This window comes from Zingiber officinale, chromosome 8B (assembly GCF_018446385.1).
Source record: "Zingiber officinale cultivar Zhangliang chromosome 8B, Zo_v1.1, whole genome shotgun sequence".
NCBI lineage: Eukaryota > Viridiplantae > Streptophyta > Magnoliopsida > Zingiberales > Zingiberaceae > Zingiber > Zingiber officinale.
The window spans coordinates 108,665,968-108,738,056 of NC_056001.1; the positions used below are offsets into that span (position 1 = coordinate 108,665,968).

The following is a 72,089-nucleotide window of genomic DNA, read 5'->3' on the forward strand; positions in this document are numbered from 1 at the left end:
CGACACCAAAAAACTTTTTGTCGATGGGGAACAAGAAATTAAGTCAAGATTATCGTAAACCCTTGGGGACATCCCTTTTATATAGGAATACAATCTATTATCGATCCATAGATGATAATGGATTAGGTAAAGCATTCTACACATTGAACCTGTATTCAATAACCTAAAACCCAATAAACATAAGTTAGATTACTTTAAAGGATTCAAATTGTATTCATATGTTCAACTTACAAATAAGCCCACCTAATAGGGATAATAAAGTCTTAACAATCTCTCACTTCGGCTACATGCAAGTTTACGTGAAATACAAGTAAAATTTTAGTTGATATCAAACTTTATGGGTACAAGATACCTCTGTAATTAATTTAGTTCATTAACTTCATTGGTATAGGACATACTAAATGGTAAACATCAGTAGTAAATTATGATATTGTAATTCATAATGTCCAACAAACAAATAAAATCCCATGAATATTTTGAATTTTAAGTATGTACAATAATTAAAACAAAAATAGTTGCCTTTATTATCAAATATAGAGCAATAAAATAAATACAGACTCCCACTAGATGTATTCTTCTTCCATAAGAAGGACTCTTATATCCACAACATGTGCATGAAATACCTTAAGCACCAAGCCTTTGGTGACTGGGTTGACCAACATGTAATCTATGCTGATGTGCTCTACTATGACCCGATGACTCTAAAGTCTTTCTTTAACTGCTAGAAACTTAATGTTGATATGCTTAGACTTCGACGAACTGTGATTGTTCTTGGCATACAGTTCTGCAATTTTATTATCACAGTAGATCCTTAGTGACTTACCAATACCATCAACGATCTGTAATGCTGTGATGAAGTTCCACAGCTAAATCCCGTGATTGGATGCTTCATAGCATGCTATCAAATCTGATTCCATAGTAGAAGTGGCCACTAGCGTTTGATTGATACTCTTTTAGATATAACCCCTCCATAAAGCATGAAAATATAGTTTAAAGTGGACCTCCTGCTATCTAAGCATCCAGTAAAAACAAAGTCTAAATATCCAATAATGTCCAGGTGATCTGATCTCCAATATGTGAGCATGTGTCCTTTATTATTATTATTTTTTACAAATACCGCACCACTCTATTAATCGCTTTTCAGTGTGACGATATTGAGTTACTAACATATCTGCCTAACATCCCCACTATAAACGCTATATTTAGTTGAGTACAAACTTGTGCATACATGAGACTTTCCACTGCTGATGCATATGAGAATTGTTTCATCTCCTTTATTTCAAGTTCAAGCCGTGGTCACTGCTGTAAACTGAACTTGTCACCTTTTGACATAGATGTATCACCAAGTGTGCAATTCTGTATACCATAGCTTATAAACACTTTTTCAATATAGGTGTGCCACTTGAATGATCATGACAGGTCTATATGCCCAAACACAAAATGCTTCATCAAGATCTTTCATTTCAAAATTACTAGATAGAAATGACTTATTTTCATGCAGCAAACCCTTATTATGGCTCACAAGTAATATATCATCCATGTACAGAACAAGTATAACAAAATTGTACTTACTAAACTTAACATAAATGCACTAATTAACGGGGTTCTCTTTAAATCCAAATGAGGTAACTACTTGATCAAATTTTTGGTACCATTGTCGGGACACCTGTTTTAAATCATCAATGAACTTTTTAAATTTACATACTAGGCGTTTTGAGTCCTTAGACTCAGAGTTCTCTAGTTGTTCTATATGTTGGTGCAGTAAGCACTAATGATCATCTTGGTTCGTGTCAAGCAGGCTAGAGGGGGTGAATAGCCCTGAAATCAAAGTTAGAATTTTCTCTTGCTTGAACTCATCAAGGATGCAAGTTAGTTAAGAATAAATAATTAGCATTAAAAAGAAATAACAACTTAAGGAAATGAGTAAGAGACACCAGAGATGACTTAGTTACAATCGGAGAGGTTATTAATCCAGGGCAGTTGAAAGCGCACTAAAATTCATTTTCGTTGAAGGTAGAGAGCCTCTTACACTCTTTCATAGCTTAGAAAGTAACTAGAAAGTTAATACAAAAGTTGTTATCAAATTCCTAGCTCCAAGAGTCCTGATCCGGCGGTAAGAATGGGGGACCCACAGATGGGGTCCCGTCCGAGCGGAACCAGAGATTACCCAGCCAAAGGTTTGGGTTTCCGACGCCAAAGCAGGAGAACCGGAGCCGAGTGGCCGAGCGGAGGTGTCCGCTCGGCCGAGGACAGAATGGGCGAGCGGAGGTGTCCGCTCGGCCGGAATCGTGGCGAGGGAACAGTGGTTAGCCGAGCGGCCTATTCGCTCGGCTCGGGATATGGTATGTCAGCAAAGGCATGATGATTAGACTGTACGCAAGATGACACTATTAAAGGCCCCACCATCACGTCACGGAAAGGTTGATACAGTAGCAGTATGGTCTTATGGATGCCCTTCTGACATGCTCACACCTAGGCATGGTCGAAAGCAGGTGATTGCTTCGATTGGTGTGCCCAGGCTCCTTCGAGAGGTCTATATAAGGCCTCCACTTCTTCAACCGGGGATACGCAAGTCTACATTTTCTAAGCCACTTTCTTATTCCTTCGCCTAACTTAAGCGTCGGAGGGCCGTCGCCGGGACACCCCCCCCCCCCCCCCGGCTCAATTTTGTTGCAGGTTCGCCGGAGCACTCGAGGATCCAACAGGGAGCGCCACATCCCCAGCGTCCGTTGACTCCTGGTTCGGACAGGATCAATTTGGCGCCGTCTGTGGGAACGCACCTGCATCCGAGCAGAGGCAATGGACGAGGCTGGAAGACTACATACCGTGGCACTCTCACAAGAAGAGTTTGACGCTATAGTCGAGGCGAGGGCAGCCAAGATAGTGGAGCAGCAAAAGGAGAAAGCACAGGCTGAGCGAGCGCAACAGCAAACAACCTCGGCTTCAGCAGGCCGGGCGGCGCAAGCAGACCGCCCGGAATATGTTTCAACAGGAGGGTTCCCTCAGGCACTCTTCTGTACTCCCCCAGAAATCGCGCCCGCTCACGTGGAGCAAGGATCTTCATCCGATGAGCCTCCCGTTTGGGATCATAGGAAGGGCAAAGCTCCCCGAGCGAACGCACCACCCGAGCAGGTTCACCGACAGTTCTCTGAAGCCATACATCGGGATCCGTTACCAAAATACTATACACCACCGCCGATCGGAGCTTACAATGGGACGACCGACCCCAACGATCATTTGGGGAAGTTCGACAGCATCGCCACCTTGCATCAGTACTCCGATGGCGTAAAGTGCCGGGTATTTCTCACCACTCTATCGGAATCTGCACATAGATGGTTCCAGAAGCTTCCGGACGGCTCATCAAATGGACAACCGAGCTAAGCGAATTTGATATCCAATATCAACCCCGCTCGGCTATCAAGGCACAAGCCTTAGCCGATTTTGTGACGGAGGTGCAGGACCCGGAACCCGAAGCTGTGTGGAAAGTGTTCGTGGATGGATCGTCCACTAGACACGGGAGCGGAATTGGCATAGTTCGCGGAATTGACATAGTTTTGCTGTCCCCACAAGGAGAGCGGATGCAGCTCTCCGTACGGCTAGATTACCGAGCGACCAACAACGAAGCAGAATATGAAGCCCTTATTGCTGGATTGCAGGCCGCTCGGCACGTTGGAGCCGTCCGAGTCATCCTCTATTCAGATTCCTAGTTGGCTGCTCAGCAAATCTCGGGAATTTTTGAGATAAATAGTACAAGGCTCAAGCTCTACGTGGAGGCTATTGAAAAACTTAAGCTCAACTTTAGGGAGGTGATTATTCAGAAGATCCCCCGGGCGGAGAATCAAGTGGCGGATGAATTGGCCAAGCTGGCAAGCGCGTTATCCCCGGTCGGCTCTCAGAAGCCGATCGAGCAAGTATCTTTAGTAGCACATGTCGATCGGATGGAGGGCATCACATACCCGAGCGACTGGAGGACAACTATTGTGGAGTTTTTGCGCTTGGGAGCTACCCCATCCGACCGGGAAGGAGCTCATTTACTGAAGAGAAGGGCTAGTCGGTTCACCCTCGTAGGAGATCAACTCTACAAGAAGGCCTTCTCCCGTCCGCTCCTAAAATGCGTCAGCTGGGAAGATGCCGAGTACATCCTTCGAGAAGTGCACCAAGGTTCGTGCGGTGGACATCCAGGCGGACGGTCGTTAACCAGGAAGATTTTGCTAGCCGGGTATTTTTGGCCAACACTTCAAAAGGATGCTGCCCGGACCGTTGCAAATTGTCTATCCTGTCAGAAGTATCACAGCATGTCCCACCGACCGGCAGATGAGATGAAAGCATCAACTGTGGCCTGCCTGTTCAACCAATGGGGGATGGACATCGTGGGACCCTTCCCCATGGCTACCGGGCAGCGGAAGTTCTTATTGGTGGCGGTCGACTACTTCTCAAAATGGGTAGAAGCTGAGCCACTTGCAAAAATATCCGAGCAGATGGTTAAAAAGTTCATATGGCAAAATATCATCTGCCGCTTTGGCATCCCAAGACGACTCGTCTCCGACAACGGACGCTAATTCATGGGGAAGCTGCTCGGGAAGTGGTGCGAAAGTTATGGCATCGAGCAGCACTTCACATCGGTGGCATACCCCCAGAGTAACGGTCAAGCCGAGGTAACCAACCGAGAGATTCTCAGAATTTTACGGGCTCGGCTCGACCATGAAGGAGGCAGCTGGGTAGACGAGCTGCCGAGCGTCCTATGGGCTCTCCGCACGAAACCAAAGGAGGGAACGGGCGTCACTCCATTTCACTTGGTATATGGAGGCGAAGCAGTCATCCCGATTGAAGTTGGGGTGGAGTCCGTTCGGGTACAAAATTATGATGAAGATAACGCCGAACGGAGGAGCATGGAGCTAGACTTGGTCGAAGAGGAAAGAGCTAAAGCGCCCGTCCGGCTGATGGCGTACCGGCAACGTATGAAACAGAACTACAACCGGCGCGTGATCCCCAGAGCCTTTCAAGTAGGCGACCTAGTTTGGAAGAAAGTCAAGCCGGTCGGAGATGTCGGCAAGTTGGAAGCTCCCTGGGCAGGACCCTTTGAAGTGGTCGAGAAGCTCCGTTCAGGCGCTTATTACCTCAAGGATGCGGAAGGTCGGATGCTGGATCGGCCATGGAGTGCAAATCACCTTCAGCCATATAGAGCTGGGTGAGAGGTGCACTTTTGCTCTATTTTGTGTAAATTTAAAATAGCTGTACTCCTTTTATCGCAGGAAACAAATTATTCCCAAGGCATTCTGTGTTCATAGCCGAACGGTTGGTTATCCGAAGGCCCCTGAGCCGCTCGGCCGGGAGGTTTATATATACGAGCTCCGTCGTTAAAGATCGAGAGCCGCGCCGACCGGCTATAAATATCCGCGCCGACGAGCCCCGTCGTTAAAAATCAAGAGACGGTCCGGCGTCTATAAACCCTCCGGTCGGGAAACCGGGAGACGAGCCGGCGTCTATAAATCCCCGAGCAGAAGACCGACGAGCTCCGTCGTTAAAGATCGAGAGCCGCGCCGACCGGCTATAAATATCCGCGCCGACGAGCTCCGTCGTTAAAGATCGAGAGCCGCGCCGACCGGCTATAAATATCCGCGCCGACGAGCCCCGTCGTTAAAAATCGAGAGACGGTCCGGCGTCTATAAACCCTCCGGCCGGGAAACCGGGAGACGAGCCGGCGTCTATAAATCCCCGAGCAGAAGACCGACGAGCTCCGTCGTTAAAGATCGAGAGCCGCGCCGACCGGCTATAAATATCCGCGCCGACGAGCTCCGTCGTTAAAGATCGAGAGCCGTGCCGACGAGCCCCGTCGTTAAAAATCGAGAGACGGTCCGGCGTCTATAAACCCTCCGGCCGGGAAACCGGGAGACGAGCCGGCGTCTATAAATCCCCGAGCAGAAGACCGACGAGCTCCGTCGTTAAAGATCGAGAGCCGCGCCGACCGGCTATAAATATCCGCGCCGACGAGCTCCGTCGTTAAAGATCGAGAGCCGCGCCGACTTGCTATAAATATCCGTGCTGACGAGCCCCGTCGTTAAAAATCGAGAGACGGTCCGGCGTCTATAAACCCTCCGGCCGGGAAACCGGGAGACGAGCCGGCGTCTATAAATCCCCGAGCAGAAGACCGACGAGCTCCGTCATTAAAGATCGAGAGCCGCGCCGACCGGCTATAAATATTCGCGCCGACAAGCTCCGTCGTTAAAGATCGAGAGCCGCGCCGACCGACTATAAATATCCGCGCCGACGAGCCCCGTCGTTAAAAATCGAGAGACGGTCCGGCGTCTATAAACCCTCCGGCCGGGAAACCGGGAGACGAGCCGGCGTCTATAAATCCCCGAGCAGAAGACCGACGAGCTCCGTCGTTAAAGATCGAGAGCCGCGCCGACCGGCTATAAATATCCACGCCGACGAGCTCCGTCGTTAAAGATCGAGAGCCGCACCGACCAGCTATAAATATCCGCGCTGACGAGCCCCGTTGTTAAAAATCGAGAGACGGTCCGGCATCTATAAACCCTCCGGCCGGGAAACCGGGAGACGAACCGACGTCTATAAATCCCCGAGCAGAAGATCGACGAGTTTCGTCGTTAAAGATCGAGAGCCGCGCCGACCGGCTATAAATATCCGCGCCGACGAGCTCCGTCGTTAAAGATCGAGAGCCGCGCCGACAAGCTATAAATATCCGCGCCGACGAGCCCCGTCGTTAAAAATCGAGAGACGATCCGGCGTCTATAAACCCTCCGGCCGGGAAACCGGGAGACGAGCCGGCGTCTATAAAAACCGAGCGGAAAACCGACGAGCCTCGTCGTTAAAGATCGAGAGTCGCGCCGACCGGCTATAAATATCCGCGCCGTCGAGCTCCGACGTTAAAAATCGAGAGATGAGCCGGCGTCTATAAACCCTCCGAGCGGAAGACCGTCTAGCCCAGACGTTAAACCGTAGAGACGAGCCGGCGTCTATAAATCCCCGAGTAGAAGACCGACGAGCTCCGTCGTTAAAAATCGAGAGACGATCCGGCGTCTATAAACCCTTCGGCCGGGAAAACGGGAGACGAGTCGGCGTCTATAAAAACCGAGCGGAAAACTGACGAGCACCATCGTTAAAAATCGAGAGTCAGTCCGGCGACTATAAATACCCCGGGCGGACGAACGAATATCAGAGAATAAGAAACCGCGGAAACCACAAGTATTAAAACATTTAGGCCCGCTCGGGCGTTGGTCCTTCGATACTTGGCGTTTGTTGACTTCACACAGGCTAGATACGTGCAGAGCGAGTGGGCCCTCCCGCTCGGACTTTGTTTAGTGGGTTAAGCTGATCGGCCGCGTGACGGAGAACACTTAGAGCATGACTGACTCTAAGCATAAACGTTAAGCAAACAGAAGAATATTATGGATAATGATCAGGAAGACGCAAGCAAAGACATAATTGCATTAAAGGGAAAGCATGCCGGACAGCAAGTACAAAAAGTTGCGCTGGGCGTAAGAAACGCAAAAACAAGATAGAGACGAGCCACGTGGCACTCTGTCACCGAGCGCAATAAATGCGCCCATACCGCGCATGCTTCGGCTTAATGAAAAAGACTTGCACGATTTTCAAGAGGATTTAGACAAGCAAACATCCACGTTGGGCGCCAAGGCATACAAAGCGAAGAGCCGAGCGGCTAAATTTGGCATGAGGGCCGAACGACTCAAGGGATATCAGCAGCAGCGATAAGGCGACGACCGCCCGCTCGGACACACAGTCCAGTCAGTCGGACTCACTGCCTCCTTCGACTAGACTTGAAGGGGAGACAAGTGATCCGGCGGTAAGAATGGGGGACCCACAGATGGGGTCCCGTCTGAGCGGAACCAGAGATTACCCAGCCAAAGGTTTGGGTTTCCGACGCCAAAGCAGGAGAACCGGAGCTGAGTGGCCGAGCGGAGGTGTCCGCTCGGCCGAGGACAGAATGGCCGAGCGGAGGTGTCCGCTCGGCCGGAATCGTGGCGAGGGAACAGTGGTTAGCCGAGCGGCCTATTCGCTCGGCTCGGGATATGGTATGTCAGCAAATGCATGATGATTAGACTGTACGCAAGATGACACTATTAAAGGCCTCACCATCACGTCACGGAAAGGTTGATACAGTAGCAGTATGGTCTTATGGATGCCCTTCTGACAGGCCCATACCTAGGCATGGTCGAAAGCAGGTGATTGCTTCGATTGGTGTGCCCAGGCTCCTTCGAGAGGTCTATATAAGGCCTCAACTTCTTCAACCGGGGGTACGCAAGTCTACATTTTCTAAGCCACTTTCTTATTCCTTCGCCTAACTTAAGCGTCGGAGGGCCGTCGCCGGGACCCCCCCCCCCCCCCCCGGCTCGGTTTTGTTGCAGGTTCGCCGGAGCACTCGAGGATCCAGCAGGGAGCGCCACATCCCCAGCGTCCGTTGACTCCTGGTTCGGACAGGATCAAGTCCTTTTATAGCCCCTGGAGAAATTTATCCGTTGCTCGGAGGTGCGTTCAAGATGGTCCAAGGCCCTTCAATAAGATAAGTTTTATCCGTCGAAGATAAAACATTATCTTCGGTTAACGGCTATTGAAGGCGCCTTTAACAGGCTTGAGGGTGCCTTCCATGAGGGCTCGAAGGTGCCTTCAACAAGCTCGAAGATGCCTTCCATGAGTTGGAGTTGAAGGCGCTGCAGACTCAAAAGTCAACTTCAGAGTTGACTTTTCTTCACGCTTACTTGGGTGATGCTCTGACTATCTGAAATTGAGCTCATCCGAACCTAACTTCAACCTTCTCCTTGAGTAGGCTTTCTCCCTAGTTTCTCGTCCCTCGAACGTCGCACATGTACTTCTCATCCACCAGTGTACTTTTACGCAGCTTCTCATCCCTCGGATGCACCGAGCCTGTCGGCTCCCTTCCCGTGCCATCCTTTTCATCAATTGCATCTTCTACTCGATTTCTTGTGCTCATAAGTTTCTGCACACTTAGACACAAGACATCAAATACAAACATGACCTAACTTAACTCGGTTGATCACATCAAAACTACTATAGGATACTTACAATCTCTCATTTTTTGATGTACATCAATCCGAGTTAAAGTTAAGGTAACACAAAATAAAGTAATTGGTACTAAGTAACTAAATTTGCAATTATACCAAGAATTTGCAATTAAATAAAAAAAACTTTCTCTTAACTTACTCCCTATTTCTCTCCCTTTGATCATATAAAAAAATAGGGGAAAATTAAAAAAAAATTCCCTGTTTCTCAATTTTACTAATTAATTCTTTATTTTGATAAAAATAATTTAAAAATAATTTATGATTTCTAAAAAATCTTGAAAAAAATTTTCAAGGTAAAAAAAAGTAGTTAGATCAGTGAAAAAAATTAACGATAAAAAATATTAATTTTGACCCGAATAATATTTTTGAGCATAAATATTCATTGTAACAATTAAATGCTTAAAAATATAATATAATTTCAAAAAATCTTGATAATTTTTTTTGAACATGTAAAATTAAATGTTTATCCACAAAAAAAATAAAAGTTTTCAAAAATAATGTTCTATAATTTTTAATAATAAAAAAATTTATTTTCAGAAAATAATTTGTAATAATTCAAATAATATTAAAAAAATATCAAAAAAATTTATTATGATAGAGAACATCATATTTATCGTAGAAAAATAAAAGTATTCAAAAATAAGTTTGATTTTTTTTTTAAATTTTAAAAATACCATTTTCATTAATAAATTCATAGAAAATAACTTAACAATAAAAAATTTTTGAAAAATTTTTGTTTGCAGATAATATTTTCATTTTATACAGATAAAATTTTGAGTAGAAAATATAACCAAAAGTTGACAAAATAATTGAATTTGCCAAAAAGAATAAATTAAGTAAATTAATTTTCTAACATGCATAAAAATTAATTTATTGTGTTTAGTATGATTTTGGTATCTAAAATAAATTATTTTTTACTAGATTAATTAAAAAAATTTGTGGTATATAATTTCTTAGGATTTTTATAATTTGACCCTTATGAAATCGTAAATATCAATTTAGTTCTACAGAGAATCTAAAATTATTTTGTGGAGCCTATGAATTTGAACATATAAGATTTCTTTTTTATTTTAATTTTTCTATCTCTTCTTTTAATTCTCATTTTCAATTTTATTTTATCAAAATCCTCTAATAAGGATAATTTTGCTAAGGTGATTCTTAATTCTAAATTCTCCCTTTTTAATTTGATATTCATAGTTTTAAGTTTACACAAGGATTTATACATTAACTTAATACCTTCGTATAATTGGTGAGGTGATAGAAGGCATACCTCACTTATCGTGTTGGATTCGAAATTGGATCACTACAAAAAATCCTACAAATAACGACGGGATCCCCAATTAAATATTATTCAGTCGATAATATTCAGTCGATAAATACTGAGGGATATTTAATTCAGTCGGTAATCACCGACTGAAATAACATCAGTCGTTGTTTACCGATGGAATAACTATTTCCATCGGTAAACACTGACGGATTTAAAATATCAGTCGGAAAGTACCGACTGAATTTGTTTCAGTCGGAAAATCGGCCTTGGGTCAACAGATTTAGAAGTTTTCGGGTTTATGGGTTTAGCGCATTACCAATGGAATCAGTTTTCCGTCGGTGTTTACCGACGGAATTATTATTTCGTCGGTCGTTCTCGACGGAATATTCATTCCGTCGGTAGTTCCCAACGAAATATTCATTCCGTCGGTAGTTCCCAACGGAATATTCATTCTGTCGGTAGTTCCCGACGGACTATTAATTTCGTCAGTACACGGCAATGAAAAACTGATTCCGTCGGTAATTTCCTTAAGTTAACATTTTTTTTTGAGTTAACGGGTTTGGGTCGATAGGTTTCTGACTGAATTTCCGTCAGTATACCCCGACGGAATCAATATTCCGTTGGTAGATCCCGACGGAATATTGATTCCGTCGGTAATTAACTTTGGTTAACGAGTTTTAGAGTTATCGGGGTTGGGGTGAATAGATTACTGACAGAATTTCGTCCACAATCCCGATTAGAATAAGGGCACGCGACCTCCCTTTCCTCTCCGCGAGAATTTGCTCTCTCAGCGCTCAGCTTTCTCTCTCCCGACAATCTCCTCTCCGCATCCAGCCTTGTGTCCTCTCCTGTTCTTCGTGATCGGCAACTGGCGACAAGTATGCTCCTCCCTCATCTCTTACGTTTCACGCGCACGGCGACCGCCGCGGGCGGCGACCCGCCCTAAGCGGCCTCTCGCGGTAGGTCGGCTGCTGCAAGCGCTTGCTCGCGGTAGGTCGGCTGTCGCAGGCGTCTGCTCACGACAGGCCGGCCTTCGCAGGTACCTGCTCACGGCAGGGCGGCTGCCGCAGGTGCCTGCTCACGACAGGTCGGCCGCCGCAGGCGCCTGCTCGCTGTAGGCCGGCCGTCACAGGCGCCTGCTCGCGGCAGGCCGTCCGCTGCAGGTGCCTGCTCGCGGCAGCATTTGTGGAACAAGCAAGAGCAGAATGGCATCGTGGCAAATGGGAAAGCTAAATTCCACTTGCAGAGCATGCTTTCATCCCAAGAAGTCAATCAGATCGACTCCTACGACTCCGCTAAAGAGCTTTGGGAGAAGCTCCTAGAACTACACGAAGGAACTTCGGAGGCTAAACTTCTAAGATGAGGCTTGTTCCAGAACTAACTCAGCAACCTTCGAATGGAAAAGGAAGAATCAGTAGCTCATCTACACGCAAGAATTAAGGAGCTAATTACCAGACTCACAAAGCTGGAGAAATAGTAATGAATCAGGATTCTTTAAGGTATGCATTAAATACTTTTCCGAGAACTCTCGAATGAATATCTATAGTAGACTCATTCTACATATCCATGGACCTTGAGGAAAGTATGTTAGAGAATGTATTTTCAACTTTTGAACTTCATGAGTCTCGATGTGCAAGTCTTAAAAACATAGTGTAGGTCTCTTTGGCGGTCGACTAGAGGGGGGTGAATATCCCTGTAAAGAGAAACGAACCTTCCTTGAATTTTATAGTTTGATTAAACTAATACTTGCATAAAATAAGTTTAAGAAGTAAACTAAGAGTAGAGGCACGAAGGGTTTACTTGGTTACAACCGGGGAGGTTGTTAATCCAAGAAAGTTGAAAGCTTAGTAAACAATCTCCTTCAGGCAGAGAAGCCTTTTACAACGTTGATGACTCACAAACAAGTAATAGAACAAACTAGAAGCGTTTACAAGTGTTGTTTTGAACCATTGGGACTATGATTATATTTATAGCCTTGGTCGGGGCGCCTGGAAGGATTCCAAGCACCTCTAGGGGGATAAAACTTTATCTCCATCGCAATGGATCGCATCAAATGCGATTCGGATAAAATTCATGGTCTGAGCACCTAGGCCTAAGTTAACTTCATGTTAACTGTTTGGTCTGAGTTCTTGCTTCGGCTCCGCTCGCTTGGGTCTAGGTCTTCCACTCCGGCTCCTTTCGCTTGGGTAATATCGGCCATTAGAAATATGGCTCACCCAAACCCAACTTCTAGTCTTCTAGCAATCTTCCGCTCTAGCTTCTCCTCCCTCGGAAACGCCGCGCGCCTCCTTTTCATCCGCACGCGTATTCTTCCGTAGCACCTCATCCCTTGGACGCACCGAACCCGTCAGATCTCTCCTATGTCGTCCTTCTCACTAACTACGTCTTTCGCTCGACTTCCTATCCTCCTAAGTTCTTGCACACTTAGACATAGGAGTTAAAAACTAATAGGACCTAACCTGACTTGATTGATCACATCAAAATTATCTTGGGGTACTTATAATCTCTCCCTTAAGTTAGGATAAACCACAAAAATAACAGTTATAAAATAATAGTTATAAAATTTGCAAGTACAAAAAATATAAATTGTACTACCCTCCCCCTAGACTTAATCTTTACAACTCCCCCTTTTGATCACATTAAAAATGAGGTACATTAAAAAATTCTACTTAACAACAATACAAAATCTAAGGGACAATTAAAAAAAAATTAAGCTTTAAAAAAAAATTTAACATATTTAATGCAAAAAGATTTTCCTAAAAAGTAACATTCAGAAAATTTTAATATTTGAAAATTTTCTTATAGTTAAGTGATAAAGTTCTCAGAAAAATTAGAGAATCCTGTCCGCCAATCCCATATCACATCGAGTGACTTCTTCCGCTATGGTTTTCACTCTTTTATTGGTTTTGTACTTGTACGTGTCATATGTATCTTTTGTATGGAGTTTAACGTTGTAACTTTCTATATTTGTTTTGATGTTGTTGTGTCAAACCGGGTCGGCTCGTAGTTGGTTGTTTTATGATTTTGTGATTGTTATTTTGTGATTTCACTGTCTTTTTGTTCCAGCCATGTGTGCTGTATATATAACTGCGTGGTTGTGCCATGTGGGCTGTTGATAACTTATGATTAAACTTGTGGCATTTGTATAGTTGATTCATTTCTTATTACTACAGAGGAGGTCAGGGGCGTAGCTACATTACAAGGAGGGGGTGCGACCGCCCCTTCTGGAATTTTCAAAAAAAAAAATATATTAATAGTATAAATTTGAAAAGCCCTCGCCGCTATTTTGACCAATCGATTCATCATCGTTTGTCACCGGAAGATTGAAATTGGTCACATATTTAGAAAACTCTTGTCCTAAGCTATCCATTGGTACCATTTTTACAAGAAAATATCGTGACTTGGAATGTTAAATATTAAATTTTAAAAATAAAATATATAATAATAAATGGATAAATTAAATGTAGAGCATAAGTGAGAGCACTAAATTAAAATTGGATCGGATTTGAACTAAATCCAGCATATAGGCACACATATAATGATTATGTTGGTTTAAATTGGGATTGATTTGGTTGAGTTATGACCGAAGTAAATTTAAAGTTTAAGCGAGTTCGATTGATTTAAAATGAATTATGGTAATTTTGAGAAAATTTTATCTTATATATTTTTTTTCTCTCTACGCACACTGCAGCCTCCGTCGTGTCATATGCCATCACCGCTATAGGACTGCTAAATATTATGAGAAAGTGATATCATAAATGATTTTTCAACTTTAAGATATAGATAAGTTTTAGAGATTGACGGATCGTTGTTTCAATTAGACCTTAGAGCTAAGGTCGAAAATTTTAAGTTTAAGATCATTTTTGACTCCTTAAATTCAAAATTAGATTTTAGATTATGAAAATCAACTAGTACTAATGTTTGAAAATTTTAAAAATAGCCCCTCCTAGTTTAAAATCCTGACTACGCCACTGGAGAAGGTACTATCCGATTTTCGTCAAACAACCTACTCTCAGGGCGCAATAATTTTCCCATAGCAAGAGCAACATACTCCTCTTCAATTTAAAGGACAACAAACTTTTTCCCTCTTTTTATCTTCCTCTTCTTTTTTTCTTATTATCCCTCTTCTTATTCTTCCAGCAATGACAGCGCTGGCAAACCTTCCAATTTTTCTTTTCCAGCCAACAATAGCAACAATCCTCTCTTTGTTTGTCTTCCTCCTCTCTAATAGCAACCGTTTTACCGTAGTCGTTCCTCCATCGAGTGCTGCCCTTTTTAGCTATCTTTTAACCGGCCAAATTGTAGATTTTTTTCTAAGTTTTGCTCAAACACACAGTAGCATATCAGAAATTCAGTAGCAACAAAACTATAATCTTCTGCTGCTATTTCTCTATTGGTGGTCATTATTTTAAAGATTTGATTGGTTATATAATTAAGGATGTTTCCATAAATGAACAATCAAACTCAACATTCGTTGCAGGGCATGATGGTAAAGATAGTTATTTATCTACTGATATCAGTTATGTTGTAAGGCAATTTTCTACTGATGATTTACCATATTTAGATTATAATCATAATCATATTTATTATTATTTTTAAATTTATTATAATATATTACATTCTTGTGTTATGTATTTCAACATGATTTTCTTCTTTCATGCATGCCGAGTCAATTCTCTTCGTCTTCGTCACACACGAGATCCTCATTTCAATCTACTACCACTGACTTAACCGTTGGAAAGATGACTTCGCAAGATGCTGGCAATGAACACACCGCAGAGTCTACACCTTGTCACACCGGAGGAAGAGGGAGTGGAGCCCTGGACGTTAGAGTACTGAGTACGTGCTTTTGGTCATATTAAAAAGTATATTGGGCGATATTAAAATAATTATTTACATTTTTGTATTTTTATTTCCTGATTTATAGGCATTGTTGATGTCCGGTAAAATTGTTAAAATTGTGAGGTCCATCTTGCCAATTCGGATGGGCCGTTTCTGATTCGCATCCTGCCCTCTCTCTCTCTCTCTCTCTCTCTCTCTCTCTGCTTCACCAGTGGATCGCCGACCACCTCCGGATCGCCATCCGGCCGCGTGTCGCCGGAATTTTAGGGCAACTGATTTAGTCTGGGCGCCTTTCGCAGGTTCGTATTCCTCTCCCTTTCACTAATCCTATCTCGGACTATCGGTTGAGCAATCGATCATCCGATCTATCTAGTAATGAGGGATTCCTTTTTTTTTTTCGCGATCGCTCACTCTAAATGATATTTCCTTGAATTCATTGTGCAAATATTGTTTCCTCATCTGCTTTTTTGGCAGTAGATTCAGAAAAGTTCTCTGTCTGTTTGTTTTTTTGAAGTACTTGTTTGGTTGGAATACATGCCGCTTGATGCGGATCTTCTCTTTATATGTCTAAAAATTGACAGGATTTGACTGGGGAATTGTGTTAAGGGGAGCAGCATCGTCTGCTCATCAGGGTTCGTTTATCGAGATGGCGGAGAGGGCCTGCGTCAAGCGCCTTCTGAAAGAATATCGTGCAATTTGTAAGGTGCGTAGTAATTGTTTCCAACATGTGAGGGGCCAGATTCCATAAAATTACTGGAGAAAGTTTCCTTCGTTACATTGAAAATCAAGGATGGCCAATACTTTTGAACTGTGTTTTATTTTTTTAATGAGATATCGGCAGGAGTTTGTTCCTTGAAGTTTTCTTGTCTATGAATAGTCACGTTTGTTGCTTTCTAGTAATCTAAATAGGATCTATGCGTTTCTGCATATGCACACTGTGATCGCACTAACTTCTTGTTTCTCTTGACTACTCGCCAACATGGCTGTATCATGGCATTTCAAGTTATCATTATTCTTTTAAGCTTCCAATCCGAAATAGATAGCTTGATGGCGACGATGATTGTACTTATAAGATGTGTTAATATTCCTGCTACATAAACTTCTTTTTCATTTCTTCATCTTGTACATGCTTTGATAAAAGGGTTTTGAACTAATTTTATTCTTAGCGTTTCAATTGGGAATGTTTTCTTCTGATCACTCCTGTCAAATGCTATCATTTTGGAAAAATCACTTGTTTTTTATCCTTTTCAAAGATCCATTGTGCAGTATCTTACAATATGCATGTAGTTTCATTATCATGAGGTTAAGCATTGTCTAGTATGTTCAAACTTGTCAAACATTTTACAATTAAATTGCAGGAACCTCCGCCGCAGATTGCAGCTCGTCCTTCTCCTTCTGATATGCTGGATTGGTGTAAGTCAACCATGTCTTTTGTTCTTCCTTTCATTCAAACTCATTCTGTTCACTATCATATTTGTATCTCAATTTAAGTGAATGGCATTTCTTGCAAGGGTTCTCAATAACCTATCTTAGAACTGATCCCTGCTACAGTTTCATATGTTGTAGTAAGCAGCACCCATCTCGTGGTGTGGAGTTGTAGTGTGGTTTATATTTTACTATGTTCCCCACGGAGTTTTCAATTCATGTAATTTTAGAGTGTGGAACCCTCAACTGGGTTTGAATTTAAAAAAATTGTGCCCATATATACTAAGAATACATATGTTTCCAATTCATAAGTTTCTATTATTGTACTGGCACTGTTTCTCTGATAATATTTCTATAAGATACTGGTAATAAATTGTTAGTCATTATTTGTAGAATGGTCCATGAGCTCCTAAATTCTACCTATCCAGGTATATATTTTAAAACCATGCAGTGATAAATAACTTAATATTCTCTTGTTACTTGATTGGCTGACCCAGTTATAACCAGCACCTTGTTGATATTAGAATCATCTTCATTTATCCATCTCTAGTTATCTGGTATTTATATTGGAATTGATTATGTTTTTGGCATCTTTTTTCAGATTTTGTCATTGAAGGAAGTGATGGTACACCATATGCAGGTAATGATTTTAAATTCATTATTTATCCATTGTTAGAGTTTCACGAGTTGTTGGAATTCTTAGTTATATATATTAATGGTTAGTCCATATTAGCTATACGTTAGAGTAGTCTCCCTCTCTTTGAAAGGTTAGGTTTCCATCTGCAATCACTCTAGGGGAAGGTCCCAAATTGACATAACTGATCTACCTCCTAGAAGGTCCCAAGTTGACATAACTGATCTACCTTCCCTCATCTCTATCCATCTACATAAATTCATAATATTCTTCCTCCTTTTCTCCTCTTCTCTACATCTTACCACAAAGCTCTAACTTTCTCCATCCTTACCCTATCCTTTCTTTTCCACTTTGTCTCCATCATCTCAATTCTTGATGAGCTTCCTCTCTTAAAGAAACCTTTTCCTCTATCATCGCCATTGTCATCCTCCTATGTGTTGTGCAGATCTCTTGTGCCCTGTTTACTCTCCTCTCTCTGTGGATGTTGGCCAAGCGAAGCACCCCCTTTCCCTTCTCTTGTAGTATTCCCTTCCTTTACCACTGGTCAACTATCTTCCTCCTCTTATCCCCTATTTCACTCCTTTATCATTGTGACCCCTATTTTATAGCCTCTTAAAACATCATTGGCAAGGGTGGCAACTTGTGTTGTGGCAATCAGGTCATAAATAGGGTGTCTCACTCTGCTCAATACAAAATTGTATGAGATAGCATAAGAATGATTATATATTTTTTTTGAAAAAAATAATTTTATAAGGTATAGAATTGTCAATGCTCTAACTAATTAAGTTCTAAAGATTATTATGTTTTTTGAATGAATTTTCATGTATCGATTCATGTCAACCCATTTGTATGTTTGAATTGTATCGTGTTGGTCGTGTTTGGTTGAGCTATCAAGTCATGTCTAATACTGTAAGCTCCTAATTTGTTGATGGTATTGTGAATCTCTTCAATGTTGCTCCCTGCTTGAGCAAGCGTGAAGTTGTCTATCTGTATGTGTGGATCCCACATATGTTGATCGATGGCAATTTTATCAATTTCACATTCATTGTCTTGAGGAGCTTCAATGCCTACTCCGTTGTGTGCATCTTGCACATAGTTTAGGAATGTCTCAATAACCTCTAGCCTCCATGCCCATTGATGCCCTGCAGGATGACCTTATCTAAAGGTTTTTTTGCTGACCTTCTCGTCCTCTTCTCCAAGTTCAGGGTCTCTGAGGATCTCCTCTCTCTTGTTCTTTGTGCTCATGCAATAGGTTGTCTCTTTCACTTACAGGTTGTTCAGGAGGAGCAACCCCTGGACTGTCCAACAAGGTCTTAGCAAGTTCTAATTCAAGGAAAATGGAAAAAATAAAATAAAATGCTTTATTAAAAAAGAGATATAAGGGCATATTTTAAATAAAAAGGGTCTAGGTTAAAGAGAGCGAGGACAAATATAACAACAATAATAGCCAACAACCAAAGCTTTAAAGAATGTGGTTGAGGACAAGTATTGTAATTTTTTTCTTGTAAAATTGTAGGCAGCTAGAAAAAGTAAATTACCGAAAAGGTGTATTGCATACTTTGAAGTAACCAGTGTTTGAAATGCCGAGCCGTGCAGCCTAAAACTGAAATTTACTATTCTGGTGCGGAGGTGAAACTGGCACCGCACGCGAATAAATTTTGCGTGTATCATCCTTGCGTCAACATCACCGCGATTTTGCATGCGATTGACGTTCGCAGGATGCCTTTGCGCCACCGGGAGCGTCGTCGGACTCCTCCGCCAGTGCCGAAAGCGTTGCGGGGCGCTTTCGGTGACGCCTCAGAGGACCGGCGCAACATCGCAATGTTGGGTACGGTTACTAAAAGAAAAAAAATTAATTAATTTAAACAATTCCTAAATGAGGTGTGATATTTCAAATAGGTTTTCATAAACCCTAATTAAATTATCCCTATAAAATATATAAAAAATATATTTAAAATAAAAATAAAAATTTTATTAATTGATATTATGATTTTTTTTACTGTTTAAATTTTATTTAAAAATTCTAAAAAAATCTTTAAAAAATCATATTTATATTCTGATAATTTTTTTTATTATTTTATATTTTTTTACTGTTTAATTGATATTTTGATATATTTTTTACTATTTTAAATATATATTATTTAAACTAATAATTAATTAAATGAATAAACAATTAATTTATATACATGTATCAATTATAACTTGAGTTATTAATACATCAATTTTATGTAAAGAAAATTATATTTAATTATTTTTTTAACAATATTAAGTTCTTCAATAATCGAGAATTTATATAAAATCAATATACAACTTATTTTTAAATTATACACAATAAACATATTTATCTAATAATTATTATATATAGATAAAAAATACCGAAACCGTATCATTCCGGTCTGGGATCGAAATTTCAGCACGGGTCGAGATTTTAAACCTTGGAAGTAACTTCATCTTCCTTTCTACTGATTGTTCCCTGTATCTTCAGAATTCAAATTTCACTATCATTATTTCATTTCTCATTTTTCTTATGTGGATGATTTAAGATGAGTCTATATTGTTTGTTTCTTCCAACATCTCATTAGTTGTAAATACGAAAAGTGGATTACTCTCTTTCTCTCTAATTGATATTAGAACTTAGTATGCTTTCTTACATCCTTGTCTCTTGGAGCGTCATCAAACTTTGTCCTGATGTCCTAAGAGTAGCACTAGAATCCTAATCTGTTTTTTTTTCTCTGTCTCCACTCTGCAATTTTTCACAAGTTAATCCCATGGTATCTTTAATTCAAGGGAAAGTTAAGGAAGAAAATGTAATGAAGTTTCTCTGGGCTTTTAGAACTATTATCTTTGTCCCATAGGGTATTTAGTTACCAGGATTATGCTATATTTATATTCATGTTTTCTTGATATTTCCTTCTCATTTGCCTTTATATGGTTGGTGATGTTTAGTGTCTGCAATTGGAATGTGCTTTGTCGATTCATTCTTTTCACATTGGTCACCTTATCCTTAAAATTGACTATTACACAATTCATGATCTCATTTGGTTCTTGCAATAATTTAATATGTAGGTGGATATTATTATGGAAAGCTTAAATTCCCACCTGATTACCCATTCAAGCCTCCCAGTATCCGGTATCTAAGTTCTTTAGATGATTTTTCAATTTCATAGCTGCAGGTATACTCTAGATTATTTGCTAGGATGCAATTAACTGAGTATTTCTTTTTTGTCCAGCATGATAACTCCTAATGGTCGATTTAGCCCCAATGTTAGAATCTGCTTATCCATGAGTGATTGTAAGTTTCTAGCACAGTCCTATAATAAATTAGCTTTCTATTCTATTGCTGCTGAATTTCAAAAGAAATTTATCTATTTTGAGTTAAGAGTTGTGATTATTATGTTCCTTTCAGTTCATCCAGAGTCTTGGAATCCAATGTGGTCTGTATCGAGGTAAGATATGAAGCGCAATGGAAATGACAATTTATAGACCTTATGTTTTTCCATTTCTTGACTTTTATCCTGTATTGTTTGAGCCTTCACTTGCATACCAGGAAATAGGTATGATCAATACATGACTAACTTCGTTATTGTTATTCTATTTTAGTTATGCCCTCTTCATGTTGATGATTATAATTGCTTAGGGTAATTTATTGTTTCTCTAATAATAGATTTCTGATGTTTATTATTCCTGGTGCAGTATCTTAACAGGACTTCTATCCTTCATGGTAAGTTGAAATTATATTAATATTCTTTCAATGCTTCTAATATGGACATTTTAGTTACATTTAGATTTCTTATACATGCCAATTTTGTTTCTGTACATCTAGCAACATAATATGAAATTCAGTTCACAATCTAAAGATTTTAAGTGAGTTAAATTGAATACACCATATGCAGTTTCAGTAATAAAATAAGAATTTGGGGAATAATCAAGATGGATGGACATGAAATTCTTGTAACTATTGGATATATTTGATCTATTATTCAACACCAAGAAAATATTAATAAAGATATAATTATTAGGATGAAGAGTGAGTAATTGATATAAGAACTTCTATAGTCTTGTTCAATCATATATTCCGAGTCAGTAATTGATATAAGAGCTTGTATAATCTTGTTCAATCATATATCCCTTAGCTTAAAACTAAAAATTTATGAACTATTGTTGTACACTCAAAACAATTGACTTATCTTAGATGATAATCCTAAGATGAATGTGTGAACTTTTTAAGGAAAATTAAAAAAATACTAAGTCAGTAGATGGTAAAATGAGACAAAATAGGCTTAAGATGATATTGACATGTTGAAAGAAAATCCATATATTTGAACATAAATACTTGGGACTTGCATGACTAAATGATGTTGACAAAAACTTCTAGCATCATAATGCAGTAATTGACTGATTTCTTCAGTATTGTTTAGAGATATCTAAAGAACCATAACATAAGTGATTTAAAAGAATCTTTGACTGAACATTCATTTCCCTTCATCCTTAACGTGTACTTTTGATTATTTTGAATTAGATATTGTCTACAATAAACTTTTTTGAAACATGGCTTTGAACTATCTAGATGTGAAAATTGACTCGTTAATTTTTAAGATTTATCCATAAGTTAAAATGCTCAAATTCAAGCTAACAATAGTTCATTCATCTAAACTCTCTGTCAGACCACAACTTTAACGTGGGACTCAATTTATGTCTCATTGAAGTTGTCTGATTCATTTATAATAGTCAAAAGCTCATAGTACCACATTTTTACCAGAAAAACCAATAGCATGACATCTTTGGTGAGCATTCTGAAAATAACTAGTGATTAGTTAGTGTACCATTAAGTTGAAGTGATTAGCTATTTAAAGGATGCGGCCTGAGTCTTCAATCACAATATACACCACAAGGCCTTTGCAAAAAATATGAGATGCTCATTTATCTTAGAAAAGCATTTTAGACGAAACAATAATTAAGTTATGGGCATAATTTAAGCATTTTTTGCCTTTAGTATTTTCAATCAGTTCATAGGTTTTTGGTGCCATGGTTCACATTAGTCTTGAGAGGTCATCGAGGCAGAAAATAATTACTATAAATATGAAAGAAATCTTAAGCTACATATTCTTTCTTGCAATAAAGAGCTTAGATGGAAGATATTCAGACTGGTAGAGTTTCTTGCAATGATCTAAATAGAAAGACAATACTGGTGAATTATAATTATTATATGATAGTCAGATATAGATATGGAAATCCATGTGATGCACCTGATGTTTCCATGCCAAATATCTCATCTTAATTCATCTAACTTGATGTACATGCAGTTGGACAATCACCAGACTGCTGGAAGCGTTAGATCCTCTGATGATGAAAAACGGAAATTAGCCAAAGCTTCTCTATCATACAATTGTGAAAAGTAATTTTCTTTTTTAGTGTGTTACAAAGCATTTTTTTTATTGCTCCTTTAATCAGTCATCAAATACTATCTGTCTGAAACTTTTCGAGGTTTGGGCTCTAGAACTTAGGTCTTTCGACAATCCATCAGTGCTATGCCCCCATCACCACCACATCAGTCCATACTGCCAATCACAATCAGAAGCTAAGATATCCCAACTATTTATGGACGCCCATCTGTGTGGGTCTTTTAGCAATACTTGGTTTATGACCTTTTAATTGAATGAAGAACACAGTATTATTGCAATTTCTTTGAATAAATCTCTCAGAACCTTCCTCTTGCTCTTCTTTTATCTCTGTCAAATCATCTCACTCGATAAGGTTGTCATGTTCCAATTTGCCACTGCACGCCACTCCTAACACTACAATTGTAGGTAAACAGTGAAACTATACACATTTATGGCTCGAGTTTGATTAAGAGGCCTGATTACTGAAATCAGTTCAGGCTGCTGTTTGTTATTGCTAATTGCAGACAGTGTAGTCAAATCCATACTAAAATGTAGATCCGCTACATTAACGCCTCCTAGTGCCGGCCCAAGAAGCTCTTCCCAGAATACGTAGAGAAGTACTACCAGCAACAGAACCACAAACAATTGGTCGTCCAACAGCCAGAGAATAATTTGCATCCTCGTTCCGCCTCAGTTGAACAGACTTTACTGCAGGATGATTCGAGAGACAAGCTCATCTTGAACAATGACGCAGCCAGGGGGAGGCAGAGTAAGCCAGTGCCATTTTGGTTAGTGCTACTGTTATTATCTGTGTTTGGCATTATGATAGCTTTACCACTCCTTCAAATTTGAAGTTGTAAGGGAAATATGCCTTTCACTTTGGTATAGATTGGACAACCAAAGACACTAATTGCTAGATTGTGCATTATAGAATTTTCTGTATAATTCTAGTTGTTTGGCATTCTGGTACCACTATCAAGCTTGCAGCAATTGCTCAAGATGATGAAATGAATTCCTTCATTTAAGTAATTGTCAAATTAATTTTGTTATCGTATCGTGTAGGTAATTAAATGTAACCTTTGATTTTAAAAAATAATAATGTAAAGTGTAAGCGAGTTCATAATTTATTTGGTTAATCTTGTACTCAAGGTAATCACTCTAATACAAACAACAAATCTTGCATTAATCTGACAGGTTCCAATATCGATAGATGTAGAGTGTCAACAAAGCCCGTGCCCAAGATAGAATTAGGCATTGACACAAACACACAGTGATACAGAAATCTAAAACACTAGACAGTCCCAGAGAGACAGCAAGTTCAATCCACACAATACATTAAGCAATGGCAGACACCAAGTAAAGGTCACTTAGCACACAGTTCATATCTTAATTTTAAGGATCAGATTTCTAATTACTTAGATAATAATGACTTTATCATTGCTGACAGCAGCCATTAAGTGAGTTTAGGACTGCCCTCCGACTTCCATGTCCGACGACCTTGCCGAAGCATACGGGGTTTTCCTCGCCAACCTGTCGAGAAGTAGCAGCCAATAATCAGCCATTAGCAAGGCTACTCGTCAATTCTAACAACGACGGTATGTAGTTAAACAAGTAAAAAATAAAAATAAAACAAGTGTGAATGTTGATAGCTGTTACTTGATAGTGACTTTCCAAATGGAACTACTTTATTGCGTAAAAGTTGCATGTCTTGTGAATGCTTTATTCTACTTTGAAACTGCTAGCAGTGACAGCCATAAAATTAAAGAAAAGGTCACTGACTCATGGCATTACCTAGCCAGTGCATTTTGATTTTGTTGTTCTTCAATCAACCAAATGACAGCGTTAGTGCTGCAGTGTTATGTATGTTATCCTTACGTGCTTAAAACAGCTTGCCACCTTATTTTAGCTAAATAATTCTGCAAGCACCCTAGTTCACACTGTTTGATTTCCATTTTTTTTTTTTTTGATTTGCTCACGTAATTAAATCTTAAATCAACAAAATAAATCAGAGATTTACTTTGACGGTATGCAATAAAAGAAACTCTAACCTGTCCCGGCGCTTCTCCAGGAAACGCTGAAGTGACTGCCTCCTTGCAATGGGCAGTTCTGCAATCAAGCAAATATTGTAGAAATCATAAATAAATACTGATACGTGTTTTGTTTAATCCTATTTCAAAGAAATTAATTATTTTTTTCATTTAGTTATGTTAAAAAGAATTGTTCTAAAACAACAAAAATTGATTAAATTTTTTTTCCTGAAAATATTGATAAAAAATCGAAAAAAGATACCTGCTTGGAGCATGAAGAGAGAGGCCGGAGTAGCAGACTGTCCTACCGTCGCCGTCGAGCTTTGAAGTGACAGAGATCTGGCGAGCATCGGCCCGAGCGACTCAGTTGCGTTGTGCCCTACCATGGTCATCACCTTGCCGGCCTCAGCCGCAGCGGCCGCGATGAGCATTAGCATCTGCGCCTGCTTCAGTATTCACCCAAACAAATTGCAACTCCGATTCATCAATCCACAAAAGAAGATCTAAAGCGGGTAACACCAAGATCATCCCCCAAAAACAATCAACAAAAAATATCAGATATTCAGCAAGAAGGGGCAAATTTTAACCTTTTCCGGGGGGATCGCGTTGTAAACCCTAGTCTCGCCACCGTATAAAATGGTGAGCGCCGAATCCGACGCGCCGCACGCTCGATTCGTCATTGGCATCGAGAAACACCTAAAAAATCGTTCGATATCTTCGGATCGCAGGAAAGAAAAAAGAAGAAACAAAAGGGGGGAAATTTGCAAAGTAAAACAGAGAGGCGGAATCATCCGTAAACAGAGGAATTAGTGTACCTGCTGAGAGAGTTCAACCTCGATTCCTTCTTCTTCACGCCCTCAGATTTCTCCATTTCAGCTCGCTCTTCGCGGAGAAGCAGGTGGGAAGCGAACCCTAGCGGAGCTCTGCGGAGCAACAGGTGATTCCTAAATCGAAACGAGTACCTTTTCCCGCGGATTTATGGTTTTCTTCCTCGCTTTGCAGGTCAAGGAGGCGAAACGGAAGCATTTCAATAGAAAAAAGAACGAAGAAACTTTCTTTTTTAATACAAATAAAATTAAGAATTCCAAGTATTTTTCACGTGCTCTATTTTTTGTTTTTTTTTAAATTCAGATATCCCGTGATCTAGATGCGACTGATCCGACTAATGTAAAAATGAATCAACCGGATGATCCAATTTAAATTGATCCGAAAAAAATTAAGTTTAGATTTGATATTTGTTGATTCAGATCAGATTTAGGTCGGAGAATTTTTGTGTTAAAAATTTTCAGTCGGATTGATCGGATTTAGTGAATTTTTTCATGATTAAGTTAAATTTTATTTTATAAATTAAGATATTTTTTTATATATTAATATGGTATGATAATAATAAAGTATTAAGATAAAAGTAAAATATTTAAGAAAAATAGTTTAAAAAAATCATTTTGGGTAAGAATTTTGAATTACTTGGGTTGGGTTCATGTTAGTCGGATTTGGATTTAGAAGTTTTAGGTTGAATTCAAATTCTGATCGATTTCCAATTGATTTTTTTTAAAAAAAAAAATTAATCTTACCTAATCTATCCGAATTGACATTCTTATCTAACCCTATAAAAACTCTCTATTGATTATAAGATAAATTATCAAAGCGCTATAGTAAATCATCAACTGCAGATTCAACGGCCTTCTTGCGAAGATAAACTAGGGAACTTCTTCTATCGAGAGATATTTCAGCCCACGACTGTCCAACACTAGTATATTTCCTAACATGAGATTGAACCATGGTACATCATAAATTTCTCCTACGCTCAATCTTAACCGCTTTATCATACATGTGAGAACAATGATAAGTCATAACTTTCTACTCGGCTACGTCTTAATCACTTTATCTTACGTGTGAGAGTATTTTATTGACTTTTTTTTATTTTTTATCTGCTGATTTTTTTTATTAGTATAGTGATCGAACACTAAAATAAATTGAAAAATATTTACAATAAACCATAGATCCAATATTTTCAGATAAAAATGTCCATTATCCTTAAATAGCTATCAAAATAACGGTAAGTAGAGAAAAATTCTCAATCATAACTTGAATTTTACATATAATCTCCATTCCTAAAAAACTTTATTTCTATTCCCTGCATACAAAATTTTGTTTGCTTCAACTCCCTCACGCAAATATTGTGACCTAATTGCCCCTCAAATTTTTTAGGTATAAAAAGTACAAAAATGAGTATAATTCCTCTTAAATTCAGCACTTTACATTAGAATCGAATATATTTTCTATTAAATTGAGCATATTTTTTTTCCTATTTTAATATAATTCCTTCTAAATTCAGCACCATGTAAAAAGAAAATCTAGTATATTTTCTATCCAATTAAGTATTATTTAAAGAAAATCTAGTATATTTTCTATCCAATTGAGTATCATTTAAAGAAAATCTAGTATATTCGAGTATATTTTCTATTAAAATTACCCTTCATATTTTTTTAGGTATAAATAGTCTAAAAATGAGTATAATTTCTATTAAATTCAACATTTTAAATCAGAATCGAGTATATTTTCTATTAAATTGAGTACGACGTTTTTCCTATTTAATATAATTCCTCCTAAATTCAGTACAATTTGAAAAAAATCTAGTATATTTTTCATCCAATTGAGTATCATTTAAAGAAAATCTAATATATTTTATATCCAATTGAGTACCATTTAAAGAAAATCTAGTATATTATTTATTTATTTTCCATTAGGTGGAAAAAGAATGGTACTAGATTCTAGTTTAATGTACTGAATTTAAGAAGATTTATACTCATTTTTAGACTTTTTATACTTAAAATATCAGGGGCAATTAGGTAAGTATATTAGATTAGGGAGTGGAAACAAAATTTTTTTCCAATGAAAAGTACATACAAAATTATGTTTGTCAATAAAAATTGCATATAAATTTACCCTCAAAATAAAACAAATATCTTTTTATAATGATAAAAAATAAATATACTCATCTTTAATATCCCATCAATCTATCTCGAGATGAACACGGCCGACTACCAGTGTACTAGCATTCCGGACCCTTCGTACTGCTGGACGCAACGCCCGCGGTTCCAATATCTCAGTTGTTTCAGGAATATTTATTTAAATCGTGGTAAAGCTTAGGGTACACCCACTTGTTTAAGAATATTTGGAGGCATCCCATCTTTCAAAAACACATTTATTATCATCTTTATTTTGAAAATGACCTTTCAGTCCTAACTAATAGTCATCTAGCTAATTGATTAAATATTATTTCACTTGTTAAAGATTATTAAATATTTTTATTGTCCCGGATTGTTCTTTAAAGCCGTTAAGTAAGTTTGAATGCCACTTACGGTATCATTATAAGATGATAATTATATGAATATTTATCACTTAAATAAATCTTTAGGAATATTTTTAGTTTATTTTAATAATCGATGAAATTTTTTTATAGAATCAATTCGATCATCTCAAAAAATTGAATATATGAATTATTAAAATAATAATAATAATAAATAAATAAATATTTTTATTAACCTCCACGGATTGATATTGTTAGTTTATATAAGCGTGTTACTATCAATAGACTTAGGATCAATTTCTATTGGGTGTGGAATATCTGGTATCTCAATCTCTCCATATATATATATATATATATATGGAATATCTCGTCGGGTGTCTCAATCTCTCCACACACACACACATATATATATATATATATATATATATGGAATATCTCGTCGGGTGTCTCAATCTCTCCACACACACACACACACATATATATATATATATATATATATATAGATTATATATATATTTATTTGTTTAAAGTTTTAAGATAATTTAATTTTTTTTCCCTTTCTATTTGAGATTTAGGATTTCTTAATTGAGCTATAAAAGATTTTATACTCTATATTTCTAATATTCTTTTTGATTCAATAATATGGCTAGCTTTTTTCCTTTTCTTAATTTTCATATGGTATCAAAGCGAGATTCTTCTTTGACCTAATTTTTCTACCTCTCCTGTTGTTGTTTCTTGTTGCTCATGTCGCCTCCTACTACTGTTGTTGATTACAACACCGATATCCTTTTCTATCGATTTTGGCACTGATGTCCTTTTTTGTTGATTTCGATGCCGATATGTGTTATCGATTTCAGCACGTACTTCCTTTTTTGCTGATTTTGGCACTGACACCCTATGCTGCCGATCACTATGATGATGTCCTTCTCTACTTTAGGTTTTTCATGTGACTAGGGTCGTCTTGATACCAATTTTCGCGGATAGAAATTATCCATACAGTTTGGTTATTCTGAGTATTATTGATTCTGTCACCATGTCTGGTCGTACATATATTTCATGAAAATTTGATTCGTATATGTTGGAGTAGTTTCAACAATTTCTTACTTCACAACCCTCTGTCATGTTAGCTTCCTCTTATATAGATTTATCATCATTTGGTATTTTAAGTATATTTTCATTTTTGTGGATTTTGGATTCTAGTGTCTCTTATCATATGTCATATAATTTATCTTTTTTGTTTCTTTTTCTCTCAGTTCATTTATATCTATTATGGCTGCTGATGGTACTCCTATGTTATTAGTAGGTGTTGGTTCAATTGTTACATCTTATTTATCTTTTACTAATATTTATTATATTCTGAGTCTTACTTTAAATCTTATTTCTATTAGTCAATTATGTGAGTCTGGATACTTAGTCTCTTTTTTCTTTATTCAATTATTATGTTCAGAATTCGCGATCTAAGAGGCTAATTGGGACAGACCGTAGGCAAGGAGGACTCTATGTTTTAGATCAACTCAAAATACTAGAAGTTATAGCTTCAGGTGTGGATTTATTATCTTTTCGTCTGAGTCGTTCATCTTCTACTTTTTATCTATGACACTCTTGTTTAGGTCATGTTTCAGCGTCTCATTTGTAGTTTTTAGCTTCTATAGGAGTTTTAGGACCTTTAAAAAATTATAATATTTCTGATTGTAGTAGTTGTAACTGACCAAATTTTTTATCTTATCATTTTCTTCTACACCATTTGATCTTATCCATTTTGATGTGTAGAAACCCTCTCCTATTCCTATAAAGGGAGGGGGGGGGGGGGGTTAAGATATTATGTTCCATTTATTAATGATTGCATTCATTATTCTTGAGTCTATCATACGAAATATAGATTTGATTATCTAACCATTTTCAACAATTTTAAAGTTCTTGTCAAAACTCAACATTCTAATTTTATAACGTATTTTCATTATGATTTAGGGAGTGAATACACTTCGAATGACTATTCACATTTACTTACTTCTGATGGTACTATTTATCTAACCTCGTGTAAAAGAACTCTTGAACATAATGATGTGGTTAAACAGAAATACAGGCATCTTGTTGAAATAACATATTATTGTCTGTCGGTATTTCTAGTGTCTTTTGTGGGGAAGCAATCTATTTTATTGCTCACGTGATTAATAAAATTTCAACCTCATATAATTCAACCTTATCACCTTTTGAAAAATTGTATGAGCATGCTCTTGCCTATTCCTTTTTGTATGTTTTTTTACTGTACTTGTTTCATCCTTTGTTTACATGTCGAGCATAATAAGTTAGCTCGTTGGTCTGCTTTGTGCGTCTTTTTGGGTTATGGTGTTAGTCAAAAAGGATATCATTGTTTTGATTCTATTAGTTAAAAATTGTATGTCTCTTATCATGTTGTGTTTCTTAAGTATATTTCATTCTTTTCTATTCCAGCTAGTTCGTATAATATGACAAAATCATATTTGTTTTGCATTAATCCTTTCAATATCGACACTGAGGATGCTTCACACACAACTCCCACTGGTAGCTCAAATGAATCTGGTTATCTGGTACTTTAATTTTCGATATACTTGCTCCACATGCTCCTCTTTCTGCCACTACCCAATTATCTCCTGAAATTGTGGATGATCCTTCTCTCCACCGTCGTTAGTCCACTCATGTTCGTAAGTCTACTAAACTACCAGATTTTATTTACTCTTGTTATTCTTATTCTTATGTTTTATTTATTGCATATGCTCATTATCTTTCTGAGCCTATATTTATAGAGAAGTTGTTCTTAATTCACTTTGGCAGAATGCTATGGCTAAGGAAGTAATTGTTCTGCATCAGACTCATACATGAGATTTGATATCGTTGCTAGCAGGAAAACATACCATTGGTTCTCATTAGGTATATAAGATCAAAACTAAATCTGATGGATCTATTAAATGATACAAAACTCATTTTGTTGCTAAAGGTTATTCTCAGAAGTATAACATAAATTATGAGAAAATATTTGTCTTTGTTATAAAAATAATGACTGTTTGTACTCTAATTGTTGTTGCTTATGAAAAATATAAACAAATATATTACATTTATTTATTAGAATAAAATTATAAATTTTAATAAGAATATTACAATTTTCTCTAAATATATAATTTAGTTTTTAATAAATATTTAAATTTATAATTTATATTTATTAAACTTGTTTAGGCTCGATAAAAACTCAAATAAGTTCGTGAATCATGAATATATTTATTAAATAAAACTTGAGCTCGGCTCGATTATAAAAAAAATCAAATTCAAATATTCAAGAATTCGGTTCGACTCAACTCGACTCGATTACATCTTAATTGATCTTAATTGAAGGAGGCTTTATTAGAAAAGTGAATATAAAATTACTAAATTAAAAAGGTTATTCACGGTGATGTGAATGTATGTGTTCATTTTGATAATAATGTTTTATCAAAAGACATCCAAAGTTGCAAAATACTTAAGGGTGCATGGGTTCTACTTTAAAATATTTATCAAATGGTATATTTTTCTAATTTATCGGCTTATAGCCTTCAAACACAATTGACGACTTTATAAAATTGACAGGATTAATTTGAACTCAAACAGAAGGTATAAATAAAATCATAGAACATTTACCAATAATAATCTGAGCTCACAAAGGGTAATCATGATCAATATATTTGATTAAAGGACCACTTCCTTAACTTAAATACTTTTATTAAAATATTTAATTGATGAAATCAGCCCTTTAATTTAATCTCTCGTTGGGTCAGTAGAATGACTCTCATTGTTTAGAAGGGGGATAAATTATAAAAATTTTGTTCAGTAATAATAAGAAGAGGCTGAGATAACTAATTAGATATTTCACATCTCTTAAAAATCGATATATCAGTCTATGGAGGCTAATAAAAATATTTGTTTATTTATTTATTATTATTATTAGTATTAGTGTTATTATTATTAATTCAACTGGCTACTAAGATCAATTAAAAGATATTTATAAAGATTTAACCGAATGACGAATATTGTTAGATAAGATCATTGTCAATGATAAAAGCATAAATAACTTGGTTTCAATCATCTTCATGCACATAATGAGTACATAAATCATCTTCATCTCTTGCCTTATTGCTAATCGAGCCATATCAGCCTATCATGTAAATATGACAATGAACCAAATAGTAAATTAGCAAGGTGGAAAATCCCAACTTCTAATAAAACTGGAAAACTAATTAATAATACTGAATAGAAACCTACAAATTTTATTTCAAACAAGAATTCTATTTACAAGTTGGACTTACAATAGGACATTAATCATTTTTGCAAGTTAAACCAAACATTAAACTAGCACGCTAGAAAAATAAAAAATATGCGGTAGAACAAGAGAGTTAAAGGTCCAACAAAACTAATAATACAAAACATAAACCTCTTTGTTAGTTTTTGGCTTTCAAAACTAATATCATACAAAATTGTTGAAATGGACAGATAAGATGATGAATAATAGTTTTAAATATAACAAAACATAATGCAAACTTATCATGAATGAGCGCCATTTGAAATTTAATGTAAAATGATCAATATTTGCTCTTTTTATTTATTTTCATACCATTTTGACTTTGTTGATCGAACAATCCTACTACGACAAATACAAATGTTTTGACCATTTAATCTCAATAATAATGGTAACTTTTGATAACTCATAACAATTTATCATTTAACATTGTACGTTACCCAACCCATCAAATCTGTACAAAAGAAAACTTGCATTAACCAAGTCAATATGTCAAATTAAAATATGCTTTCATATGTCAATCCAGCAAAACTGGTTTTGTGAAATCATGTTAATTTCATGTAGCTAATTTTACAATTATATTTTAATTTCATCATTATTGTATGTTACTATTGATAAGATTGAAAAAAAAATCAGTTAAATTTGGTCAGGTTGTGAAAATTATTGAGTTAAATCAGGTTAAACTATGTTCCTTGGGATTTTCATATGAAACAAGTTGGACAAACCTTACTGCCATGGATCCATACATCAAAATCGAAAAAAATCAGATGACATTTTTTGTCAAATCAAACCTTGTGAAATTGTGAATGATCTTTGTTCACCTATTGTTGATTAACTAAGGAAGCACAATGATCTAAGTTTTCCATTTTTTTCCTTGGATGAAGTACCATGAAGCTAGTAGACCTACTTTAAGATGTCTCTCCATGCAAACGCAGGTTGAAGATCATACCTTTTTCAAGAAGAGGAGTGGGGAATGCTCGTGAGTGGGACGCCTTCCGAGGGGGAAGCCGCTAGGGCTCTTCGCGAAGGGGGAAAGAGTTCGCGAGTGGGGATGGCTTCGCGACAAGGAAGAACGTTGCTAGATCGCCGCAAGGAGGATCGCCGCAAGGAGATTCACCACAAGGAGGATCACCGCGCTAGGTTTCTGTGAGTCAAGAACACGTGAACACGGGGTGGGAGTCGCTTGGGTTTTCTAGCGTCGGTGACAGATTGATATTTGATAAACTTGTAGGGTTACTTTTATCACAATGGATAAAAATTAGAGGCTAATTTTGTCTAAAAAAAGTCGTTAACCCTGGAATCAAGAAAAACCTCATTTTTCTCAGGTTTTCCGATTCCGAGTTGAATGCCCAAATTACTGACGTGTCAGGCATACATTATAACTTGAGAATCGTTGATTACCTAAATCAAACAAAGATTTTATTGATAATCTTGGATAGATAACCAAAGTTATCAACAATAACCCCCAATCAAATATACCCTTAGGGTTATCATCCTCAAAATCTTTGTATTATATCGGAATTCGATTATTAAATAATTGATTAGCTACTTAAACAAGTGAAATAATATTTAATCAATCAGCTAGATGACTATTTATTAGACTGAAACTGAAAGGTCATTTTCGAAATAAAGATGATAATAGATGTGTTTTTTTAAAGATGGGACGCCTCCGAATATTCTTAAACAAGTGGGTGTACCCTACGGTTTACCACGATTTAAATAAAAATATTCCTGAAACAATAAAAAAAATATATTAGAACAGTGGGCGTTGCGTACATCAGTACGAAAGCGCCTTTTTAATTTCATATATATATATATAAAATTTCGACGAATTAAATGTTTTTTTTAATGGACACTTGATCTGCAAATACTGATTTAATAGGCCGTCTGTTAAAAATATTTTCCAATTTAATCTAATAAAAAAATTAATCGAGCTAAATTAAATATTTTATGTCAATTTGGAAAAATGCTCCCACAGGGAGCGGTTAAGACGTAGAGGAACTCAAGGGAGTGGTGAAGTGCCATGGTACAATTCTACGAGGGATAAGGATTATCAAGAAGAAGATAGTGTAAATTGAAAAAAATCTATTTGTGAAGATAATTCTAGAATCTTGATTTCACAATTATGTTAATAAACACTTGGTTTACTTTAGGTTTTCTATTCTTAATGTTAATTTATATAGATAAACTATCCTATCTATCTAATATAAACTTTTAGAACTATACTGACGTATCAATTTCAATTCATTGCCTACTTTCAGAGCAGTTTAAATTAGGGGTCACTTCCCTAAGGAGATCTTGTCATGAGATCCCACGAACCTCAACTAACCCTTCTCCTATTTTTGTGACATTGAACTGGGAATGATCCATTAAGATCAATGACAGTCCATTGCTCCTCACAGTATACAAATCTATTTTCGTGGGCAACTCTCCACGTCTCAGTTTTCTACTAGTCGGAGGATTGGGTTCGCCTTTCGGTTCATCCCCAAATCCTTATGAAATACAAATCTCATGCTTTTGATATCGAAATCATATTTATATAATAGATTCGGAATTCGGATCACAAATCAACTCATCATTGAATAAGGAAGATCAAATATTAATAGATTAATTAAAAGAGTATTCGCATCACAAAGGACTAATTCCTAATCCTAGAATTAAGAATCTATCAGATGGCGACAATTTAGATACAAGTTCAGAAATTCAGAAATTGAGAAGAAAAGCTTAAGCTCGTCATGAGATTTCTCCTCTTGATTCTCCCGATCTATCTTCCAAGCATAGACGGTGTCAAACCCCTTCCAAATTGTCTCTTCAAGTCACCTTGGAGCTCTAGGACGACTCCAAATCGAGATCCTCTCTCAAGGGGATGAGATCAGTCTTTTATAGGCAAAGGGGGAGTGCTCGACATGAGTTGTGTCGACCGGCACGGGCGCCCTTGTTTGGCGCGGTGGCTGTATAGTGGAGTTGGCCTAACAGAGCATGGCCGTGTCAAATTTGGCTAAAGTAGAGAAGCATTGGACATAGATCGTGCTAGCGGCCACAGGCGCCCATGGTCAATTCAGCTGATTAGAGCATGGCCCGTGCCGGTAGCATGGGCGCTGGATTGGTTTTCCGATTGAAGCATGGCTCGTACTGACTGGCATGGGAACTGTGGTAGGATGTGAACTTCAATTCATTGATCTTCAATCTGTATTTTTACTCATTTTTGTACTCTATCAAAAGAAATACATGAAAGCAGTTCTCCGAAATAAGAAAGTATCAAAATGAAGCATAAAGGGATGATATCATGAAATATAAGCATACACAATAGATCAAAAGATGTGTCAAAATATATATAAAAAACGCTATATAAAATACGTATATCAGTAATAACTATAGAGAACTTCTGAAACCAAGCACGAGTTGCTTGTTGGAGATCAAAAAGCACTTTAGGAAGCATGTAAACTTCACTAGATTAGTATGAAACATCAGAAGGAGGTGTAATATAAACTTCTTTATGAAGATCATCATTTAGAAATACATTCTTAATATGCACATGAAAAAATCTTAAGGAAATGCTCAGAGATAGACACATAAATTCATGGTCCACCATTTAATTTTTTGTGGGTCCCATCATATTATGTGTCTATCTTTAAGCATTTCCCTGAGATTCCTTCTCTATGCATATCATTTTTTCAAAATTATTATTTTTTCATTTAAAAGTTGATTCATGAGTTTACTAGCGAACATATTCAAAGCCGAGTATTGTGAAACTTGAACTTGGTTTGTTTATCTTAACGAGCCTCATTAAATTAACTTTTATCGAATTGAGATTCGAATAGCTCATGAGCGGCTTGATTGATTTACATCCATACTTCCACTGTTCAACTGTCTGCAATTACTTCATTATATCTCCTGTCTAAGTTTTTAAATTGGTTGGTGTGTTGTAGTAGCTATGAAAAGGTAGATGTTATACATATTATGAGTTGTGATTTTGTAATTGCTACAATGCGAATGCGAGTTCTTCGATTTTTTTTCTTTATACGTTTGATTCTATTCGTTATAGTTTTTTAACTTTTATTCTTTAGAATTTTGTTACTAGTATGTTTATTTGGATACAAAATATATAGAAAAATATTACTTTGATCTATATAGTTAATTTTAATCAACAATGTGAATTCAACATTATTCATCTATATTCACATTGTAGTAACTACGAAACTATAATTTATAAAGCATCCTCAATTCTTAATTTATACAGAAAATATAGATGGAAAATAATAATGAAAATAATGCACTGAAGGATAATTATGTTATTTTATAAGACAAGTTGGTGGGGCAGGATACCCTTTTTATAAAACATCAAAGTGAGTGTTCCTTTGATGATTTTTAAAAAAGATGCCTTTTTTATTTTTACTCTCTTTTCAAACTCTAATTCTCTTGTTAATTTATAAATCTAAATACTTTTATGACTATAGTATCTATACCAAGATTAAAAAAACACTTTAATTATATGTTCAGCTGGGTGGTTGAGCCGTCCACATAATTTAAACCATTTGAAAGGGTACTGTCCCTGCAATGTTTGTAAGGTATGGGAATCTCTCATTCCATCGATGGTGGGCAATTGGTTCGAGTGGTTGAGTGGTCACATGATGGGCATTAACTTAAATGGTCTGCCTTTGTGAGGTTTTAGGGCACGTGAATCTTATGGCATCAATCAAAGGGCTGTCGACCCTACTACCCATTTAATTTTGTATCCTCGTGAAGGGAGAAGACAAAGTGACCATGCCATGTCCTCAATATGGATGTTTCTTGGCGTTTAATAGCACGATAGGGCAGAACAGTGGCAAGGGAAAAATAATAATGGAGATGACTTTTGGTTGAGATCGATGTACTTTTGCTGAGCAGATAATAATTAAAGGATAAAGTTAAAAGTTAAAACATACAACGCCCTTATTTTTTAAACGGCAATTTCTAAAGGGCGCGTCGAAATATGAGATTGCACAAAAGATGTCCCGAAATTTGAGAAAGCCCGGAAGACGCGTCTCGAGATTTCATTTTATTTCTCTATGAAAGTTGACTTTGGATTTTTTTTTTGTTTTTATCTTACCTTTGCGTGTATCTTTCTTTTCCTTCTCTTGGCTGATTAGATTTCTTTGTCTCCCTTCTTTACATGCAAGCCTCTAACAACTAGCGGGACCGTTGGGCGAGCTAATCGTCTTTTCATCACATGCCTACGACAATAACTACTAAAAAGTTTATTTTTAAAAATTAATACAACTTATGCACTATAGTAGTATTTGTTTTTAAAAATCTACTATGGTACTTATATTAGAAATCAGCACCATCACTGTATTAATTTTTAAAAATCAACATCATAAAATTAATTCTTAAAAATCAACATTACTGTAGTACTGAAGTACTGAACTTTAGAGACCAATACTGTAATTTGAACATCATTATGGTTGATTTTTTAAAAACAATAAAGAAAATATATTTAGATTCCGGAGCACTATAAAAATTTATAGAGTTATAATAAGTCTAATTAAAGTTCTATAGGTCCATTAATAAATTTTAACTTGTTCTCTCGGATGGGTCTAGTGGCTAGCACATGAGATGTTGCCACAATGAGGTATGAGGTTCGAATTTCGGCAAAGCCGAGATAAATACCTCCCTTATATGTTAGTCACTATTCCAAAGGCTAGTAGCTGCCCGTGATTTACCTCCTCCGTGTTGGCACTGGGACGGGTTGGCGAGGGCGAGCATATTCGTCTTTTGTCATAATTAATAAATTTTAACTAAAACTTATTGATGGATTTAGGAGATTTTGATTTTTAAAAAGTTAACATGTAATAGAAGAGTGTAATATAGTGAAGGTATTTATGACGTTTATACCTAGTTCAAACATACATACGATAAATTATACGTATATGTCAATTATCTTAAAGTCCTAAACTTTAAAAATATTTTGATCATTGTTGTTAATGGCTTCAAGCTAATATTTTTGGGTATATATAGACTCTAGGGTACTTCAAAAACCTGTAGTACTTTGAATGAGTTCGATCAAAACTCTCTAGGTCCATTAATGTGTTTTGACCAAAACTCATTGATGGACCTAAGAGATTTTAATTTTTAAAAAGTTTATATATAATGGAAGAGGATAGTGCAATGAAATAATTTTTGTTGGTACAATCAGTCTCCAAAGTTTTGATATTTGACAATGTACTTGAGTCTGGCTAGTTTGATTAAGGGTTGATCCAAATAAGACCTGATGTTTAGACATAATGGATGTGAGTGAAGTTCTAACTAGAAGTTAGACAGATTAGTCCAAACTGGAGGTTAGACAAGGGAAAATCTTAACTAGAGGATAGATAAGTGAGAAATCTACTGAGTGACTAATCCTAACAAGAGGTTAGACAAGGAAGCCTTAGTCAGAATGATTGGGCAGGAAGTCTTGGCAGATCAAGGATATCGGGTGGAAAGTCCTGAGGATCGAGGATACCAGGCTAGAAGTTTAGATAGGTCAAAGGACCGGAAGTCTAGTGGAAAGTCTCGAGGGTCAAGATCAAGCTGAGCAAAAGTCTAAATAGGTCTGGAGGACTAGAGGCTCAGCAAGGTGAAATATTAAGGAGTAGACCTTAGGTGGTAAAGTTGTGAAGGAGTTGACCCCAAGCAAAAGGTAAGTCTAGTAAGTTAGATAGACTTACAGAATTAGGCTAGATTGCATGTTTGTATTTATATGTATGTCTTGCAAGAACCTAGAGTTGGAAGCAAGACTAAAGAAGTAAATAGACACAAACTAAATGCATCCAAACCAAGTCTGGAGTAAACTGAACTTAGCTCGGGTTGAACCAAACCCAAATCGGTTTGGTAGACCAAATAGATTCTATAGACCAATCCCAAGGATCAGTAGATCGATCAGGTTTGATTAACTGATTTTGAATTCGGACTCGGATCGGTGACTTGGCTGGGTTCAATCAACTAGAAAATTGGTCTGGTCGATCGACTGGGTTAGGTTGACCAGATTGTTGAGTTGTCAAAGATGTTGACATGGCAGGTTAACATGGAAGCTAACGTGGAAAAAATCAAGTTCAACTCTATGATGTGGATGAGGATAAGGATAAATCAGATGATGTGCATAAAGATAAGGCTTGATCCAAATAAGAATTTGATCTAACTCTATAAAAGGAGACGAAGACTCTATGTTCAAGGACAACACTTCTTTCATTATACTTTCTGTCGCTGCATTCAAACGAACTTGCAGTGTAGCTCTACGGCTGAGGAAGCTCCAAGATGGGTGTGTTGCACTCAGGACTTCCGGATCAACAACAATATTTGTTTGTATTTATTTTACAAGTTGTGCTATATTTTAATATTTTTTGTGCTAAAACTATAAGATGAGTTTCTTTGCTTCCGAAAGCTTTCTGAAAAGATACCACTAGTGGACTCAAGTTTGAGTGCGTAGGTATTGGACATACTGACCCTAGGCTTGAGAGCCAAGTATATCCTGTGAGTCTTTTGTAGGTCCCTTGGTGGTCATCTAGAGGGGGTGAATAACCCTGTAAAAATAAAAGCACCTTTCTCTATCTTTATAGCTTGATACAAATAGACATTTGTATAAAAGAAATTAAGAAGTAAACTAAAAATACAAGCACACAAGGAATTACTTGGTTTGCAATCAGGGGATTGATAATTCAAGAAAGTTGAAAGCTTACTAATGTCTCTTTCAGGCGGAGAAGCCTCTTACAACAGTCAAAGCTCACAATTACAATGCTAAAATCAAATGGAATCAATTACAAGTGTTGTTTTTAGCTTCTTGGATTAGGGTTGTATTTATAACCCTGATCGGGGCGGCTGGAAGGGTTCCAAGGGCTGTATTTATCCCTGTCACGACGGCTCGCGCCACATTGTATTTAACTAAACTTTCAATTCTGGGTGCCCGGAAGGGTTTCGAGCGCTCGAACTATGTAGATGGGGCCCCCGCTAGGCGGGCGCCCAGGTGGTTTGAGTGCCTGGACCTATAAGTCAACCCTTACTTGACTTTTCAGTCTGGGTCTTTCGCTCTGTTTCCGTTCTCTTGGGTCCGGGTCTTCTGCTCCAGCTCCGCTTACTTGGATGATTTTGGCCATCTGGAATAGGGCTCACCCGAACCCATTTTCCGGCCTTCTCGAGCAACTTTCTGCTCAGGCTTCTCATCCCTCGGAAATGTCTCGCACCTCCTTCTCGCCCGCTAGCGTACTCTTCCACAGTGCCTCGTCCCTCAGATGCACCGAGCCCGAATGCTCTCTCCCGTGTCGTCCTTCTCGCTAGCTGTTTTTTTGCTCGACTTCCTGTGCTCCTAAATTCCTACACACTTAGACACAGGGGTTGAATACCAATATGACCTAACTTGACTTGGTTGATCACATCAAAATTACCTTGGAGTACTAACAATCTCCTCATTTTTTATATAAACAATGCAAGTTAAGTTAGGGAAAAAAACATAAACAGATAATAATAGCAAGGTAAATTTTATAAATAATAATATGCAAAAATTAATGATACCCTCCCCCTAGACTTAATCTTCACTTCTCCTCATTTGATTACATTAAAAATAAGGCACTTGAAAATCCTTTGAAAAATAAATCTAAAACAAAGTATAAGGGAAACACTATTTTTCAGAAAATTTAAATTTTTTTTGAAAAATCTGGAATCTTATAACGAATTTTGAAAAATATTTTTTTAAAAAATTACTAGGGGTTGAGTAAACATAATTTTTTTTTAAAAAAAAATGTTTGAAGCAACTCTGCAAAAAAAAAAATAATAGAAAATATTTTAAAAATTTTATACAGTTAAGTGATAAAAAAAATTAACTTCTAAATAATTTCTAACAGAAATTTGGACAAACAATTTATTTTAAAGCATTAGATCATTTTTAATTAAATGCTTAACCGTTAGTCAATTAAATATTCATTTTAGTAATTATCTTCCAAGCTATGACGAGGCACTAGGCTTTCTTGGTTATTGGAACAACAACCACTTTTAGATATAGCCTTTTAAAGAAATTAAATATTTAATTTTCTTTCTAAAAGCCTAAGTCTAACTTTAAAATATTACAATTTAATCTAAGCATATTTTTGGAACCCAATATAAGTTCCTACCTACTGGGTTAATTAAAAATTTCTTAGGGATATATTTCTATGATATTTTTCTAATTTGGCCCATGTGATATCAAAGATGCCACTTAAGTCCTAAATTATTTCTAAATTTTGAAGAAATGTAAGTGGAACATGCAGAATTTTTCAAATTTTATATTTATTCCTTAAAATTTTTATTTTCTAATTTTATTTTGTCAAAATCCTCTAATCGACAAATCATTGCTATAGTTCCTTTTAACTCACTATTTTCTTTTAATATTTTTTATTTTCTATTTCTAATTTACAAGAATTTTTTGATAACATTTTATAAAGAGAAATAACTTATCAGGAGGTAGGAATCGTACTTGACTTACCTTGTCGATCATATAATTTGAAACTCCCCCTGAAGTAGTGCTGCTTCCTTCTAACTTTGCTCCCCCTTCATCGATGCTCTTAATGTTCATTGAGGATAAGCTTGCTTCATCTTCATCTTCCTGGTGACTTGCCACTAACGCAAGTCCGACGATGACTTAGATTTCTGACTCAGACGACATTTCGTCCTACGTCGCCTTTAGATTATACTTGGTCTGAGTTGACTTCTTGTTTTTCTCCTTATCCTTGTTCTTGTCCTTGCTCTTCAATTTAGGATAGTTGTCTTTCACGTGCCCTTCTTATTACAGTGGTAGCATCTTATCTTTCTTTTTTTTTTTTCTATTATCCTGGACTTGATTAAATTTATTAATTTTAAATAAGTTTTTAAATTTTCTTACTATGAACATCGTTTCGTCATCATCGAGAGAAGATCCAGAATTTGGTTCGTCCATTTTTGCCTTTAAGGCAATGTTGTGCTTAGGCTCTTTCTTCATACACATCTTGTTTCATAAACTTCAAAAGTTGAAAATAACTCTTCTAAAGTACTTACTTCTAGATCTTTAGAGATATAATAAGCATCTACTAATGATGCTCATTCAAAAGTCCTAAGAAATGCATTAAGTACGTACCTTAGCGAATCTCGGTTGGTTACCTTTTCTCTGAGATTCGTGAATCTGGTGATGAGTTCCTTTATTCTTGAGTGAAGGTGTACAATGGTTTCACCTTCCTCTAATTTGATGTTGCTGATCTAGTTCCTGAGCAGATCTCGTCTCGCGAGTTGTGCCTCCGAGGTCCCTTCGTGTAGTTCTAGGAATTTCTCTCATAGCTCCTTTTTTGACTTGTAGGCTCCGATCCGGTTGACTTCTTGAGGTGGTAAGATGCTAAGCAGATAAAACTCTATTCTGTCATTTGCCACAAAGTCGGCTTGCTCCTTCTTCGTCCATTGGTATTCTTCTTTGCCCTCTAGTGCTACAAAACTAAATTTCATTATTAATAGTAAATCAAAATTTGTCTTAAAGAATACCTCCATCTTTTTCTTCCAACTCAGAAATTCCCCCTTGAACTTCGGTGGGTAGATGCTCGATCTGACCATCTCTTGTGCTTTGTTCGACAATTAGTCCTCTTGAAACTGTTGGGCTCTAACACCATTTGCATGTTCCTTGATGGCTGGCTAGAGGGGAGTGAATAACCCTATAAAAATAAAAGCACTTTTCTCGATCTTTATAGCTTGATACAAATAGACATTTGCATAAAAGAAATTAAGAAGTAAACTGAAAAAAAGAGGCACACAAAGAATTACTTGTTTGCAAATCCAAGTAAGTTGAAAGCTCACTAATATTTTCTTTGGGCGGCGAAGCCTCTTATAGCAGTTAAAACTCACAATTACAAATATAAAATCAAATAGAATTAATTATAAATGTTGTTTTTAGTTCTTGAGATCAGGGCTATATTTATAGCCCTGATCGAGGTGCCTGGAAGGGGATAAAATTTTATCCCCGTCGTAATGGCTCATGCCAAATGTTTGGCTAAACTTTCAATTCTAGGTGCCCGGAAGGGTTCCGGGTGCTCGGATCATGTAGATGAGGCCCCTGCTGGGTGAGGCGCCCAGGGGGTCTGGGCACTTAGACCATCCGAGCTCCTGGACTTGGTCCAGGTTCCTGAACCCAAAAGTCAACTCCCATTGACATTTTAGTCCGGGTCTTCCACTCCGTTTCTGCTCTCTTGGGTTCAGGTCTTTTGCTACGGCTCCGCTTATTTGGGTGATTTTGGTCATCCGGAATAGGGCTCATCCGAACTTATTTTCTAGCCTTCTCGAGCAACCTTCTGCTCCGGCTTCTCGTCTCTCGGAAACACCTCGTGCCTCCTTCTCATCGGTCAGCGTACTCTTCCGCAGTGCCTCATCCCTCTGATGCACCAAGTCTGTTAACTCTCTCCTGTGTCATCCTTCTCACTAGCTGCGTCTTTCGCTCGACTTCTTGTGCTCCTAAGTTCCTGCACACTTAGACACAAAAGTTAAACACCAGCAAGACCTATCCTGATTTGGTTGGTCATATCAAAACTAGCTTAGGGTACTAACATCTTTCATTCTTTTATTTTGTATATTCCGCTACCACTAATCTGATAGATTGAACAAACACAATGAAAAGACAAAAAAGAACGGATTGATATTCACCCCCTATCAACACGCACTGGTCCTACAATGGTGTCCATGTCTAAAACTGATATTCCTATGATAAGTTATGTGTATGTATGTACCAAATGCTTGTTTGTGGAAGCCAGAACTTTTGACTCAAGTTTCGGAATGAGGAGCTCTTTGATTTGAATTGAAACTTGTTAAGAGATCTATATTTTTTTTTATGGTGAAACCCATATCAGCCTAATTTTAAGCCTAAAAAATATCATTTAAAGTATTTTCAGATCCATCAAAGGGTTTCAGTTAAAATCTATTGATGGAATTAGAGAGTTTCAATTAGATTCATCTTAAGTCCTACATGTTTCTGAAGTGTCCTGGAGTCTATATGTGCCCAAAAATATCATCTTGAAGTCATTAACAGTAGTGATAATTTTTTTTTTTCAGAATTTATGACTTTAAGGTAATTGACACATACACATAACATATCGTAGGGATGTTAGAATTAGGCATGGACACCATAAATATTTTTACTGCACTATCCTTTTCCATTTACATTTCAAGTTTTCTAAAATTCAAATCCTCTAGGTTTATCAATGGATTTTGATCAAAATTTATTGATGGACCTAAAAAACTCCGATTGGATGTATTCCAACTCTTGTGGATTTCTGCAGTGCTCCAGAATCCAAATATGATTTTTAGAAACCAATACCACCGTGGTGTTGGTTTTAAAAAACAAACACCACAGTAATTCTTGTATAATTAGAATATGCTATTGATTTTTAAAAATAAGTAACACTATAGTAGTGCTTGTATAATTAGAATATGTTATTGATTTTTAAAAATAAGCACCACCGTAGTTGTTGCATGCATGTATAAAAAAGTGAAAAGTTTAGTTTAATTTAATTTAAGAGGAAAGAGAAGCTACATGCATGTAAAAAAAGAGAAAAATTTAGTTTAATTTAATTTATGAGGAAAGAAAAAAAAAGAAATTATTGCATGCAAAGAAGAGGAAAGAGAAGAAAAAGCCAATTTTATCGTAGAGGTAAAATGAAAGAGGTATGCCTTTTGGACATTCTAAAATCTTTGGATATCTTTTGGGTAATCCTAAAGGTTGGGTGCACTTTTTGAGAAATCTCCATTTTTAAAATAATAAAAAAGGCATCTCACTTTAATTTTTTTTATTAAAAACGTCCCACTATACTAGCAACCTATTTATAATTATCCAATTGTCTTCTAATACACTGTTCATTATTATCTCCCATCTATATTTCCTGCCTAAATTCTAAATTAGGAGCGCGCGTTATAACAATTATGATTTTATAGTTGTTACTACCTATACTTAACTAGCTCAAAAATATTCACGTTACAGCAACCCTGTTCACTTACCATTAACGTTGTAACAACTACAAAATCATAACTACTGCAACAATTATAGCAGTGACAGTTTCATAACTGCTACAACATAGATTCAACCTTCTTATCTAACATTCACGTTATAGCAATTACGAAACCGTAGCTGCTACAATACTATAGCAACTATAGTTTCATAGTTGTTACAATGTGACCCCGACTTAGGATTTATGCAAGAAATATAGATGGGAGATAATAATTGGAAAGTAGACTAGATGACAATTAGTTAATTATACATAGATTTTTGATGGAGCGGGATGTCCATTTGATAAAAACTGAAAGTGAGGGATATCCTTTCATGATTTGGAAAAATTGGAAGGCCTTTTGATTTTTACAATTTTTGCCCATAATCAAAATGACTTCTTTATGTCACATATAATCTTTATGGTGGCATAAGGTGATTCATTCACCCCAGTATCTCTGCCAGTCCATCTCTAGGCCAACATAGTTGAGGTAAATTATGTGTGGTTACTAACCTTGGGCAGTTGAATAATACATGGGGGAAGGCAGACACCCGACTAAGAGCCAAGATTTGACCTCCAAATTTTATAATGATAATACCATCGTGTACTAGCCAACTGTCTGCATGTGGATCCACAAATAATCTATATGTATAGGCATTATGTGTGTTGGCTATTGGTACATACTTGTGGCAGATAATGAATTAGAGATGAAGGAATACATTGTTATGTATGTGCATGATCCTATATGAAAACGGAGAAGATGACAAGCTGGGGATGTGACTTGAAGGTTAACAAAGTGAAGACTCCACATGGTCCTGCAACACAAAAGGTTCAGTGCTGGTCCAGGAAGGGATTTCCGATATTGATCCTCTGACACTCAAGTCAGTCTCTAACAATGTAAAGAACAGTGGAAATGCTGTAGAGAAGAAAGTGTAGAATGATGAAGTTGCGCATACCTCCTCCTGTAGATGGGAACCTCGCTTTTATAGAAGCCAATGTAGTGTCTATGCACACATCTTAAAGTGTGCGCACATTTTCCAAGTGTTCTATGAAAAGGCAAGTCAAAAAGTATCCCCAATACCTTTCCTTAAGCAAGCATGTATATTTCTGATGTGACAGACTAGAAGCTTCCAAAGTAATATGCTTACGAAACATGCTCCTTTGTCAGTGACGCAAACCTCCAAAAGGATACGACGAGATACCTAGGTGGGGTCCACTGTAGGTCGATACGCATCTGCTCGATCGAGGCACCCCTACTTGGTCGTGTCCCTCGGATCTACTGACTCGTCTCCTTCTTTGTTTCCCGATTGTCACTGGTTACCTTCGTCCGACCAGCCATGTAGTCCGATCGGTGAGACTAGCACATAGTGGATTGTCGATTACCTATCGACTCCATCTACGATTATTGGGCTAGTCGTTCAGCGTCCTTGCTTGGCCACTCGAGCTTCCTGTTCATCTGGTCATCCTGCCCGGCCAGCCGCTCGATCGGGGCCTTTGACCATTTTGACCTTGGCCTCCACGTAAGCTGACCTTCCTTGCTTTGGCCCATCTTTGATGGGACCCCTCTTCATCACCGCATCATAAGTCTTCCCCTCAAGTCTAGTCAAAGGAGGCTGCAAGTTTGACTGACTGAATAGTTAGTGTGGTTTGGAACTCTTTCTTCTTGATAGGGTGCCCTTGGATTTAGAGCCGTCGCTCAGCTGTGTTTTTTGCTGCTCAAGGGTTTATAGTCATAGCTTGACTATCGCTATTGATATTCGTCCTTCTTACTCAGGCATCCCTGAGTTTATAACCGCTGCTCGATTGTAATATTTACTGCTCCCAGGTTTATAGTCGCCGCTCAACTAGGGCGTTCTTTGGCTCAAGGGTTTATAGTTGCGGCTTGGCTGTGATCTTTATGTTAGTGCAGGAGCATCTGACGATCGAACATGTGTTTTGATTATGTCAAATGGTCTAAAGTTAAATTATTTTGTTATCTAACGAGTTTGAATGAGATTGTAGGAAAGTCCTAAGTGTACTTAGGCAAAAGTACTAGGTGCGGTTAGGCAGGTAGAAAACCCTAGGGGGTGGTAACCCTAAGTCCTAGGGGGTGGTAACCCTAGTTGAGGAAAAGTCCTAGTTGCGATTAGGCAAAGGGAAAATCCTAGGGGCCGGTAACCCTAGGTCCTAGGGGATAGTAACCCTAGGTGGAAAGTCTTGGTGGGTTGAGAGCTTCGGGCAAAATCCTAGGGGGTGGTAACTAGAGCTGTCAGACGGGTCAACCCATAGCGGGGCGGGTCGGCCCGTGGCGGGCTAACCATTTGGCGGGGCGGGGCGGGCCAACCCGCCAACTTGGCAGGTTGGGAAATTCCCAACCCAACCCATTCTAAGGCGGGTTGCGGGTTTGGCGGGCCAACCCGCGGGCCCATCAAAAATTTTTAAAAAAATTTAAAAATATTTCATATCTTCAACATTTTACTTTGAAAAAGTTTTCTACAATTAAATGTATATATAAACATATATTTTAAATATAAATGAACACAAACGAGTACTTATGTTGGATGAAAAGTACTATTTTTATTTCAAAATTATAATAAAGAAAGATAATAAATTGACCTAAAACTTAGCTTACATGTGCTTTTTCAACCCGCGGGCCAACCCAAGCCCGAGCGGGCCAACCCGCACGGGTCGCGGGCCTAGGCGGGTCGGCCCACGGTGGACTTGGGTTGATAAAATTCCAACCCAACCCGCTTAAATTATTTGGCGGGGCGGGCCAACCCGACGGGCCCAACCCAAATTGACGACTCTAGTGGTAACCCAAAGTTGAAATCCTGGTGTCACGAACCAAGTGGAAGGCTAGACGGGTCATGGAGCAGACGTCAAGCATGAAGATCGGAAGCTTCAGACGCTGAGCAAAAATCCAGTTGGTTTGGAGGATCAACTAGCAACAGGTAAACTCTCTTGAGTGGAGTAGGTGAGGACGCGTTCCCTAGTGAGGGAACAGTAGACGTCAGTTCAACCTAGGATTTCAGGAGGAAAAATCCGAAGTTAGAACAGGACAGTCCGGTGACTGTCAAAATTACTTTTATTTGTCTTATTTTATTATGCTAACTCTGTTTTGCAATATATACTTTGTTTGTAGACTAACATATCTTGCAAGACGTAAAGTGAACAAGAAAGCCTCGGATGAACAGTCCCGGGGCACCCTCCATGGAACTTGGAGGTGCCTCGGGTCACGTGGTCGACAACCCCTCAGCAAGGCACGAGGGCGCCCTCCATGGAGCTTGGGGGTGCCCTAGACACTGGATGGAGGGCGCCTTTCATGAGGTTGAGGGCGCCCTGAATGCTGATGGAGGGCGCCCTCCATGGAGCTTGGAGGCGCCCTCAAGTTGATAAGCAGTGAAGAAACAGGGCTTATCCACACGTGGCTGACCCGGGAATTAGAGGCGCCTCAACGAGGTTGAGGGCACCCTCAACAGGCTATATGATGTGCGTAGATCTTATGATCATTTATGCATGTTTGGACGTACATCTACTTGTATTTCATAGCATATTCTATGTTTATTACACCCTATTTCTTTATAATGTCATACTTTTATTATATTTGTTCGGAGATCTGCTCTTTGCTTGTTTTCTTGTTGACAGGACATTATTTGGAGCGAAAATGGAGCAAAAGTGCACACAGGAGCTTGGGCCGTGCAAGGCCACATGACCGTATGGCCATGAGCATGTTCCTTGGCCGTGCTGGCAATCCAGAGATGAAGAGGTCCTTGGCCGTGCCGAATGGCACGACCGTGCCAATCAACCCGTGGCCAAGCTGCACACGGCCGTGCCAAATGGCACGGCTGTGCCAACATTCTAGAGGGGAGGAAGGTCACGGCCGTGTGACTCCACACGGTCGTGTGACCTTGACAGAGAAGTAGAAGGCCACAGCCGTGCAAGGTTGCACGGCCGTGTGACTCAATCCGAGAGGAAGCCGTGTGAGGCCGTGTGGATTCCACACGGTCGTGTGACGAAGAGCACGGGCCGTGCCACGCCAAAATAGAGCTGTGCTGAATTTTGAGCAGATTGCAGACCGATCGTAATTCGGCCATAACTTTATCCTCCGTTGGAGTTTCAGACTATTCCTTATACCAAAACGTAGCTGAATTCAAGATCTACAACTTTGATTCAGATCCAATAGAGAGAAAGAAATGTTTTCCTGTAATAAATGGCACGGCCGTGCCTCCCAACTGTGGGTTCAACTGGACCTCCGCCCATACCGTAGACCAAACTTTGAACCACCATAACTTTCGACTCGGTTGGATCCAAGGCTCGATCAAAGTGTCAAATTGAAGATAATTTCAAGGGATACAACTTTGGTTCAAGGTGAATCACGAGAAAACCTAATTTAATGGGTTAAAATCTCAGTTTCCCGGACGCCTGTAATCCTGGTTTTCCTGGGCAGCTTGGAGGAGGTATAAAAGGGTCAAGAACCCTATTCTTGGGTTCATCTTTGGTTCGGGGACTTCGTCCCTCTCCTTGGGAAAGAGTTTTCTCCTTCGGGGGAAACCCTAGAGCTTCATCCACCGCCGTCCCTTGACGTTCCGTCTATCTCCAGAGCAAGGAGGCATCCCCAAGACATCGGAAATCTCGGCAAGCATTGCTTCTTCCCTTCCTTCTCATATCAAGGGTTGTAAGTATGTTCTTCTTTATGTTTTGGGGTTGTTCTTCCCCCAAAATGGAGTAGACATCCTCTTCTAGGATTAGGAAGTATTTGTAATATGATGGAGATGTAGAACTATGTAGATTCGCCTTGTTTCTATTCAATGATCTGTTGATGCCTTGTTCGTGCTTGATGAGTTGCGTGTGTGCCATGTTTACGTTTCTATGCTTTGATTGCTTGATGTGGAGGATTTTTGATCCCGCAAAGGGGATACCTTAGAGTGTATTGACCAAGGTACCCTAGTGACAGGGGTAACCCTTTCCGGACGTCTAAGACGTTCCCTTAAAAGGAGAAAAAATCCCTTAGGAACTGCTGCTCTTGTAAAGAGAGTGCTCTAGATCGTATAACCGAGGGGCCCTAGTGACATGGGTAACCCGTTCACGGACGTCTAGGACATTCTCTTGAAGGGAGAGGCAATTCCTCCATAAGGAGGTAGGTAAGCCTTATCCTTATTGTTATTTACTAGATGTGTATCCCAGTGATATACCGAGACGCCCGCGTGACAAGGGGGTTAACCGTTATAGGATTTCACAGGGATCGTCTCTATTTAATACTTAGGGATATTGACCAATCTAACTTCCTATAAGAGCATGGACATAGAGGGCAGAAACTAAGCAATCTATGTAGTATCTCCTAGTATTACAATGAAACCGAAATCCTAGAATCCATCTCCTGAAGCTCATTCCATCCAAGATCAGTTCTTTCTCTTTCTCTCATCCTTCTCTTTCCCTTTTCAATCACCCTCGTTAGTTTGCAAACGCCAAAGCCAGCTTTCGACCGTCTAGATAACTTACCTTGCGACATCTCTAGTGCTTAATCAACAGTCCCTGTGGATTCAATATTTTTATTACTGACAACGAAATCGTACACTTGCGATTGCGTAACAAGTTTTTGGCGCCGTTGCCGGGGATTGTTCGCATTACCATTAGTAGATTAACAATTTAGTTAATCTAGACTTGTGAATAGTTTTTTGTTTTTCCATTTTCATAACTAAAAAAAAACTACATTTCCTTTCTTGTCTTTAAATTCTGTATTTATTTTTTTTTCACATAGCATTTTACTTCTTGTCTTTCTTTTTTTCCCTTTTTTAATTCTTCTCATAAATATTTTTTCTTAGATACCATGAGCGCTAACATGTCAAGCAGGTCCTTAAGAGATTTCTCTGCACCCATTTCTATAAGATTTTTATCTCCCATTGTGCAGCCTCATATTGAAGCAGAAAGTTTTCAACTAGACCCAGAGTTAATTTCCATGATACAAGGTCATAAATTTGGAGGAGAAGTATCAGAAAGTCCTTATCTGCACTTTGAGAGATTTTTAGAGCTTTGTGATATGGTGGACTATGAAGGAGTGTCAGCGGATGCAGTTCGATTGATGGCATTTCCTTTCAGTATCAAGGACAAAGAAAGGACTTGGTTATATTCTCTTCGTCCTCAAAGCATCACAAGTTGGGAACAATTGGAGCAGCAATTTCTGAATCATTTTTTCCCTCCAAGCAGAACAATCTACATGAGGAGTTGCATCACAAATTTTGTTCAAGCAAATGGAGAATCTTTATTTGAAGCATGTGACAGATTCAAGAGTCTACAAAGGCAGTGCCCTCACCATGGCTTGGAGAAATGGTTGATTCTACACATATTCTATAAGGGGATTTCTTTTTCAGATAAGTGTTTGTTAGATTCATCAACTGGAGGTTCATTTATGGACAAGAGTTTAGAAGAAGCTTATACATTAATTGATCAAGTGACATTGAACCTCCATGGATGGTCGAGCAAAAATTGGATGGAATTTCCCTCAGAAACTCAAGAAGTACAAGCCATATATACTAGAGAGCCTGTCAAACGAAATACAATTCAACCACCCAAGAATGTCGAATTTCGGAAGTCATAGAGTGAGGAGTTCAAACATTTGGGGGCAAAGATTGAGAGCATAGTTTCAAAATGGTTCAAAGAAGATCCCCCTCCTACACAAATAAGATCTAGTGAAAAGTGTAATGATAGTAAGTTGAGGAGCGACAAGAATCATGAAAAACTTCTGAAAATTGACTTGTATAGAATTGAGGAGAAGAACAATAGAAGACCACATGAACTCAGTTCCATTATTCCAGGAGGTTCCCAAATGCCACAAGTACCTTTCCCTCAACGATTGATCAGACCATCACTAGACAAGCAATTTGAACCTCAGCCATATGCTCAACCTTTCCCAGGACCTTCACTAAAGGTTCCTTTTCCACAAAGGCTAGTGAGGGTCAATGAAAATGAAGACTTTGGCAAATTCTGTGACACTAATATGGTTGAGTGTAGATTTATGGATACATATGAAGATGAGGATTGTGATAATAATGCAGTGGATAACAAATTTTCAGACCTTCCTCCAGATTTTACAGGATGTTATAGTGGCATTGAATTTTCAAATGATGAATGTATTGAGGTAGATCAACGTAAAAATGCAAATGAAGTCAATGATCCTCTTATAGTTGATTCTCCTGTTGAAGATATAGACGTTGGTTTATTTTTTGATGCTTGTGTTGATAATGATGATTTGGAAGGAAGTGTAGGGAGCTGTGGTGTGGAAACAACATCTCAAGAATCACCTCTTTTATCCACACAACCTTTAGAGATTATGAGAGTTGCAAGAATTGAACATGTTGTGGATCCATGTGTAGGGACTTGTGCAGAGTTAGCAGAGTCTCAAGAATCACCACCTTTGGAAGTACCAACACCATAGCCAGAGCCAGAGCCAGAGCCAGAACCATCATTTGATTCAGAGGAAGTCACATCCACATGTTTAGAAATTTCAGGTACCTCTCAGCAAAGTAAGCTTAGTATTTCTTGTGATCTTTTGAAAAATTTTATAGAGGTACCTGCCATTGACTTTGTTGGATGTGATTCAATTTTTATTTCTTATTCTGCTTATCTTAATATGGTTATGACTCTATCTTATCTAATATGTTTGCGGGAGATTTGTATTTTCTTTGCATGTGCAGATTTTCATGGGGCATATAATTGGAAGCTTGATTTGAACCGTCTTCGGCCTCCTGAAAGAATTTCCAAGAAGACGAAGATGGAGAGAGCGATACTTCACTTCTTAACTCCAACATAGAAAGCTCTCTCTATAATAAGAGCCCTTGGTAAGAGGGTTCTAAAATATCTTACCCCTCCAAGAGCGAGATTTCGATGAATCTAATGAGGTGGTCGAGCTAATGACCTTAAACAAGCACTTCTTGGTGTTGGTTGCTACTCGGAAAACCTAGAGGTTCCACTGTACAAAAATTTTGTACAAAGGTTTGAACCTTTTCCTAGCTACCATGTGTTCTTTTAAATTAAATTTTGGATCGCCTGCGGAACTTAACACGTTTGATCCAAAACTTAATCTATTCGTTCTTTTAGGTTTTGACTTGGGTCTCCTGCGGAACTTAACACGTTCGACCCAAATCACCTTAAGTTATTAATTCCATTAAATATTAATTTCTATAATTGGTTCCCAGTACTGACGTGGCGAGGCACATGACCTTCTTGGATATGGGAGCAACCACCACCGACTAGACAAAACCTTTTATGGAAAGCTAATATTTAATTTCCTAAAATAACTTTAGGTTAACCGAAAAGAACAATCAAATCACAAGGGAAAGAAAAACAAAAGAACACTATATCGAAAATAAATTCGAAACTCTAGAATCGTATGCCTCTTGTATTTAGTATTATTTCCAAAAATAACTAGTATGATGCGGAAACAAAAATTACTAGTTATACCTTTTAGAAAGACCTCTTGATCTTCTACCGTATTCCTCTTCTAACCTCGGATGTTGTGTGGGCAACGATCTTCCGAGATGAGAACCACCAAGCACCTTCTTCTTCCTTACAAGTTTCGTCCATCAAAACTTCTCCTAGGATGAAGAGGTTCGGCCACCACCACCATGCTCCAAGGGATGCTAGAAAAGAGGCTTCTTTTCTCTCCTTCTTAGATCCGGCCACCAAAGCTATCTCCACCATGAGAAGGTTTCGGCCACACAAAGGAGAGGAGAGGAAAGAAAGGGTCGGCCACACCCAAGGAGAAAAGAGAGGAAAAATAGAATAGAGTCGTTAGCCTTGAAGCCTCCTCTACCCCCTCTTTTATAATCCTTGGTCTTGGCAAATAAGGAAAATTTAATAAAAACTTCCTTAATTCTTTTGCCATTGAAAAGGAAAATTTATTTAATTAAAATAATTTTCTCTTTTCAAATTATAATGGCCGGCCACTCTTCTCCCCAAATCAAGGAGAGTTTTAATTAAAACAAAAATTAAAACTTCCTAATTTGTTTCTAGAAATTTATAAAAATTTCTCAAATAATTTTAATCCCTTCATGATTAGTTAATAAAAAGAAATTTTATAAATTAAAATCTTTCTTTTAAACATGTGGATAATTTCCAAAAAGGAAAGTTATCTCTAAAAATTAAAATCTCCTTTCAATCTACAAATAAGGAAAGATATTAAATCTTTTCTTAATCTTTTGTAAAAACTAATAAAAGAGAATTTTTTAATTTTTAAACTTTCTTTTAAATCATGAATATAATTAAAAGGAAAGTTTTTATCAAAATTAAAATCAACCTTTTAATCTACAAATAAGGAAAGAGATTTTAACTCTTCTCTTAATCTTTTGTAGAATCTTATAAAAGGAAGGATTTAAATTTTTAAACTTTCTTTTAAATTATATTATCCACATAAGAAAAATTTTAAAATTAAAATTCCTTTTTATTTTAATAGGGACGGCCACATGAATTCACCCATGAACATACCCATGGCCGGCCCTAGCTTGGTCTCCAAACTAGCTTGGCCGGCCCCTATAGGATGGGTAAGAAGGTGGGTATAGGTGGGTATAGTACTCTATAATTAAGAGGCTACGATAGGGACCGAGAAGAGGAATTGGTTTTGGTCTCCCAATAAAATTAAGCATCCCGTGCTCGCCCCGAACACACAACTTAATTTTATCAATAATAATTCATTCCACTAGAGAACTATTATTGAACTACCGCACCAATCCCAAATTATATTTTGGGCTCCTTCTTATTATGAGTGTGTTAGTCTCCCTGTATTTAAGATAACAAATGTCCACTAATTAAGTAAGTTACTGACAACTCACTTAATTAATATCTAGCTCCAAGAGTAGTACCACTCAACTTCATCGTCATGTCGGACTAAGTCCACCTGCAGGGTTTAACATGACAATCCTTATGAGCTCCTCTTGGGGACATTCTCAACCTAGATTACTAGGACACAGTTTCCTTCTATAATCAACAACACACACTATAAGTGATATCATTTCCCAACTTATCGAGCTTATTGATTCATCGAACTAAATCTCACCCATTGATAAATTAAAGAAATAAATATCAAATATATGTGCTTGTTATTATATTAGGATTAAGAGCACACACTTCCATAATAACCGAGGTCTTTGTTTCTTTATAAAGTCAGTATAAAAGAAACGACCTCAAATGGTCCTACTCAATACACTCTAAGTGTACTAGTGTAATTATATAGTTAAGATAAACTAACACCTAATTACACTACGACCTTCCAATGGTTTGTTCCTTTCCATCATGGTCGTGAGCCACTGTTTATAATTTATAAGGAACCGATAACATGATCTTCTGTGTGTGACACCACACACCATGTTATCTACAATATAAATTAATTGAGCAACTACATTTATCATAAATGTAGACATTTGACCAATGTGATTCTTATTTCTAGATAAATGTTCATACCAAAAGCTAGGCTTTTAGTATACACTCTAACACTTGGGAGACAACCTAAGTTCTTTTCCTTTGTTTTCATTCATATCTTTAATTATTTCCAGTTTCATTTCTTTATAATAAACATCTATCCTCTACTTAATTTTCGTTGTCTATCTTCTTTTATAGGACTTAAAGATTAGGAGGAGTGTAATTACATGATGGAGAAGTTGATGACATGGGCATTTGACACACATTATTTGGTGACTTCTTTAAACTCCATAAAACCTCTTGCATATATCATTTCTAGTTTTCATTGGGACAATGAAAAGTTTAAGTCTGGGGGGATGCATTAGATGCATTTGGTTCAGTTTAGTTTTTGCATATTTCTTTTTTGTATCTTACATCACATCATGATTGCTTGTTCCTTATTGCAAAATACTAGCACGTTTATTCTAGATTTTATGTATTACTTATGGTGCTAGTATGTTTAGTGATATATCTTTTTCTATCTTTGATAGCATGAAGTGAGCAATGCTTTTACTATAAGAGTTTAAGTATTGACCTTGTTTTAGGATCTCTATACACTATGCCTATTTTTGATGGTTGATAACTCTAAAATAGTCATGATTCATAGAATTGGACTAGTACTTGTGCTTCTATGGTGACCTCTCAACTACATTTTGGTTACTAGATAAACTCAGATTATGTAAGCTCATTTGAAAAAAAAAAATTAATCCCAAAAAAAAAATGAAAGTTTGTTCAAGTTTGGTACTTTGCAAACATTCAAAAAGGGAAAAAAATGAATGAAAATAATAATAATAAGGGATAAAAAAATTTATTGTCGTGAGTGGATACTAGCAATTCACCCATTTGAGACCGAGTTAGGTTACTAGGGAAATGAATGCTATGTTTCTCTTGATACTGAGAATTTCTTTGAGACCTTGTGTAGACGATGCATAGCATTTTTGAGGGGAATGAACCTTGCGTGTGGCAGGTAAGTGCCTATCGCCGGAAACATAAGGAACACAATTTTATGACGACTTGACTAGACTTAGGGATTAAAACTTGATAAATTTAGGCCACTTTCGCACTGAGCACGGAGGACTACTACTTAGGTCATACTTAAACTACTTTTGTATCTTGCTCACCAATGAAATTATTTGATAGAATTAGATTGACTTGCTAGAGATTATGATGCACTATCTAACCACATGAATCTAGATTGTGGGTTTTGCTTGAGGACAAACAAAGGTTTAAGTCTGGGGGTAGGGCTGTAAACGAGCCGAGTCGAGCCGAGTTTTGGGGTGTTCAAGCTTGTTTGATAAGATAACTGAGCCGAGCCGAGCCGAGCTGAGCTTAAAATGAACCAAGCTTTTGAAATGAGTGTTCAAGCTTGGCTTGATTTATTTTTTATGAGCTTGAGCTTGTTTGAAGCTTAACTTGAGCTTGGTTCATTTAGATGTTATCAAGCTCTCAATTCAAGCTTGGCTTGAGCTTGGTTCGTTTAGATGTTATCAAGCTTTCAATTCAAGCTTGTTTGATTGTTTGAAACTTTTAATTGCTTGATTGGTTATTAAGATTGATAATTTAAATTTATTTATTTATTTTATTTTATTTTATTATTTATTTAGCATATTAAAAAGAGTTTTATTAATAAATATAGTTCATGAACATTGTTCACGAACGTTGTTCACGAACGCTAACGAGCTGAACACATATGTGTTCAAGCTTGTTTGTTTAGCTTAACGAGTTGTTCAAGCTTGTTTGTTTAATTAATCTTATGTATATTGAATGAACATAAACAAGTTCTTACCAAGCCGAACACCAAGCTTGTTCACGAACACTTGGTTCATTTACAGCCCTATCCGGGGGTGTGATGTGCATAGATCTTATGGTCGTTTATGCATGTTTGGACGCACCTCTACTTGTATTTCATAGCATATTCTATGTTTATTGCACCCTATCTCTTTATAATGTCATACTTTCATTATATTTGTTCGGAGATCTGCTCTTTGCTTGTTTTCTTGTTGATAGGACGTTATTTGGAGCGAAAATGGAGCAAAAGTGCACACAGGAGCTTGGGTCGTGCAAGGCCACATGACCGTGTGGCCATGAGCATGTTCCGGCCGTGCCAAATGGCACGGCCATGCTTGAAATCTAGAGATGAAGAGGGCCTTGGCCGTGCCGAATGGCACGGCCGTGCCAATCAACCCATGGCTAAGCAACACACGGCCGTGCCAACATTCCAGAGGGGAGGAAGGTCATGACCGTGTGACTCCACACGGTCGTGTGACCTTGGCAGAGAAGTTGAAGGCCACAGTCGTGCAAGGTTGCACGACCGTGTGACTCAATCCGAGAGGAAGTCGTGTGATCCCATGTGGATTCCACACGACCGTGTGACGAAGAGCATGGGTCGTGCCACGCCAAAACAGAGCTGTGCTGAATTCTGGGAAGATTACAGACCGATCGTAATTCGGCCATAACTTTGTGCTCCGTTGGAGTTTCGGGCTGTTATTTATATTGAAACGTAGCTGACTTCAATATCTACAACTTTTATTTAGATCCAACAGAGAGAAAGAAATTTTTCCCATGATAAATGGCACGGTCGTGCCTCCCAACCGCGGGTTCAACTGTACCTCCGCCCAGACCGCAGACCAAACTTTGAACCACCATAACTTTCGGCTCGATTAGACCCAAGGCTCGATCCAAGTATCAGATTGAAGATAATTTCAAGGGATACAACTTTGGTTTAGGGTGAATCATGAGAAAATCTGGTTTAATGGATGAAAATCTCAGTTTACCAGACGCCTGTAATCCTGGTTTTCCTGGGCAGCTTGGAGGAGGTATAAAAGGGTCAAGAACCCTATTCTTGGGTTCATCTTTGGTTCGGGGACTTCGTCCCTCTCCTTGGGAAAGAGTTTTATTCTTCGGGGGAAACCCTAGAGCTTCATCCACCGTCGTCCCTTGACGTTCCGTCCATCTCCAGAGCAAGGAGGCATCCCCAAGACATCAGAAATCTCGGCAAGCATCGCTTCTTCCCTTCTTTCTCATATCAAGGGTTGTAAGTATGTTCTTCTTTATGTTTTAGGGTTGTTCTTCCCCCACAATGTAGTAGACATCCTCTTCTAGGATTAGAAAGTATTTGTAATATGATGGAGATGTAGAACTATGTAGATTCGCCTTATTTCTATTCAATGACATGTTGATGCCTTGTTCGTGCTTGATGAGTTGTGTGTGTGCCATGTTTACGTTTCTATGCTTTGATTCCTTAATGTGGAGGATTGTTGATCCCGCAAAGGGGATACCTTAGAGCGTATTGACCAAAGTACCCTAGTGACAGGGGTAACCCTTTTCGGACGTCTAAGACGTTCCCTTAAAAGGAGAAAAAAATCCCTTAGGAACTGCTGCTCTCGTAAAAAGAGTATTCTAGATTGTATACTCGAGGGGCCTTAGTGACAAGGGTAACCCGTTCACGGGCGTCTAGGACATTCTCTTGAAGGGAGAGGCAATTCCTCCATAAGGAGGTAGGTAAACCTTATCCTTATTGTTATTTACTAGATGTGTATCCCAGTGATATACCGAGACACCCTCGTGACAGGGGGTTAACCGTTACAAGATTTCACAGGGATCGTCTTTATTCGATACTTAGGGATATTGATCAATCTAACAAGAGCATGGACATAGAGGGCAGAAACTAAGCAATCTATGTGGTATCTCCTAGTATTACAATGAAACTGAAATCCTAGAATCCATCTCCTGAAGCTCATTCCATCCAAGATCAGTTCTTTCTCTTTCCCTTTTCAATCACCCTCGTTAGTTTGCAAACGCCAAAGCCAGCTTTCGACCGTCTAGATAACTTACCTTGCGACATCTCTAGTGCTTAATCAACAGTCCATGTGGATTCGATATTTTTATTACTGACGACGAAATCATTAACTTGCGGTTGCGTAACACTATATATGCCTGGTTCGACCAGCAGCAAGAATACAACGAAATCTGACAATCATTCTTCCGTGTGCTGCTCAAAGATCGATCCGACAAAGCTGTAACTCTACACTGAGGGCTAGAAGCTTCAAGTTTACTATTCTAAGTCATTGGTATAATTTTCTTTATTACTTTAATATTGTAATTCAAAATTATAATTTTCTGAACTGATAATGATTGTTCAAAGTAAACGCTCAATGAGCGTGGACCTTGGAGTAGATGTCGTCACTGGCTCCGAACCAAGTAAAACTCTTGGTGTTCGTGTGTTTGCATTATTGTTTTATTTCCGCTGCGTATTACTCGAAAGTTTTTCGAAACGAACGTGAAAGCTATGAGCGTTATTCACCCCCACCCCCTCTAGCGCTTTCGATCCTACACTTTACTGCTCAAGGGCTGATAGTCACTGCTCGACTTTGATGTTCACTGCACAGAAGTTTGTAATTGCCGCTCGGCGATATCATGGCCAACACTTAGCCATTTTTTGACTTCCTTTTGATCCTTGCTCTGACCGCTCGACCCATATAGTGCCTTTTAATTGTCGTTGATGCCACCATAATTTCTCGAAAGTCGTTCAAATCCCTCACCATTAATGCAAAGACAACTTCACCATGCCCTGTAATCATGCTCTTTGCCTCCTCATTAATGTCACCTGTAACTGAATGCCACATGTCACCTTTACTTGCAGCTACGTGCGTGATGTGACAAGTGGTTGTTTGGATTTAATGTGACAGCTACCTTTTCGATTTCAATGGTCACAATGAAGCCCCACTTTCCAAAGTCCTTGATAGAACAACTCGGGCCGACCATCCGCAGGAATTTTAAACCCTTAATTTTTTTCCTTTGCCTCATTACATTCTTCGTCTTCCTCATCTCCTTACTCTCTTTCTCCGTTCATCGCTGACGATCTCTTCTTTCCAGTAAGTTCCTTCTTCTTTCTCTCTTTCACTCTTCGAATTACCTCCTCTATTTGATGGCAGTCTCTCCTTCCCCATGTCTGGTTGTACTCGAGCTGTGGTATACCTCCACCAAGTCCAAATTTAATAGTGATGAGGTTGACCAAATGCAACTCATCTATCGCTTTCCTGAAGGCTATCGAATTTGCATCCCTTCTGCTTATAACCGCCCTCACCTACCTCCAGATGATTTTCTTCCATTCTTTAAGGACCGGTTTTATGTTTGCCTTCGATTTCCCATCCATCCCTTTTCCTCTGAAGTTTGCACCTATTTTTACATTCCTATGCATCAGTTAGTGCCCAATTCCTTCAAACTGCTCTGTAGGGTTATGATACTATTATGTTTGTACAGGATTCCTCTGATGCCTCATGTCTTTCATTACTTCTACTACCCGAACCTTTCTGAGCCTAACACCTTCCTCTTCCAAGCCCGAGTGGGCACTGTATATTTCAATAAGATGCCCTCCTCAAATAAAAACTGGAGGAAGTATTATTTCTATGTTCATTTGCCCGTTTGGCTCGCTGTTCCAATAGGTTGGCAAATCAAACTGTCGAAGCCTCCCCTTCTAAGTAGATACTACAGCTCACTAAGCTATCTCCAAGCAGCTTCAAGTTTGGTCAGTCAGAAGTATCACATACGCCGGCTACTCTTGAAGGGCGTTTTGTATGTGTTCGAACTTAGCCCAATCTGGAAACGACTCCCTGTCCCTTTAGGTATGCCCTTCTTCTTATCATAATCTTTAATTCTAATTGATTTTTCTCTCTTTTTTGTAGGTTGAATCATGAACCGCGCATTGCTGAGAAACAAGTGCAGGATCTCCGATGTGACATCAATGCCACAAGAGTGGCTGAGTTGTATAGCTGCAACCTGCTACTTGTTGAACACTCTGACGAGTTGACCGGTGAAGCAGGAGGAAGTCGAGTGGCGATTAGTGGGGTAGGAGGTAGCCGGGCAGCGGTTAGTGAGGCAGCCACTCATATTGGTGAGATACCGCTCGAGTGCCCATCTATAGTTCCGATCACGGTCCCATCTGAGTCAGTACTTCGGGCAAGCCGCTGATCCAATGCTGCAAGCGGCATCGAGCTGAGTCTTCATCCCACACGACAAGCTTGGCTTTCTAGGCCCCCGCTCTAGCAACGACCCCTCGACCTTTGTCCGAGCATGGTGAGACATCTTCCTTCGCTCTTCCAATGGGTGACACCATCGTGTCGATCCCCCTTCTTCGAACCAGACCCCTTTGTTGTCTGCATTACCGGCCGAGATAGCGCTCGCTTATCCGATTGCCTATCTCCCTCCTTCGACGACTAGCGTCGAAGCCCCTATCTCCATCATTCGCTCTTCCTTGATGTCCAAGGCCAAGGGCCCAGCCACATCAGAGCCCTCTGATCTGAGCGGCCGCAGGCATATCAAGGTCATCCTTTGCCTGTCGACCGCCAAGTGGCATCGTTTAGATGACGCCAAATCGCGCTCTCCCCAACATCAAATTACTGTTCAAGGTCCGCTAGCGCAAGTTTGGGCAAACGTTAGGACCCAAGCGACGACCATCTTGCCTGTGGAGCTTGCTGACGATTTCACGGAGAAATCGACTGACTTTATCAATCAGCACTGGCTAGCTTCATTTGACTTGCAGTTTTGGGTGGAGAGTCTTGCTATATGCCAATGGCTAGCCTTCCTCGAACATGAGAACCAACAACTGCGAGTGGTGGGCGAGCAGTTAGACATGTCTTGAGCTTAGGTCAAGCAATTGACTCTCGAGATTGCCCAGTTGAAAATAGACCTGGATATAAGCTCCGAACAGTTGCTTGGGTCCGAGTGGGCCCTCACCGTGGAGAAGAACAACAACCATGACTAAGCTCTGCAGCTTGATTGGTTAACCAAGCATGCTCAACACTTCGAGTTAAAAATAAACTATGTCAATGCCAAAAAAATCTAAGCTATTAAAGATTTGAACATCAAGAACAAGGAGGCTCAGGTCTTGACACAGAAACTAAAAGAGGCAAAAGAATCTCTAGCGGCCAAGCAGGTCAGCAGAATGGTGGAGCAGGCGGCGAGTGAACTCCAGCTCAGGGAGCAAAAAGAATAATCGATATGCAAACTACCAAGCTGGCTGCGCTGAATGCCGAGTTAGAGTCGTCTTAGGCTGAATTTAAGAAGTTCAAGGAGGAGGAGCTCGATCGGCTGGAATCCTTCCAAGCGAAGTACCTTCGCTCTCCATATTTCAATGAAATGTTCACTGACCAGACCCTTCGCCTCTTTGACTACTGCATCGATGGGACCCTCCAATAATTAAAGGATGGCGGCTACATCTCCCTCGATCTATCAAGCAACATTATCAATAGGGAGAAGATCTCAGAGTTGCTTTTAGGCGACGTGCTCGACTACCTAGCATAGTTTCTTCTTTAAGCTTTTCAGCCTTTTCTTGTACCGCCAAGCGCAACTTGTAAAAGTTTTCTAAGTATGAATCAATGCGTTTCCGTTCGGTGTCTTAGAGTCCTCTGTTCCAGAGTTTTGCATAGTTTCTAAGTATGGATCCCTGCGCTCTCATTCGATGCTCTTAAGTTCTCTGCTATGGCGTCCTATGATCTCTTAACTTGGTCGAATGACTTGCAAGTCTTCAACATATAACGTGAGGGCTTCACTGACTTATAACACAACTGAATAGCACTTGAGTCTTTGACTCTTAGGAGCAAGGGCTTTACTCACTTATAACTTTGCCGAACGACTCTAGAGGCGTGAGAGCACCGCTCACTTATAACTTGTCCAAACGGATCGAGAGTCTTTGACACTTAGCGCGAGGACTTTACTCGCTTATAACATGGTCGAACGGCACGTAAGTCTTTGACACTTAGCGCAAGGGATTTGCTCGTTTATAACACGACCGAATGACATGTGAGTCTTTAACACTTAATGCGAGGGCTTTGCTTGCTTATAACACGACCGAACGACTCATGAATCTGGAGGTATGAGAGCACTGCTCACTTATAATTTGCCCAAATAGGTCAAGAGTCTTTGACACTTAGCACGAGGGCTTTGCTCACTTATAACATAGCTGAACGACTTGTGAGTCTGCAGGTGTGAGAGCACTACTCACTTATAACTTGCCCGAACAGGTTGAGATTCTTTGACATTTAGGTGCAAGGGCTTCGCTCGCTTATAACACGGCTGAATGAATTGTGAGTCTGGAGGCGTGAGAGCACTACTCACATAGAACTCACACGAACGGGTCGAGAATCTTTGACAATTAATACCTTTTGATTCAAAACTTTCTGCATTCATAGAATGAACATTCTTACATATTACATAAATTTATTCACGAACTTACTACCCGACCCGATAGGGCTATAGGTGGTTCACGTTCTACGACTGCTCTATGTTTCTCTCCATTTCATCTTTTAAATAATAAGATCCTAAGCTGAGCTTTTAAATTACTCTATATGGTTCGCTCCATGGTGCCTCCAGCTTAGTTACATCACCGACTGGCTTGACCCTTTCCCAAACTAAGTCACTGACCTGAAAAGACTTTGGGATCACCCTTCTATTATAGTTCTTCTTCATCCTCTACCGATAAATCATTAGCCGAATGACTACTTTATCCCTGATTTCGTTTATTAGGTCTAATTCCATTAAGCGTCGTTTGACATTGTCTTCATCATAGAGCTATCACCGATTGGACTCTACGTCAACCTCAACGGGCACCACCGCTTATCCTCCATACATAAAGTGAAAGGGTTTTATACCAATGGCTTCTTGGGGAGTAGTGCAGTAGGCCCACAGCATGCTCTATAATTCATCCGCCGAGCTTCCTCCAATGTGGTCGAGCCAAGTCTTGAGTCCTTGGAGAATTTCTCAATTGGTAACCTCCGCCTGACCGTTGCTCTGGGGATAAGCCGCTGAAGTGAAGGCCTGAGTAATGACATATCTGGCGCACAACTCTCTGAGCCTCTATCCTTGAAACTGCCTTTCATTGTCATAGATGAGTTTATGAGGGACGCTGAACCAGTAAATAATATTCTTCCATAGAAACTTGATAATCATTTGCATGGTTATCTTGGCGGGTGACTTAGCCTCCACCCATTTGGAGAAGTAGCCTACCACTACAAAGAAAAATTTCCTTTGTCCGATCTCCGTTAGGAATGACCTCATAATGTCCATGTCCCACTGGTTGAACGGACAAGAGACCATGAATTCCTTCAACTCCTTAGTGGGCTTATGTGGTATGTTCTGATATTTTTGACAAGATAAGCAGGTTGCTACTGTCCGAGCGACATCGACTTATAGAGTAGGCTAGAAATACTCAGCCAATAGGATTTTCCTCACCAATGAGCGGTCGCCTGGATGACTGTCACATGAGTCCTGGTACACTTCTTGCAGGATGTATTGAACATTTTCTGACCTGATGCACCTCAACAATTGTCTTGAGAAGGTTCTTTTGTATAGGTGATCTTTAATTAAGGTAAATCATCCAGCTCTCTTCTTTATTAACCAAGTCTGCTCCTGGTCGGCCGGTGTATTGCCTGATTGGAGGAACTCGATCAAAGGTGTTCTCTGATCGTTTGAGGCTCCTCCTTCAGCTGACCTCTCGATATGAGTTACCAACATTACCTGCTCGATCGACTTATTCGTTACTATAGGGGTCAAGGAACTTGCAAATTTTGCCAACTCATCCGCATATTGATTCTCCACCGGGGTATTTTTTGGATAATTATTTCTTGAAATCCATCTTTTAATTTTTCAAACACCCCAGGATACAACCTAACCGGGCATTATTTATTTCAAAAGTCCCTGATAGCTACTACGCTGCCAGTTGAGAGTCCGAGTGGACAAGGACTCAGTTGGCCCCTATGTGCCCAACTGTTTGCAGACTGACGATCAGCGATTCGTATTCTTCCTCGTGGCGATCAGCGATCCTCACGTGGTGATATAAAAAGTATGCACACATTGCTACCTTGTTGGGTAGATGATCCGTCCACATAGATCTTCCAAGTTGCCTCTGGCTCGACGTTCTCTACTTCCGTCATAAAATCCACTATGGTTTATACCTTGATCAACGATCTGGGCTGGTATTATATGTTAAACTCGCTCAGCTCCGTGATTCATTTGATTAGCCGGCCGGATGCTTCGAGGTCGAGGAGAACCCACCCTAAAGTTCTATTAGTCAACACAATTATTGGATGCGACGAAAAATATGTGTGTAACCTTCGAGCGATGAGGACCAACCCATACGCTAGTTTCACGAAACAGGTATAGCGACATTCAACATCTTTCAATATATGGCTGAAAAAATACATTGGTTGTTATTCAGCGTCGTTTTGTCGCACCAACGCTGAGCCAACCACCCCACTTTGTGGATGACAAGTACATCCAGAGCCACTCACCAGTAATCAACTTTGCGAGGTCGAGGAGAACCCACCCTAAAGTTCTATTAGTCAACATAATTATTGGATGCGACGAAAAATATGTGTGTAACCTTCGAGCGGCGAGGACCAACCCATACGCTAGTTTCACGAAACAGGTATAGCGGCATTCAACATCTTTCAATATATGACTGAAAAAATACATTGGTTGTTATTCAGCATCGTTTTGTCGCACCAACGCTGAGCCAACCACCCCACTCTGTGGATGACAAGTACATCCAGAGCCACTCGCCAGCAATCAACTTTGCCAATATAGGTAAAGAAGTTAGATAACTCTTGAGTTCCTCCAGTGCCTTGTCACATTCGGCGTTCCATTGAAACTTCATCGCTCAACGCAAAACCTTGAAGAAAGGATGACTCCAATCAGATGACTTGGATATGAATCTTGACAGGGCGATAATCCGTCTAGTTAGTCGCTGAGCTTCCTTCAGATTGCGTGGAGGGGGCATGTCCTGGAGTGCCCTTACTTTGCTTGGGTTTGCTTTAATGCCCCGCTCGGTTACGATGTAACCGAGGAAGCATCCTCTCCTTACTCCGAACAAACACTTATTTAGATTAAGCTTGATTCTATACCTTCTCAACGTTCAGTAAATCCCCTCGATATCTATACATAGATCAGTGGCTCGGAGAGATTTTATCAAAATGCCATCAACGTATATTGTAGGATCGATGCATGCTGAGGGGGAGAGGGTGAATAGCACTCGTGGCTTTTTCACTTTTCAAAAAATAATCAGAGATAAACGCAGTAGAAATAAGTAAACAGATAAAGCAAGAGCTAACACTTTTGGTTACTTGGTTTGGAGCTTGTGACGACTCCTACTCTAAGGCCGACGATCGTTGATGGCTTTCGTTGGGCAAACACTATAAGTTCGAGAGGCCTTTTACAGAGATGACAAGTATAAGTATTGAAATTAACAACAAGATTTACTGACAATAAAGAATAGCAACAGTTCGTCGATTGTCAGAGCAACATTTGGACGTTGGCGGATTGTCTCAGAGCAGCACACAAGGGAGCAGAAGTTTTTCAGATTCAGTTGTCACGAAGTGTTAGTCGAGGCCCCTTTTATAGCCAACTCAAACTTGATCCAGATCCATTGATCTCGAGATCACTATTTGATTCGGCGCTAATCGGTTGATCGATCCAGGTGTTTGGTCGATCGAAGCTTCTGAACCTGTATATCTTCCTGTCCAAATTATGTCGCTTCGGATAGAGCCTTTGTTTGGTCGATCCTGTAGTTCGATCAATCGATCCATCGATGATCCCTGACTCATCTGGTTTGATCAACTCGGCCTGACCACGTCGACACCTATCCACTGTTTGGTCGACTAAACCCACAGTTCGGTCGACCAATCCCTTGGTCGAACCCGATAAACTTGTTGAAAATCTGATCCTTTTGTTTAAGGGTTCGATCGATCGATTCGAACGTTTGGTCGACTCAACAAGGCACCATCTGACCCTGCAAAGATGTTAGTCTTCCTGCAAACCAGAGTTAGACAAATAGCAAATAATAAAGTAATATAAAAGAATAACTTTTGATGGCCTCTAGACTGTCTAGTTCTGACTTTTGAATTTTCCTAAAACCCTAGATCAAACCAATGTATACTATTCCCTTTTTAGGGAACTCGTTTTACCTACTCCTTTAAAGAGAAATTATCTTTTACCAGACTAGTCCTCCAAACCGTCTGGACTTTTTCTCAGCGTCCGAAACTTTAGGACTTCATGTTGAACGTTCAGTCCACGACCCGTCCATACTTCCACCTGGTCCGCGACCACCAGGATTTTCACTTAGAGTTCCTGACTTTAGGATTTCGTCCAAAGTGCTCTACCTGCCAAGACTTCGCCCAGTCCCCCGGACCAAGACTTCATTGCCTAACTACAGCTAGGACTTTTCATAAACCTAGGATTATCACCCCCTAGGACCTAAGGTTACCTCCCCCTAGGATTTTCCATCTACCTAGAATCCACTAGGACTTTTGCCTAAAAACACTTAAGACTTTCCTGCAAGCTCATCACACTTGTTAGACAATAAATAACCTTAACTTTGAATCCTTTGTCATTATCAAGACACAGGTTCGATTTGTTGGAGTGTATACTGAGAGCCTAAGCTTTGTAAACATTCATTATGAATAAAGAATCACATTTGGTCTAATTATCTACATTTGTTTGTAGTTGTTCATTTAATTTATATTGTAGATAACATAGTATGTGGTGTCACATACAGAAGATGATGTTATCAGTACCTTATAAATTATAAACAGTAGCTCACGACCAGAATGGAAAGGAACAAACCATTAGAAGGTCGTAGTGTAATTAGGTATTAGTTTATCTTGACTATATAATTACACTAGTACACTCAGAGTGTATTGAGTAGGACCATTTGAGGTCGTTTCTTTTATACTGACTTTGTAAAGGAACAAAGACCTCAGTTATTATGGAAGTGTGTGCTCTTAATCCTAATATAATAACAAGCACATATGGTTGATATTTATTTCTTTAATTTATCAATGGGTGAGATTTAGTTCGATGAATCAATAAACCCGATAAGTTGGGAAATGGTATCACTCATAGTGTGTGTTGTTGATTATAGAAGGAAACTGTGTCCTAGTGATGCTAGGATGATAATGTCCTCAAGAGGAGCTCATAAAGATTGTCATGTTAAACCCTGCAGGTGGACTTAGTCCGACATGATAATAAGGTTGAGTGGTACTACTCTTGGACTTAGATATTAATTAAATGAGTTGTCAGTAACTCACTTAATTAGTGGACATTCGATATCTTAAACACAGGGAGACTAACACACTCATAATAAGAAGGAGCCCAAAAATGTAATTTGGGATTGGTGCAGTAGTTCAATGATAGTTCTCTAGTGGAATGAATTATCATTGATAAAATTAAGTTGTGTGTTCGGGGCGAACACGGGATGCTTAATTTTATCGGGAGACCAAAACCAATTCCTCCTCTCGGTCCCTATCGTAGCCTCTTATTTATAGAGTTCTATACCCACCTATACCCACCTTCTATACCCACCCAATAGGGGCCGGCCAAGCTAGCTTGGGATCAAGCTAGGGCCGGCCTAGGTATGAGATTGGGTGGCCGGCCCTAGCTTGAACCCAAGCTAGTAGGGCCGGCCAAAATAAATTAAAAAGAAATTTAATTTTAATTTTTTATTATTATGTGGAAGATATATTTTAAAGAGAATTAAAATTAAAATATCTCTCTTGTAAAAGATCTACAAAAGATTAAAGAAAGATATTGGATCTCTTTCCTTATTTGTAGATTGGAAAGATGTTTTATTTTTTCTCTTTAAAATTATTCACTTGTTAATAAAATTAAAATTATAGAAATTTCCTTTTATTAACCATGAAGAGATTTTTAAGAGAAATTTTATTTTTTAAAATTTCCGGAAACAAATTAGGAAGTTTTAATTTGTTGATTGAAACTCTCCTAATTTGCTCCTTTTGATTGTGGCCGGCCATTACAAGTTGATTGGGAAATTTTATTTTATTTTTCTCAATTAAATCATGTCAAGGAAATTAAGGAAAATTTATTGTAATTAAATTTCCTAATTTGCCTAGGCCAAGGAATATAAAAGAAGGGGTGAGGGTGCCTTCACAAGGGACAACATCTATTATTCCTCTCCCTCTTTTGCTCCTTGGTGTGGCCGGCCAACATCTTCTTCTATTCCTCTTGTGGTGGCCGAACCTCTCCCTCTCCCTTGGAGTTCTTGTGGTGGCCGGATACTACTCGGAGAAGAAGAAGAAGAAGGAGAGAAAGCTAGCATCTCTTGGAGCTTGGTTAGTATTTTATTTTTCCTCCTTGGTGAAGTTTCCCTTTGTGGCCGAACCTTGCTTGGAGGAGAAGAAGGTGGTTGGTGGTTTCTCATCTTGGAAGATCGTTGCCCACACAACGTCCGAGGTTAGAAGAGGAATACGGTAGAAGATCAAGAGGTTTTTCTACAAGGTATAACTAGTAAATTTTATTTCCGCATCATGCTAGTTATTTATGGAAATAATACCAAATACAAGAGGCTTACGTTCTAGTATTTCGAATATGTTTTTTCGAAGTTGTGTTCTTTTGTTTCTTTCTTTTCCTTGTGATTTGATTGTTCTCTTTGGTTAACCTAAAGTTATTTTAGGAAATTAAATATTAGCTTTCTATTAAAGGTTTTGTCTAGTCGGTGGTGGTTGCTCCCATATCCAAGAAGGCCATGTGCCTCGCCACGTCAGTACTGGGAACCTTTTATGGAAATTGATATTTAATGGAATTAATAACTTAAGTAGACTTGGGTCGAACGTGTTAAGTTCCGCAGGAGATCCAAGTTAAAACCTAAAAGAACAAATAGATTAAGTTTTGGATCAAACGTGTTAAGTTCCGCAGGCGATCCAAAATTTAATTTAAAAGAACACATGGTAGCTAGGAAAAGGTTCAGACCTTTGTACAAAATTTTTGTACAGTGGAACCTCTAGGTTTTCCGAGTAGCAACCAACAATTGGTATCAGAGCTAGGGTTTTGCCTCTGTGTATTTGGTATTTAGTTTAATTATGCACATGTCATACATAATTTAGGCAGGATAATAGTAGGATGTGCTAACTTTGTGGATGCAGGATCCAACTATTATGGCTTTTAGTTAATTATGTGTGTGATTGGACCCTTGGACATGTCAAGGGCAATTTATATGTGTGTGCATGATTGTATTGAAATACAGGAGTCGTATTTAGTTTTATTAGGATTTTATTTTTGATCTAGATACATGTACATTCCTTTTATGGAATATAGGATCAAAATGTAAAATTCTATTTATGTCGCGGATCGAATCTTGCAAAGCGTGGAACCTTCTAAGGACCAGAGGCGCAGTGGAACTCGGAGCAAGATGGATGCGACAGTTAGACCCGGTGGCGGTGGCCAAATATGGCAGCAGCTTCGGATGACAACACACGGAGGATAATTAAAGATAAAAGTCATAATAGTTGAAAATTAGATTTTCTATTTATTGCTTTTATATTGTGCTGTGTGTGCATGTTAGTTTACAAGTTTAGTAGGCTAGCATAGTTAAAATTCCTCATTTATAAATAACTAAGTGGGAGAGGGATTTTTAAGTAAATCCCATGGTCTCCATTACTGGTTTGTAAGTGATGCAAACAAGCTTGCGCGTTGGCTCTGAGTGCCTTCCTCCATAACGGATGAGCTTGTTTGCGGATCACTAGAACAGACTTCCATTTTGGATGACTATAGGAAGTTAATTAAGAGCGTGTGATCTTCCCCAACGGAAGGGGCATAATCTTATTAATGGACTTAGTGTCAAGTAATGGTGTACACTTAGACACATCTAATAGTATCCTCCCCAACGGAGTCACTGCTATTATTTGTGTGACCAAATAATACCAACTATTAATTTTATTTGTCAAAAAGTTAGGTTGACAAGATAATAAAATTAATGGGTTAAAGCCCTCCTTTTACGAATGTTGAATTTGTATACGTCCACACTAACGTGGCATACAAAATTCACGGTGTTTTAAGGTGTTGGTTAATTTAAAATAGTATTGTTTGAGGAATCAATATTATTCTAAATTTAGAGTTCTGACCAAAAGTTATTTGTGATTCTTAGGATGACTTTCAACCCATCTGTCCATCATACTTCAACAAAATAGACTTACCGGACCAAATTACATAGATTGGAAAAGAAACACGGACATTGTTCTTACTGCTGAAAGCTATAAATTTGTCTAGCATTGCCCTGATGCACCCATCGGTGAATCTACCCAAGAGGAGATTGAATATCATAGGAAATGGGTAAAAGCGGATGAGATGGCGCGTGTTACATTTTGGCTTCAATGTCAAATGTATTGCAACATCAACATAAAGATTTACCAACTTATGATATTATGAACAATCTCAAGGAACTCTTTGGTCATCGTGATAGGGCTTCTAGACAAGAAGCTATGAGAAAGATAATGACACCACCATGCAAGAGGGTACTCTGTAGGATCATATCCTAAACATGATGGCTTATCCGAACGAAATACGGATCCTTGGAGGAGAAATTGATGGGGAAACCCGGATCGATATGATCCTCCAAACCCTACCTAGAAGTTTTGAGCGATTCACTTTGA

General features: G+C 38.6%; 1 protein-coding gene, 1 non-coding gene and 1 pseudogene across 3 annotated transcripts; 1 reads left to right on the forward strand and 2 right to left on the reverse strand.

Moving 5' to 3' along the window:
• Positions 1 to 15,280: 15,280 nt before the first annotated feature.
• LOC122016638 lies at positions 15,281 to 23,648 on the forward strand (annotated as a pseudogene).
• A 120-nt stretch (positions 23,649 to 23,768) lies between these two features.
• On the reverse strand, positions 23,769 to 25,679 carry LOC122017756 (protein TIFY 3-like). Of its 2 annotated transcripts, none has more exons than XM_042575444.1 (5): positions 25,454 to 25,679; positions 25,226 to 25,334; positions 24,901 to 25,084; positions 24,660 to 24,717; positions 23,769 to 24,141 (listed from the first exon to the last, which is right to left on the reverse strand). In XM_042575444.1, the coding sequence occupies exons 1-5, from the start codon at positions 25,507 to 25,509 to the stop codon at positions 24,075 to 24,077; spliced, it is 474 nt and encodes a 157-aa protein (XP_042431378.1). In that variant the 5' UTR covers positions 25,510 to 25,679; the 3' UTR covers positions 23,769 to 24,074. The 2 variants fall into 2 exon arrangements, with proteins under 2 accessions (XP_042431378.1, XP_042431379.1); XM_042575445.1 differs by having other exon boundaries at positions 24,901 to 25,081; positions 25,454 to 25,678.
• Positions 25,680 to 51,416: 25,737 nt separating this feature from the next.
• Positions 51,417 to 51,522, reverse strand: LOC122018256. The gene has a single exon (XR_006121683.1). It is a non-coding gene; the product is annotated as a small nucleolar RNA R71 (small nucleolar RNA).
• Between the last annotated feature and the right edge of the window lie 20,567 nt (positions 51,523 to 72,089).

Coding starts and splice junctions, on each gene's coding strand:
- LOC122017756 (XM_042575444.1), bottom strand. CDS start 25,509: ATGGAGAAATCTGAGGGCGTGAAGAAGAAGGAATCGAGGTTGAACTCT. Junction 25,335..25,453: donor AGGTTGAACTCTCTCAGCAG/GTACACTAATTC, acceptor ACGATTTTTTAG/GTGTTTCTCGATGCCAATGA. Junction 24,142..24,659: donor CTGGAGAAGCGCCGGGACAG/GTTAGAGTTTCT, acceptor ACTTCTCGACAG/GTTGGCGAGGAAAACCCCGT.